Consider the following 60,948-nt stretch of genomic DNA (forward strand, 5'->3'; position numbering starts at 1 on the left):
GATGGATGTCTACGACCTGTGGAAATAAAACTAATAAAGCTAAACACAGAGGATAAGAATTTGTGGGATTTTTTTTTTGTAATTTGGGTGAACTGACCCTTTAAAATACATGTTCTAACCCAGGGGTCACCAACACGTCGCCCCCGCAGGCCTGTTCTAAAAATAGCACAACTCACCAGTGAGCTGCGTCTAAAATTTTATTTTTTTCTGTTGCTATTTTTTTTTTAATCACACTTGCATTTATATAGATTTGAAAATGACAATATCTTAAAAATAAAAGAATTAATTTAGATAGTTTTAAGTGAACTCTGACCTCTTCGAGTTCAAAGGTCAAAGTTCAAAGGTCAGTATTGTGCGCATGACCAAACTTTGGCGCTCGTGGAGAGTAAGCTAGCGGGCGCAGCGGAGATGGGGAGCTGAATGCGGTTTCTAACCCAAAAAACATGGCAGAAAAAAGAAAGAAAGCTCATGATTTTCACAGTGAGTGGGAGGAAGAGTTCTTTTTTTTTACTACTGTGAAAGAAAACTGTGTGTGTCTCATTTGCGGGGCGACGACAAAGCGGCACAATGTGGAGAGACACTTCACTACGGGTCACAAAGCTAGCATGCTAACTGCCATGCTAACTGCCATGCTAACTGCCCACCGGGAAGCTAGGGGCAGAAACAGCCCGTGAGCTGAAGGCAGCTTTGGGTGAGCAGCAGTCTGTTTTCACCAGGCCGGAGAAAAAATCCCAAAAAGCAGCCGAAGCCTCGTTTAGAGCTCCACAATTTCAAACAGATACCAGATGTTGTCAGGGGCAACATGGCGGTGTCATGGCAACGTTAAATAAAAATATTGATTTTTAATTGTGTTCAATTCAAAAGTGTGTTCATGAAATGTAAACAGATATCATTTTGTTAAAAATGCCGCAGATTTGTTCATTAGTTTAAAATGTGATAAGATTTATTTAAAAATATAAAAGTTGATTTTTCTTAAACATTACATAATTGCTAACTTTTCCAAACATGGTTCAACACAGTTGATGTGTTTAAAGGCTCTTTGTCAGTGGGCAGTGAAAATGGGACATTTGTTCTATGAAATATTGTTGAAGTGATCATCTGAAAATTTAAACAATTGCTGAGATGAATAGAAATTAAATGTGTAATATTGATTTTATCTGTTTCCCACCTTAAGTCATTGTTGGTAATTATTGTGAGAAATCACTAACGTGATCAGTGTCTTCACATAGATGAGTATCATTAATCATTAATAATAATATATAACTAAAGGCAAACTGAGCTAATTTGTTATTTCAGAGGAGTGTGACAAACTGGTAGCTCTTTGTATGACTCAGTACCATGAAGTAGCGCTCAGTTTCAAAAAAGTTGGTGACCCCTGTTCTAACCCCACACGTGGCTAAATGTCTGTGTCAGTGTTCAGAGTTGGCAGGTTTACCCCCACGTTGAGCGTGACAGTGACCAACACCCAGATGGAAGACATGATGCCATAACCCCCCCAAAACAATGACCTCCTCCCTGTGCGCTCAATCAGCAGCAGCCCCTGAGGGAGAGAGAGAGAGGAGAGAATATGATTAAGTTTCTTATTGGTTTATAAAAGGTTGGTGACAAGTTATCATGTCAAATTAGACATTTCACTGGTGACACCGACAAGGAACAAATCATCTTGACCATTTGCTCTGCTGCTCCATTCTAACAGTTTACATCAGAGCTTTTATGGGCATTTAGACCATTAAATACTTCATGACAATTCCATTAATTAGAATTGCATACCACTAAACATGATGAGATCATTTCTCGTACAGTATAACCTTTGAATGTGCCGAGCTGAATGTTCTGCTTCTGTTTTCTCCATCCGCGCTTTGCTCTTAAACCCAACAATAATGTTCAGCGCCTGCTGTACATACTCTACATCCTGTGTGTCAGCCATTGAAATGCAGCTGAGTCACCCAGCTCGAATGGGCTGGAGGATTAATGCGAATGTTGAATATGCACAGGGCTCATGTTTGGCTCCCCGTAGGGAAAACGCACCCTCAGAGCCTGCAGGTGGATGCTGCTGAATGAGCTTGTGGGCTAATGATGTAGACTTCTTACCACACCTTGTTGTGTTTCTGGTGGGAAGACTTAAAGATGACCTTAAAACCATCACTAACAGATTAATGTCTGAGCTGAACAGCCAAGATGTTACCTAGTCACTCACACAGGTGACGGAGGTGATGATTTCAGATACTCCAAGACCCAAGGTGAGATAGCGGATCTTGTCTCTCGGTATACCTGCCTTCAGGAAGATGTCAAAAGAGAAGGTACTGATCTGGGAAGGAGACAAGCATTGGCTCGATGTCATTGTTGCTGAAATCAGCATGGAATAAGGGCATTTTTCGGGCCCCAAACTTAAGTTCTGTCCTCACTGCAGACGCGCCCGACAGCTGGTTGCAGAAGTAGATGACAGACATGGTGATAAGCTGCCAGCGGTTGGTCCCGTCCCTCAGGAGCTGCAGAGGGCTTTTAGGTGGGGCCGCCTCGATGGCCGCCTGCTCGACCAGCATCTCATCCATCTCTTGTTTGTAGTCTCCCTCACCCCACAGTCTCTGGAGAGCTGAAGAGAAACACAGAGACCAAAACACATCAAAATAAATACAATGTGGTTTTTCAATGAGTGATTGTTATGCAGAGTGATAAAAATAGGATGTCTTTATGGTGTTGTAGTGTTAAGAGGGGAACAAAGGGTTAAACGGTGTCACATGGATGCCATAATAAACCCATCCCAACATTTTAAACCTATTATCAATTCTATTGCCCCTTAAATGCCTTTACTTTAAACATAACCAAAGCTTAAGTGCTTAAAGTTGTTTTTGATCAGCTCATCTTGTGGGGAAACATGCCTACCTTTTTTGCACCCCTCATCATCACCTCTCTCTATGAATAAGTATCTGGGGGACTCAGGAAGAAAAGGCAACGCTATGACCTGAATGACTGCGAAAAATGTGGGGACACAGAGGACGATGTTCCACAGCTCCTCACGACCAAGGATCTCACTGGAAAAGACCAAATAGTATATTACAGTTTAGTTCAAATGTTTTTTTTCCCATTTTATTTACACTTCCTAATATTAAGGGTTTTTTTGCTTTAAGATTCTCCTCTAACTCGCCTGCCTCCTATCAGCTAAATCCCCTTTTCTTAAAAACAAAGAGGACTAATAATAATAATAATAATAATAATAGTAATAATACAGAGGTTACTTTCTTTTCTTTTCAAAGTTTTATATATAGTTTGTATTCTACCATGTCTGAAACAGACGTTGACATGACAGTGTTTCTTCACTGATATCTTTTTTTATTCAGAGCTCTCCTGTCCTCTGAATCAATTAAACCGGCTGTTGTGTCCATACCTCAGTCCAAAAAACTGTCCAGATAGTTTGCCAAGCGACGCGAAGGTCGCTGAGGTCAGAGTCACTACGCCTCTTAACGTTCTGGGTGAAATCTCTCCGAGGTACATCACATGGATGCTGGTACCCACACCTGAGGGTCATGACAGGATGTTAGTCAGTCAGGTGTAAACATGTCTGTGCACCAGGGAGGGTATTTTGTTAAATTGTGTTGAGTCACATCATGTTTTTAATGTATCATAGTTGGCTGTGCATGATACACATCCCTCAGTGTATGATGCTCGTCACTCAGCTTACCTGCTGAGCAGCCATACAGGATCCTCGCCACTATAATCATTTCATACGATTTGGCACCTTTACTTGTCAGCATGATCCCTCCTGCAGCAATGGCAACGAGGCTGCTGCTGATCATCGCCCTTTTTCTGACGAGGGAACAAAAAAAGTCACTGCAAGTATTCTCAGGATATGACGCTTAATGTTGCATCAGGTCTCTTTTATTCACCTTCCCAGCATGCCTGAGATGAATCTGACACCGACGGCGCCAAAGAGTCCCCCGACAGCGTACATGGAGACAATAAGGGACCAGATCATGGTGATGGTCTGCGGAGGCGGAGGCTCTTCATATCTGTGGTACCAGCTGCTGTTGATGAAGCGCTGTATGTACTGCAGACGAAGTTTAAAGGAAAGTTAAAAGGCGGATCAGCGAGCAGCAGGGTGAAGAGGGGTGCTTCTCACCGGTGAGGGAGAGCTCAGTCCCGTGATGTGGTAGCCGTGCTGAAAGGTTCCGCCAATTCCCAAAACAATGATGAGGATCAGAGCGCTGCCGTGGGTCTGTGGAGCGGAGAGCAGATAAGGGACTGTGATCAGATGGAGATATTTGATGTCCAGCATCTCATCAAACAGCTGAATGTTTTTGGGGTTTTTTTGTGATTTTAAGTCATTCTCACCTCCTTGATCTTATGACTGTATTGTTTTTGTCATCGCATTTGTAGAGTTTTGGGGAAATGAGAAATTAATTTTTATTTTTGTTTCATTTTTAATTTTTGTTTTCAGTTCAGTTTAGTTTCAGTTAGTTTCCAGAGTGGGTTTGCTTGTCTACTTTAGTTTATATTGTTTAAAATGTTTAGTTTATATTGGTTTCAGTATTAATTTTAGTTTTTTTTATTATAATATTGTGAATATTATATAAATTTATTATTTATTATAAAATGGTATTTTGGCAAACACAACACTCTGAAGGCGCCTCCCCAGGCTGGATGTGTCGACAAATTTGACCAAAAAGACTAAAACTAAACATATTTCCTGTGTATTTTTATTCTCTTTCAGTTAGTTTTTGCTTTTTTCAGCTCAGGAAGATGTTTTTAATAATAATAATACATTTTATTTATAGGCGCCTTTCAAGGCACTCAAGGACACCGTACAACACACAGTTTTTAATGTTTAGTTTTAGGTCACAATACAAAAACCCCACAGATTCTCTCTAGCACACTGATAAAAGAGCTGCTTCAGGATATTAGAAGGCTAACGTCACACCTCGGTCCTGTACTTTAATGATGGGGAAGTTCATGAATGATCATGAAATTGATTAAATCAAATAAATTAAATGTTTGTACTTTCATCAGCAGATCCCCCTCTTCTGAAACCTCGTCTACAAGAGTAACGACATTTGTATATCAGATCAGAAAACTGTATCTGTTTTAACAAAACAACTGATATTTTTAAGAGACAAATATATTTATGGGATATCACACTTTCAAACAATGTTCTTATCCTGATCATTCAGGATAACTCCAAGAAATCCAATCTTAAAAGCATAGAAATGCTAATTAAATACTATATACTAAATGCCTATAACCTATAACGATGTATATTGAAGCTCAAAATGACCATCTTATTTTCATACCTTGTGAAACTACAACTCACATTTTTGGAAAATAAGCTCTTAAACTGATAAAGAATGAGCTGTAACGCTCAGTGCACTATACACAGATTCTATATGTTGCTAAAAAATCGTGCTCTTTTATACGTCTTCTCAGCCCTGAACATGTTGACTGTATTTTTGTGTTGAATGAAGAGTTTAAAAAATAACTCAGGAAAGTGAAGTGCAGTGACTCAGCTAAAACTGTGCTTCGGATGAGTCAGTGAGCTCGGACAAACTCAAAAACATCCCGCTTTCCTAAAACAACATGTCGCTGTATCCTAGTTTTCTTTCATGTTTCCCTCAAAATGGACATTTGTTGGAGTTAAAGTATGATTCAGGTTTTTTTACAGGAAAAAAAACTGCCAATTTTATAAAAGATATTGACCCAAACAGAGAAAGTGTAGACATACATTAATAAAAAGAGATATATACTTTCTTCTATTATACAAACTCAGAAGAATTCAGTAAAGCCTACCAGCTGTTGCAGTAAAGTTTCCATTCTGTCCTTACTGGCATGGACCTTACAGTGGATATGTCCAGCCTGCATGAACTCTGTCAACTGCTTCAGGCTGCTTATCATTAACTTTTTATACTTCAAGAAATAAAGCGACCAGCAGTCACCCCAGACAGCGATTTCAGTGTGAGTCACTCATCTGCCCGGTGGTTTGGACGGACGTCACTGCGCAGGACAAACGATGTGATCGTAGTTGTTTTATACGATTATACACTGCTTTAATGCAGTGTTAAAGTGTGATAGGTTGTGCAAACCATGTGAAGCGAGTTAACTCTGTTATTGATTTGCAGAAAAGAATGTAATATGTGTTTTTATAGTGTAAAAACACAATCACATGGTGTAGCTGAGGGATTTCATAGCATCGAGTTCACCTGTGGCAGGCTAGCTAACCATGTGCTCTGGTGCACGCAGGCCGCCATGTTCATGTTGTTGCCTGCTGGGTTTATTTTAATGCTTTCTTTGAATGAACACAACTCGGCACTGCAAATGATACGGCTGCTTTCATTAAAGTAATCACATCTTGGTTATGAAACAAAACTTCCTTCAACGCTGCCTTAAAAACACTTGGCAGTGCTGTGGATGGACACTATTGACCCACAATGCAGTGCACAAAGGAAAGAGAGGTGCTGCTCACATGGAGGTATACGGAGAACTGCATACAGTGTTGGAGGCAGAGCTCCGTTCATTTAAAGCTGCTCAGTGGCGCTTTAAGTCAAAAAAAGTTCCACTTCCTGGGCGTAAAAGTACCCAGTCGGGCCCAAAGAGCCAGCTAGCCCTCCGCTAATCTTAATAGTGATAAAAATCATTGAATTGTGCAGCTCTTCTGGACTTTACAAATGTTATCTGACCAAAACAAATCAAATTCTGATGGTAAAACGAGTCATTTCGCTGGGGGTTGTGACTCTCAAAAAATTCATCTGATTTACAGGCGTCTCTTTCACAATGCAAGTCTATGGAAAAAAAGTCTTTCTGGGCCCAAAGGCATCTCGTGACGGAAGCCTTTGTTGTAATTACACAGTTTGTAAAATTGACTTCAAAGCCTGGTGCACTTTCTGGGGACTTGAGGAAATGACCTCAGATATTTTTTTGTATGAATAATACAGGTAAAAAAAAAAAAAAAAAATTGTTCTCTTAGTATAAAACCTTGAGTATGTTGATTTCTGGTAGAGTAGTAGCAAAAACAGAAGATTAGCATGGCATACAGTTAACATGTGGCTTGTAACGGGGGTGTGGTTCCTCTCCGGTCCTGCAGGGGGCAGCACACGGCGCCGTGCTCAGTAGAAGGCCTGACTTCCTCCGCTCTCTCCTCCGCTCTCTGACTGTCGCTCCGCCGGAAGCAACACCGTCCAGTGTTTTCCGTAGTCATCGTTGACGAGCGAGTAGTGGGCACCGTCTGCACAAAGAAAGCCCTCAGTTTGTGTCTTTGTTTCTGTAGTTAGCTCTCAAAAATGCCGCTGGAGAATCTGGAGGAAGAGGGTCTGCCCAAGAACCCCGATCTGAGGATAGCACAGCTCAAGTTTCTGCTCACGATGGACGGTCACCGACAGGATGCTAAAGTGAAGACGGAGCTCATGGATGCTATCAAAGCTAACAGTGAGTTAGCACCGCTACCGCTGCACTAACGCCAAGTGACTCATCTATGTAGCCTGAATAGCCTGGTCCTTATATACACGGCGCTGATCTTACTCTACCCACATTCTACTATTGGGTGCATAATTGTCTTTTATAATCTGGGAAAAAGAATCAATTTAACACAACGATATTTTAGAGGGAAATTAGCACGTTAGCTTGCTAACTATATTAGCAAACGTCAGCTAGCTAACAAGCAGTCTAAGCTAAGGGCTGTTTGTTCAACTGTGTGTAACATTACCAAGTTATATCCCTTATATTTTCATTTAAACCACCTTCTACTGAAATATATATATAAATAAATATGGACGATGGGGTAGAGAGTGAGATTATGAATGACATGTAATATTCTTTTGTATTAAAATGAACCTAAAACCTTTCTTCTGTTTACACTTTTCATCATTTTCCTATAAATACTTCTACATTGTTGTTATATACACTTGTGTCTGTGCATAATAGGTCAAGGGTTGTTTACGTTTATTCAGTCTGTATCTGTGTGAGTCCATTGACAGCTGTTTAAACTCCTTGTATGTGTTCACACACACTTGGCTGACAGAGCTGAGTCAGATCCTCTGTAGCTTTTTGAGCAGGCTGCCACCATCCAGCCCTCCGGTCAAACACTCCTGGTTTCTCTCTGCTGCAGACATGGCGCCTTACTACGAAGGACTGTGCAAGGATCTGAAGTGGCAGCTGGACGGGGACCTGCTCAGCAAAATGAAGAAGGCCAACGAGGAGGAGCTGAAGCGCCTGGATGATGTGCTGGAGGACGCGGAGAAGAACCTGGGAGAGAGCGAGATACGGGACGCCATGATGGCCAAAGCGGAGTATCTGATCAGAATTGGAGACAAGGTAACTCAAAACACCTACACTACTCACAAAAAGTGAGGGATATTCGACTTTCAGGTGAAATATATGGAAAATAAAAAAAGTGAATGCTACAGTGATATTATATCATGAAAGTAGGGCATTTAAGTAGAAGCATGCAATGGTCATTTTATTCATCTTAAACTATTTATTGAAAGAAAACCTAACAACAGTGGTAGGTATACCACAACAAAAATTTTCGGTGCCTCAGTAAATTGGGACGTGGCCAAAGGACGTCCACTCCTCTCCTTTCTGTGACTCTTCCAGTCTCTGTATCACTGTTCCAACCTCCTGATGACACTCTGTGACCCTCTAAGCTCAGTGAACACCTCCGTCTGAGGACTTCCTGTTTGAAGCCTCCAGTGTTGAGGTGCTGCTGATCAACTGTTAGGTGTCGTCTTGGTCTCATGATGTCAGAATGTGAACAGCAGGATGAGGAGGACTGTTTAAATACCAATTCTAACTGAAGCAGGAAATGTATTGGTGGATTCATGGATCAAACCTGTTGTGAATGTTGCTGTTAAGCTTCTTGTTAGAGAACAGCAACTTGTGCAAAAAGTACTGAGACACTGAACAGTTGGACATGTGCATTCAAAGGTTTAGAGAAGGTCACATTAAGTTCACCTGGAAAGGTTAGAATGCATTTTAGGTTCATCCTGAGATTTCATCTGAAAGCCGAATATCCCTAACTTTTTGTGAGTAGTGTATGTGCAGAATTTCTTTGGTACAACATGCTGTACAGATAGATCGACAGTGATAGGACTGCAACTGAGGTTGTGGTTGTGGTTATCATTTTTTAAAAATAATCTATTAGACGTTTGGCTCAAAAAATAGTGAAAAATATCCAACTGTTTTGCAAAGCCCTAGGTGACGCCCTCAAGTGTCTTGTTTTATCCACAACTAAAAGATCTTATGTTTACTGTCCAAGAGGAATAAAGAAACCAGGAAATATTCACACTTGAGAAGCTTGAATCAGAGAATTTTGACTTTTTTTCTTAAGAAATGACTCAAACCGATAAATCAATAATATGAATAGTTGGGGACTGATTCAATAATTGACAACCAATCGATTTAATCTTTCGGCTCTATTCAGCTTTAAGACAAACCCGTGTTACGTGTCTCCTTAACCCTTTAACCTTCTGCTCAACCATATGGTAGAGCACATTTTGATTCACTATATCTTATTGAAAACATGTTTTACTTACGACATCTCAACCGTTTGGTAGAGGCCAATATTTCAAAAAATGTGGGGTCTGTTCATAAAAAAACATAGATTTTTGTAATTAGTGCCCCAAGGAAATAAAATATATAAAGAATAAATTTTTCCATCACTTTTTTCTTGGTGCGGACCTTAAAGGGTTAACACAGGCACATTTCTCCCCTGATCAGACGGAAGGCAGAATTCATTACATAAAAACAGTGTCACTCTCAGAAAGTTGCTCACCTCAAAATGTTAATAAATTCATTTGCTTCCCAGAGAGAGCGCGTTTGTTACGGAGAGTTTTCAGGGCGGAGATGAGAAGCTTAACACACGGATGCGGACCGAGAGTTGACATTCAATTCGGCCGAGTTTATTCTTCATCTGAGGAGCCGCGTGATTGCAGCAGAGAAATTGTCTCACAAACGCACCCAAAATGTCTTCATCATTCATGCTACAAAGATGCCTCTGTGTCATTCTCAGCCCCCTTAACTGAAGTACAGGGTTGAAACACGTCGGTATACACAACAGTATATATCTGCTTGTAGAAAGTAAGCCCCTTCCTGTGCATATGTCCACAGATTGTACACTCAAACTACTAACAGTATTAGTGCCAGTAGTATATTTTTTAAGGGAAATATCACTGGTGTCTTTCCTATTAAGTGAACGCTGCTTTGGGCTCCAAGTACCACTGAGGTCCTCTCGAACATGTTCACCTGTCATTGACTTTTATTAAAGCGAATGGCACTCTCGACTCAAAATAGTATCAGCCTCTCGGATGCCAGATAACGCATATCGGCAGGTTTGTTAATTTGCCGCACATCCCTCCCAAAGGAACCAGATGTTAGAGTGAAGTGGTTTACAGCTTCTTTCTGAAATGGTAGAGCAGCAAGTCCTTATATTAGTAACAATCTTTTTTTTTGGATCTTGTGTTTTTCTGTAGTTACACGTCGGCTCCCATTTGAATAGTAGCAGGTTGAGTGTCATTGTCTTGTGTGTCCACAGGAGGGCGCCCTAACAGCCTTCAGGAAGACCTACGACAAGACCGTGGCTCTGGGTCACAGGCTAGACATCGTCTTCTACCTGTTGAGGATCGGCCTCTTCTACATGGACAGTGACCTCATCACACGCAACTCAGAGAAAGCAAAGAGGTAAAAGCTCTAATATCTTCTCACTGACACGTTTCCACCAGCGGTTTCCGAAATCTTTGCCGTGCTCATCTACCTGCGCCTCTCCCGTCCCCGCAGCCTCATCGAGGAGGGGGGAGACTGGGACAGGAGGAACCGTCTGAAGGTGTACCAGGGCCTGTACTGTGTGGCCATCAGGGACTTCAAACAAGCTGCTGAGCTCTTCCTCGACACAGTCTCCACCTTCACCTCCTACGAGCTCATGGACTACAAGACGTTCGTCACCTACACCGTCTATGTCTGCATGATCGCACTCAAAAGGCCTGACCTCCGCGAAAAGGTAGGAGAATTTAGTGCGTGTGTGTGCGCTCATGTAGGACTATTGAGGAAGCTTGTGTGACTCCTTTTGTGAATTGAGTGTAAGCAGGGAAAAAGTTGGCGGTATGACTGTAACAAAACGTGTTCCTCTTCAGGTAATAAAGGGAGCAGAGATCTTGGAGGTGCTGCACAGTCTGCCTTCTGTTCGCCAGTATCTTTTCTCCCTCTACGAGTGCCGCTACTCTGTCTTCTTCCAGTCTCTTGGTGAGGAAGCCTTATCTTTTATTGACCTTGAAAACACAGAAATCAAACTCACAGTTCTTTCAGGTCTGGTGTTTGATATATTCCAGTATTTAATTAGTCAGAATAGGGTTTTTCTTGCTCCACGCCGCCGTACTTTCCCGATCCTTCAGTAATGACTCTGCTCTCTCTGTGCCGCAGCCATGGTGGAGCAGGAGATGAAGAAGGACTGGCTCTTTGCGCCACACTACCGCTACTATGTGAGGGAGATGAGGATCCAGGCCTACAGCCAGCTGCTAGAGTCCTACCGCTCCCTCACCCTGGGCTACATGGCGGAGGCCTTCGGTGTCAGCACAGAGTTCATCGACCAGTGAGTACCCGTGTCGGACTGGCCGTTCCTCCTGTCCCTCGTCTTTGTGCAGAGATCTTCAGCTTTTTAAGAGTAAAATTCAAGCACTGGTACTCACACCAAAACTTTCCAGATCCTGGAAGCATTTGGCATCACAAAAACTGTTACTATAAATGCAACTAGAGAAAAATATTATTCTCCATTAAATAAGTATATCTATGTTTATTCAGTCTACTTCCTCATTTATCTAATGCTCCACCATCTCACGGTGGAGACAACTAACAAATACGACAGCTGGAAGATTTCATTTCCAATATTTTTGTGTACATTAGCGATTGCGCTGATGAAAATTGGAGCATTTTTCAATGAGTATATTGGGCTTTAAGCATTTCTCTAACTTTGAAAATATGACTTAAAATTAAGTATTTTCCAAACTTCCAGGACCATGTATGATACCCGTTTATGCTGATCTAAGCTGCTGCACTTTAGCACATAGACAAAAGAGTGGTCTCGAGCTTCTTATCTAACTCTTGCTGAATAAGAACACTTCTCAAAATGATATTTACTTAAAGTGTAGGTATTTTTTTCTGGCCAACTAAACTAAACCAAACCTCCTCTCCGTCCTCAGGGAACTGTCCCGATTCATAGCCGCTGGCCGTCTCCACTGTAAAATCGATAAAGTGAATGAGATTGTGGAAACCAACAGGTAATGTTACCCTTTCTTCACACCTCAACATTTCAACAAATAAGCCGCTAATCAAAGGCAGAACTCAACATCTCCTCCTGTCCTCCTTCACAGACCTGATAGCAAAAACTGGCAGTACCAGGAAACCATCAAGAAGGGCGACTTGCTGCTCAACAGAGTCCAGAAGCTGTCGAGAGTCATCAACATGTAACCACGGAGGCCACGTTTTCTCATCACGGCAAGCGGGGGGGGCTTCCACAGTTCTTCTTGGTATACCCAAACCTGTAGTTTGTCTGACAAAGTGACTCTTATATTGTGTATATAATAAATTTGTTTAACTGCTTTTCTCTTTGCTGTTTTATTTTAGGAAAGAGGCAGAGACATCATTTCATATAAATAGCAGTATAAATTATTTTATTTACAGAAACTTGTTACAAAACAAATATACTATACAATCTTTTTTTCTTTAAATATTAATTCTAACCTATGTTTTGTTCATGAATTACATAGCAGCCAATACATAAGTCCAGCTGAAAATGATTTTGATAATGTATACAAAAAAAAAAAAAAAATCTATACACGCTTTTACATAGTATGAATGGTGGATTTATTTTTTCCTCCCAAACACGAGCTGTATTCTCTCTCACTTTCACATTCCAAGTCTATGGTGCTAATAAAATAAAAACATCCTCGCCATGTTTCCATCTGCTGGAAACGCTGCCGAGGTGTCAGTTGAGTTCGAGGGTAAACAAAACACTTGATTGAAGGTTTTTTTTTTTTTTTCTTTAAAACGTACAAATCCCAGTAAACCAGAGGGGGCTTAAGCCACACACTAAGTCTAACAGTAAATCTCGATGTCTTGTCTGGAAAACTTGGATAAACCCCTCTAACTTCCCCAAAGAAAAACACACAATACTAAAGTGTTTCATTAATGGGCAGCTCAAAAGCTCAGGTTTTACCACATTTAGGGTTCATAGGCAGATTTAAAAGCAAACTCCTAAACACTTCGAACATTCAAGTAAGGTAAAACAACCCAAAGAATACTGTCCTCAAACAGCTAGGGTGAAACAAATTCAGGCACTTTTCTTAATTTGATATTTCTTTAAAAGCTGTGATTCAAATTACTTGTTTGGCAATAATAATGCAAGCAGTTGGACTGTTTGAAGCGTTCCTCTTCCTTGCAGTGATTGCTTAAGTCCCTCCCGCCTTTTTTTATAAAAGAACATAAGTGTTTCGATCATGAAATGTGTTTAAGGTCTACAAAGTGTGTGACTGAAGAGTCCATGGAAACTGGTTTAGACAACGGGCACAGCTTCAAGCCTGCAGGACATTTCAAAATCACAGGCTAATTGGGTCATAAAGTTACTTTTTCTCCTTTGTTGTGTTGATTTCATAGGCAACATAAAATGTCTTGTAAAAGCACATGTGATTGAGACCTTGAAAAGTGAATAAAGGTATCCTCTGTCAGACAGACACATGCTACAGTGGCAACACTTCACCTTTGTTCCTTAAAAAGGTTTTCAGTACACGATTCACGAGATGCTTCAGCGTCTACATAATAGGCGTATTGCATTATATAGACTTGGCAGTGAACCACTCTGACTTTTCATATTTTTCACTAAATAAATAATGACTTTTTTTCTTTTTTTTTTTTTAAACTGTACCAAAAATTCAGCGTGTACGAAAAATGCCTGTGCAAAAATACATATTTCACTATGTACAATTTGTTAACAAAATATGTATTCTCAAATAGGGATACTTTAATACTTGTTTGATACATAGGCTACAAGAAAAAAAAAAAAAAAAAAAAAGCTAAATTAAGATTCTTAAAAAAAAAAAAAATGTCTCCTCTACTTTTTCACACTATCTGACATCAGTGGAGGTTCAATAAATCAACGGGTGTTGCCAAAAGTTTGAATATGTCCCGTGAAGCCATCTCTATGAATCTCGCACCATCAAACCCACTCAAAGTAAGCAAACATCCTAACAAGATGGGCAAGTATTGCCTGATTTAAGACTCCATTTTGACAAAAGGAATAGAGTACAATGCCTGGCTATCCCTTCTAACTGTGACAAATCTTCTCTCAACACACACCAACTTAGTGTTTCGGTGAGGCGTTGAAGCTTTAACATCCAGAGTTTGGGTAGTGGTTACACATAGGAGGGACAATCAGACCCACAGGAGACAGGTGACGTGCATAAAGTTTGCTCCAGTTAAGACGTACCATACCTGATTCCCTGTGTAGGAAAAATAAACATTACAATTCACATCTGCCCAGGACAGCCGTGGACTTCACACAGCTGTGTGGGTAAAAAGTAGGTAAGTTGTGGCAATAGCAATACGGTTTGCACAGATTTTCATGTCCACACAGGCAATGCACCATCACCGCTTCATGAGCAAGACCGCCCACCTTTTAAAAAAAAAAAAAAAAAAAACATGAGTAGTTGGCAAAGCTGATAGCAGCTTTTGGCTAGCTTTGTGGACAACTAAGCAGTGCCTGTGGAGAAAGTAGTTATTTAGTGCTGTTCACAGTCGGGGGTAGGTCTGCTGTGGCGATCGTTTTGCACAATGAAAAGACTCAGAAAATTAACAGGTGTCCTCGAGACCAAGCTACTTCTCTGACAAAAGATTCAATCGAATGGGCACATCAGGCGTCCTTTTCACATTTGAAAGCACAACTGTCTCCACCACATCTACAAAGACTCTTTGTAGTTCAGTGTAAAAAGCTCATAAGAAATCATAAAAAGGTAACACTTGCATAATTACTCTGGATAATAAAAGAATTGACCAGATCGTCCCTATCGGCTCCTCTCAGGCTGCTGCGTGTAACCCGAGGTTACTCTACATGTCACCAGAGAGTGAAACGGAAAGTGAAACACCAAGGTGATTTTGGGTTTGTTTAAGGTGTTGCAAGTAACAGTTTGCTGCTCCTCCTGCTCTCCTTCCAAGGCTTCTGAGATCAGGCGCTGGGGGTGTAATTAAGTTGGAAATTCCAGTAGTCCAGCAGAATCTGACATGAGAAAACTCTCGTACACGCACGCACATACACGCACTCAGTCTAATAAATGCAGAAGAGATCGGCTTGTCGTCTCCCCAGTTGCCGTGACGGCTCGTTGCGGCAGCCCTCGACCTGGACCCCCATGAGATCAAGACACCCGCGGCTGTCGCTGCTCTTCCTCCTGCTTCCAACCACACAGGAAGACCTCTCACAATACTGGGAGAACACTTGCGTTGGGGGGGAGGGGGGGGGGGTCCTTGGCTTGCTCATTAGACCCCTGGCGCTCCACATTATCGCCATACAGTGCCGACACCAAACCCCCCCCCCCCGTCCCCTCCCTCTCCCTCACAGTCACACAGTCACACACACACATGGCTTTGGGAGAAATAGTAAGGACCACATTGACTTCACTGGGCAGTCCAGATCATCTCCACCCTGAGGATTGTGGGAAGCTGAGAATAATGTGGGTTTGATTTTAGAAGGCCTCGTGCAGTCCAGAGCACTATGCGGACTGCTCCGGACTATTCCCCGTCCGCCCGCCGGTTCCATACACAGAAGCCGGACACCGCTGTCAGGGACGAGCCTTTGGCTGCAGAAGAGGGAGAAAAGGTGTATTAATTAATCTGTCTGTGCGTCAGTGCTGAAATATCAGTCAGCTAAAGTAACATCTGGACATAAGAGGGTTTCATTTTCTACTTCACTGTGTCAAATGATGTTTGTTACCAGGATACAAGTGTAAAAACTTTGGGAGCTTTGTGTTCTGTTTGCTAGCAGTCAAGGGTAAACATAAAGCTCTTCCAGTGTAAACTCCTGGTTCATCAGCTCCTTGAATTAATTCACGTAAAAGCTGTAACAATTTTAACTCTTAGTGAAACTGCTTGCTCATGTGGGGATTCTTGAATCCTTAATTTTGAATTCCTGAATCGTCGGGTCTCTCTCTTAATCTAAGAGTTTGGTCTGGACCTGCTCTTTATGGAAAGCATCTTGAGAGAACACTGCTGTGAATTGGTGCTGTATAAATAAAGATTGATTGTTTCAGACGTAAGAAAACCTCCTTCAAAATCTAACTGACATGGCTAATAATCGATTAAAATGCAGCTTTGGAACACAGCCTCTCTCGTCAGCATGTTGTTGTTGTTGATGTTTAGGTAATTTTGTTTTTAAGCTTTTAACAAAAACTATTTCCCCGAAACCCTTGAGATTTACAGGCTAAAACGCCACGGCCCAACAAGAAGAGGCAAGTCAGTGGGTGAGTCAGGGAGTGGTGACTAGTTCGGACATGTTGGTTACATCGGCAGGACTGAGAGGACGCTGTAGATGTTTTTAGAGAGCAGAGATCACAGCAAGAAAGCTGGAAAAGTAACTTTAGCAGAGAGTTCTCATGAATTTTATGGAAATTTTAGGGATGTCTATCATCCATACCATACCATCGTTAGTGTTACAGTATTAATGACACCTGAGCTTTTCCTACTATGGCAAGTCAAAATGTCTGCTATGAAAAAGGTCTATTCATTTTCATACATTTAGCCATCATCATTGGTCAATGAGATGCCAAAAAACAGTGAAAAAGGCATCAAATGCGTCAAATTTCAATTCTATAAACAGAAAAACTATTATTTTGAGAAACTAGGACACATGAAAGTTTTTTTGATTCATAAATGTATACACTGAATCACTTTTAGCAAATATTACACATTTATCTAAACTTTCTTTTAGCTCAACCTTGTTCATTCAGGAACACAATCACTGTCATAGAGCCTTGAGCAGTTTAAATAAGTGAGCTGTGGTTTATTTTAATAGACATCTATCTCCACTCTTTTTAAATGCATCCTGAAACCCACCTGATGTAAATGGGAGTTGTTGGGTAGCCCTGGCGTCCCTGGAATGCTCCTCCCATGCTTCCCATGGATGTTGTTAATGGCAGGTGACTTGGCCACTTTGGCTCTACCTGGTCCAGGTCCCCCTCCTCCCCCGAGCCCTCCTCCTCCTCCACCTCCACTATTAATGCCGCTAGAGGCAGGAGAGCTTTTGCGCTTCTTGCCCTCCAGGCGCCCGTCTGAGGAGTGGTGGCTGAAGCTGGTGTGGTGGTCGGATGAGGACTGGTGGTGGACAAAGGGCCCCAAGGAAAGGGTCGAGTCACTGCTGTTCATCACCACACTCATGCGCTTTATGGACTCTGCAGGGCTGCCCGAGGGAGGACCTCGCGCTGGCGGCCCCGAGGAGCCGCCTGCCGAGCCCCCGGAAGGCTCGGCCTTGAGGCTAAGTGAGTTGGTCCGCACAGTGGGGCCACAGTTAAGCCCCACGCTGTGGACTCCGCTGTGGGAGGAGGATAATGACGATGAGGATGCAGAACCTAATGAGCTGTGGTGGTAGGTGCTCCCTGAGCTGCCGACATTTGCACAGTTCTTCTTGAAAGAGGAGGAGGAGGAAGAGTAGTTGGCATTAGAAGAGGAGGATTCAGAGGGGCCATGGGATGAAGAGAGAAGGGAGCTGTTCTTCCTCTTCTTCCCCGAGCTGAAGCTAGTGCTGCTACTGTTGGCTCCACTGTTGTTGGAGTTGGGGATGACAGTTGTGGAGGAGCCAGAGGAGATCTCCTTGGGCCTGAAGGACGATGACGACTTGGTAGTGCTGCTGCTGGAGGAACGGGACTTGAGCGCCCGGCCTGAGGCTAGGGAAGGAGTTGAAGACGAAGAGGATGAGGACGAGTGGGCTGAAGGCATCTGCGGCGACGAAGACACTTGTCGGGCCTGCGTAATGCCGTAGGCCGGGTGCTCAGCCCCGCCCTGTGGGGAGCTGCGGGCATTTAAGGTGGTCCCATAGGAGAGCACGGACTTGCCCTCGTAGGATTGGCTATAAGGAGTCTGGGGCAAAGTGGCAGGGGGGCCCAGGAAGCCTGAAGAGGGAGTGCTACCGTGGGAATTTGTGCTTGTCCTATGGGTAGGTGCAACGGAGGAGGAGTTCTCCAAGGCCAAGGGGATTTTCCTGCAATGAGGAAGAATATCATTCCTTAGCTTTAACTGTTTATAAATAGTAATAAGTCATGAATGCTGACCATAAAAGACAAGAAGGCTACTTATCACATCTGGACAGACTTACTTCCACATCTGAGAGTTGACATGCTTGTCCATCATTGTGGTCAGGGCACATCGCACTCTATCCCATCGCCGGTCAAAGGAGTAACAGCCTCTTCCAAACAGTCGACTTCCAAAGGTACAGTACTGAGAACAGAAGCCGGGTACCAATTAAGTGTTTTTGATGAAACAACTCTAAAGTACACTGTAAATTAATCATAAAAAGCAAATAGTATTTTTGGCAGAGTGAAGTCCCAAACAAAGTATGACGGAGTGTAGATTTTCATAAGATAATTCATTATTTAACTACGGTAACAACAAGCTAATCATAGACCGTGATGGTGGTGAGCACTTACAGCTGCCGGTCGAGGGTGATAACCTGAATAGTGACAGTCCAGTTTGTCAGCGTTGTCCTCCCGCTCCTCATTCTCTCCCTCGTCACTGGAGGGTCGGGAAAACCCATCGGGCGTAGTTTGGGGATGGTGTGGTGACTCATGGACTACTGCAGGGTCTCCGGGGGTACCACCTCCGTGACTGCTGTTTAGTCTAATAATGGATTGATAAAGTGGCCGATAATTTTCACCATAAAAAGTCTTTTACACACATAAAAAAGCAGCGTAAAGATGTGGTGCAGGACGTACCGTGGAAGACCAGGGCTGTGAAATTTGGGCTTGCCAAGTGGCAAAGGCTTAGTGGCGTCTGGGGCAGGGCCGTTGCCATGAGCGACCTGGTGGGCGTCATGGGCAGCGGCGAGGTGGGAGGAGGGGTGTGGGTCCCTGAGAGAGGGGTTTTGCTGGGAATGGGGTTGGTGGAGTTCTCTCTCCCTCTCCCGCTCCCTCGTTCGGTTCTTGTGCTCCGCCAGCAGTGTGTCAAAGCGCTTCCTCCGTCCTGGCACCGCCCTCCGCTGGCTTAAGGAATGTGTCTGGTGGGTTGTACATGACAGATACATCCTTTAAACATGTGTGACTTGGTTAAAAATCATCATTAAACAGTAAGTCTGGTAAAATTCTACTTTTACCAGACTACTATTCATACTATTCTGTATGAATCCAAAGCTTCAAACAGCGAAAACACATTAATGTGTCACATTGTTGCACTGGGTGACATGTTCCTTTCTTACAGTACTTTGAACACAGACACTGTAGTTTATTTTTGTCTCAATATGTCTTGCTGCCAGAAACTAGTGCACCAAGTCTGTGGCTGAAAATAGTTCCCAAAAATACTGTTTATTCTCGTTTGAGTGACTTTTTTTTTTTTTTTAAACCTACTCTGCCCTGCTGTTTCAGGAAATGATTCTGCCTTAGTGCATATTTGCGTACTGACTTTAAAAGTAAATAAAATTCTACGATACAATTCTTAACCATTGCAATCAGAAGGCTAAAATCACAAATGTGAAACTGTGATGCCACAACTGAATCAGTGAAAGAGCTAGCCAGATCCACATAATAAATAATAATATCCACTTAATAAAATTAAGACTGAGAAAGAGCCTGTGGCTGTGTAGGACTTCTAAAAACCTAAAATGACCAAAAAGTCAAATCTGGTGGAAATCATTACTGTGTTATCATTAGCAAGCTAAGCTAGTGTTCCTCTGGTAAACCCAGCTTGCTCGCCTCCTTGTTCTGAGACGGAAATTTAGCAGCATAAGTCCTCACATATGATGAATGTCATAAAGGGACAGATAGATTAAACTGCTCAACTGCTAACACAATCAATGCTGTGTAGGCTAATTGAGATTGACCGCACATATTCTAGAGACGCTGCCTGTCAGTCGGCGATTGCATCAGAATCACCCATCCTGAGGTGTCTAAGCTGCTTCCACCAGTATATCCAAAACCTCATATACAATTTATCCTCTTTTGAAAAAAACAAAACAATAAAACAATAGCTCCAGTATAGATATAGTTTATAGTTACTAGCACAACTAGTGAGGAGAAGTGAAAACAAATTTTTGGGGGGATTTTCTCCTTTAATGGACTTTATTGACAATAAGAGAACTGTAGAACATTGCCAGCCTTGTCTTTTTAAGCACAGCACAGAGCAGAGACACTGCTTACCTTGCATGTTAGGGATCTTGTGCATGGTTTCCGAGCTGTCATATCCACAACGCCACAGTGGATATCTGGATTGAACTCGCGCTCTGCAGGCACAGGGGAGTAAGGGGGGGGGGGGATATAAAACCATTACACACATTATGACAATTAACCTACTCCGATAACTTGCTTGACTGTAAACTGTGTTATGCAAAATGTTAGGCTTAAGGGAGTTACAGCCTTTTAAGCTGATATGTGTGACGCCGTGAAGACGAGCAGCTGTTAACTTCCTGAGTTGGTGTTTACTAGCGGTAATACCTGTAGTGTAAATACTGATCATAGACTGTAGAAAAGAAGTGGATGTAGCTAAAAAGTGAAGCCAATGCCTTAAAACTGCATTATTTCTAAAAGTTAACAAGGGGGCAACTCCACAAAAAAATAAGTTAGACTGTATAGAAGTCTATGAGTAAATTACCCCTACTTATCACTTGATTTATTACCTCAGTGAAGCTTTCCTATTAAGTTTATGGTCGAAGTCTTCTTCAATACAGCATGATGTTCATTTTGTAAATAATGGTCCCATTTAATGTAAGATAGGCAATAAAGCCAGGCATGTTTTCAGGCAGGACTACTTTGTGACTAACCAATCAGAGGAAGGTCATGCCTAAGCCTAGCCAATCGCAGGCAGGGAAAAAAAAAAAATAATAATAATGCGTCACTTCTGGCTACACGATGGTAACCGAGATGTTGATTTTGACAAAAAAACGGCAGGACACAAACCAGCGGGCAACATCACAGTAGCTACACACACTTCTTCAGTACAGTCTATGATACTGATGTGTAACCAATGAGCAAACAAGATTAGAAGACCAAAGCAGAAATCTGTTGTATGAGACACGATCAAAATATTGGATGCAATAATCGAATATGAATCATGAATCAGACTTGGTGATATCAAATATTGATGGTACAAAACTCTAACAGTAGTTTGACTCCAACTGACCTGTCACTTTCTTGTTAAGGTGGCGTCTGCTACTGGCACTGCTGCTGCTGCTGCTGTCCTGCTTCTTGTCTGAGAGGACTGAGAGGTGGCCCTTGCCATTGGGAATCTGACCCGGGGCCAGTATTGGAGGCTTTGGTATGGAGGGAGAGTTAAGGCCTGGTTTAAGGGCTGATGAGGAGGAGGAAGAGGAAGAGGAGGAGGTGGTGGTAGTGATGGTGGTAGTGTTGGAGCTCACAGTGGTGCTAGAGGAGGATGTAGAGGAGGATGAGGTGGTGGCGGGGGCAGATGGGGCCTGCACCAGCTTGGCTGACGAGTCCACCCTCAGAAGCATCTTCTCCACCTTGACAGCCGGGGTGAGGCTGGAAGAGAAGGTTACAGAGATGAAGAGGGCAGCAAGGAGGAAGCTGAGAGTTAGAAACACGGAGCCAGTGAGAAACGCATGGTAAGAGACAGATGTGCACGCATGGATGGAGCTGGGAGGACAAAACATAAACCTAATATGATCCATCATTTATCAAAGACAACAAAACACAAAAACAGATGCCAAAATATATCACTTGTCTCTGCCAGATCCTGACTAAAGAGAGATTGATATTAAACACCATACTGCACTTACAACTCTTCTTCAGTTATACTGCAGCCTGTTAAATGAGCAGGACAATTTAAAACACAAGCTGACTCAGTCAGAGTTGAGGAAAAGCGAGTATTAAAAAGAAAATCCAGATGAGATTTAAGAGGTGGGAGAGTTCAGAACTAAATGTGGCCACGCATTTGTATATACATGTTTAAATGATACTCGTAGTGTATATCAGAAGTATCGTGCTATATTCACTACACCATTGATTAATGATTACTCAGTGCCATATAACACATCTGGGTACAGATCAGGGAGGCTCATCATACTTCAAATTACACACAGGGATGAAGAAAATGGATTTAATCTTCCATCACAGAGAATATTGTGCTTGATTAGGTTATCAACATATATTGTGATATGGTGCATTTTTGGGGGGAATTCAATTGAGAAAGTAAAAGATACAATAACTAGTAAGTGTTTTTGCTTCACTACTGAATTAAATATATTTAAAAAAAAATCAAGATGCTTTATTACACTGATTGAAAGTCAGTGAACAGCCCTGCTTAGTGATTTGCAACATTCCCCACAATGGCCTAATACAACCAGAGCTATGAAAGACCACCTTAGCAAACATAGCCACCTTAGTAGACACACTCCTATCCTCTTCATTACGTTCAAATGTGATTTTTCTAATGAATATTGTGTTTTAAACTGTGACTATTTCCCCACAGATTAGACTACAGACCTGCTCATATCCAGGATGATCAAAAACTTAAGCCTGTTAACTGTTGTATGTAGAACAAAAAATGACAAATTTAGCTAACATTTTTAAGATGCAACATTAGTGGTATACTTGATGTCATTCAATAATATTTATATATAATCATGACATTTAAAAGCAGTGTTACGTTCACTGTAACAATGGCAAACTGCTGGGATGTCACGTGTGACAACATCTGGGTAAGAGACTGATGACGCCTGATGGTACTATTGATAGCTCTGAAGTGTAGCTGCTTGGTCTAATGATAAAGCAACGAGCATAAAACAATAATAGAATGAACGTAAGAGAAGTTCAACAAAGGGGTTTAGTCAACTTTGTTTATACTTGAAAGCACCGCTGAGCTACCTACTGAAATGTGAGTCAGTCATCCAGAGCTGGAGATGTTTGGAGCCAGTCCCAAGAATGGGCATCGAATCTGATCATATTTTAAATGGGTCGTATCAGCTGTCTTTTCTGTTCTCTACTGAGTTCTGTTCACCTCACCCTGCTACTGACGCACTGCTGCTGTCCTCAGTCTACAGGACGAGCATATTTGAAATAAAATAAGAGTGTGGTAATGTGAAAAACCATTTGGGCACAGACTTGCGTGTGACCGTGACTTCTAACATCCAGGTAGGCAAAATCTACAGGCTGGCTTAACTCTGTAGTTCCCACATCTTCGACAGAGTCATAACTCTTATGATACCTAATATTAAAAGGTCTCGGATCTGGGTCAGGAGCGACAAAATGTGGTACATACCCACTTAGATCATTTATGTACAAAAGACTTGCTATTCAGTTTGACATTTTATAAACAGCAAAAGGATGCAACCCACTCGTTTTTTCTTTCAAATTCCAAAAATGATTTCCCCTTCCACAAAAATACCTTTAGCTGATTGTAAATGTACACACACCAGAGACCAGATTAACAAGGCAACAGCCAAATTAATGTTAATTAACTAAAGCTGAGTAAATTTAGCGGCAACAGTTGTCAATACAGCTGGTGAAATCAACAGTCTGCAGCTGGAACTTTCTCTTTCTCTGTTATATTTCATTCTCTAAATCTCTAGTTTCATATGAAAAAAACGATTCATTATTTGGCCCTAGTCTTGGTATTTATTGGTATATTGCACAACCCTAGCAACACACAACACTGCAAATGTTACACAGTGACACTTACATCTTGTCCGGCTGGAGCATCCTGAAGGGTGCAAAGGGGAGTCTTCGCTGAATGCCTGGCGGTTTCTCTTTGGCTGGTTTGAGGAGTTTGGGATTGGAGGATGAGGACGCTGAAGAGGAGGAAAAGCTGGATACAGGCCCAAGTCCGCCGCCGCTGCTCCTGTTCCTGCCCGGCACGGGGAAGGGCGAGGTGGTGCCTGGCTTGCTGGCCGAACTGTGTCTTCTCTCTGGAGCGACAGATAAACCAGGCTGGCATTAAAACACAGTTAACTCAATTAGATGATTAGAACTAAGCATAAAAAAAGCTTTGATCAAACTATTATAGACTAGCCTATATGGATAAATGTGGCTATACACTTGGGACTATAGAAATTTTCCTCTGAAAGCAGTGAGCAGGTTACGGCAGCAATAAATAAGCAGCATTTGTGATTCATGCCAACTCAGCCTAAAATAGAACCAGCCAACAGGTCAAGAGCTTCATTTCCTGCCTGAGCTTCTCAGAACAGTTACTGCGCAAACTGATAAAAGGCAGAATGACAGCAGAAAAGGTGAGACAAAAATAGAGGAAAGAAAAATACTCATCACTAAGTGCTTGCATCCAAAACCAAATATCTTTTCCTTTGGAAATAAAAAGTACACTATGGTTTCCAAACGTCATCAAACATTGGTCCCTTGCAAGTGCACCCACTATAATCACAGAGGAGTTTGAGTTTTCAAACGAAGCTCTCATCAGCCTGTATTTTTAGTAACGGCATGTAACAATGAAATAGCACAATAAAAACAATTTATTGACGTTTCCATTACTGTTCCATAACAGAGACTAATTTCACAGAATTTAGAGCCACAGACAACCCACGTAAAAAGCATGACTAAAACCCCTTGAGGGCATTTTTGAAATTCAGAGTTTAAGGAAAATACCACCAAAGTCTTGAATCTTGGCTAGGCAGTGTTGACCTCACACATAAACACGGCATCCGGGGTCGCACAGACTGTGACCATAAGTGGACAGAGAGCGGGCGACACACAGACCCACGGAGAGAGAGAGAGAACGAGAGAGAGAGCGAGAGAGAGAGAGAGATGTCTGCCGATTAACCGCAGAGAAATAGGTGGCTTATGGTTAACTTGACCCTTCTGTTGTTGTCAAAACTGCAACGAACACGGAGGAGAAAACTCCCAGCAAACACTAAGCGAATGTGAGAGGGTACAGTTTCAGGAGCGATGACGGGTTTTGATAGAAAGAGTCTGTGTTGGCAGCGAGCTACCGTGATGAGGTGTGGGCCTGGTTAGCTTTACTGGGCTAACGTCACGGTGTAGCTGGGAACTGGGCTGTGGGCCAAAGCTCAGTCTCAGCAGGTGATCTGCAAACAAGCTTGTTGCTGCAGAAACAATGGAGGAGAGACTGATACACATGCACGCACAGAGCTGCCACTCCCGATCACCCTCAGCTCCCCAACACACACACAAAAAAGCATATATTCAAACTGTGCAGCCTCCTTCCAATTTCCCTTTGAGGGAGGGAAAAAAAAAAACGCTTTTAAGAGAGCCCTCTTCTCACCTAAGGGCCACTCTCTACACACCCATTCACAACACACTCCAGATATCTTTCCTCTTTCTTCTAAGCAGCCTTCCTTTAGCTCCCTCCTCCCCCTGCTGTCTCGTCCTGTTCCAGTCACAGTGAACAGCACACCCTGCACACACACTCACACCAGGAAACCCCAGCGTGACACTAACAGCACTAACACTGAGGAAAGTGAGCCAACACCAGCGGCAGTGGAAAGGGAATAAAAGAGAAGTAAGAAAAAAACGTAGGGGGAGAAAACAACAGACACAAGGAATAGGAGGAGCCTTAATATCCTATTTCACACTGTCAAGCAGTTGGCTCAGTGTTAAGGGGAATCCCTGGCTGTGGGATTGAGAGAAAAACACCAACCAACAAGGGTGACGGCCTTACTACCAACTCCACAAGCACCATGTTCACGCCACAGCATGGCCTAGCCTCTGTGCTCTACCTGAATAATGCTAATTATCTTCTTCTTCTAGTGACAATGATACATACATTATAGTCAGCTTGCTATCTAAGCTCAAGGTGCATCATCCAAAAATGTCCGTTTGCTCTGCCAAAGCAGGAAGTCTTTGTTCGACAAGTTCATAAATGAATGCATAAAACAGCAGCCGAGCAAGCAGTTTCAAATTCTGCGGTGAGAGCCGCCCCTGCTGGGATCAGCCTCAGCCGTGAAGCACAAGCACCAAACAGGAGACAGATGGGCTCAAAGAAGCACACTAAAATCATATCGAGACCATCTCAGTGGTGCTGAGATCAGTGCCTCTGCCCCGTGTTAGCGCCACATGGGGTCTTCCTGTGATGACATCAGAGGGAGGAAGACGGGAGGAAAATCACAGCAAGAGCACCGCTCCTCTGTATGGCCAAGCACGGTAGCATAGACGGAGACTTTCACCTGGATTTAGACTGTTTCAGTGTGGAGTCGAAGTGATTAGTCAATCACCACAAAATGAAGCAGAAACTATTCTTATAGTCTATTAATTGTCATTTACCAAACAAATAATGACAAACGCTCTCTTGTTCCAGCTTCTGAAATGTGATGATTTGCTACGTTTCTTGCTCTTATATCACTTTAGAAGAAAAAGCTTTGGACTCTTGGTCAGACAAAATGAAAGACATTTGAAACGGTCCAGCATTTCCACTTTATAGACGTAAGGACTAACTGGTTCACTGATAAAATATTCACAGGTGAATTGATAATGAAAATAATCATTAGTTGCAGCCCCATTCCAGGTCAAGGGAGGCACCGTTAGCTCCTCCTTCAGCCACGTGTATAATTTACTCTTTACAAAAACTCTTTACAACATACAGGTGATGGTGAACAGTTATAGTTATCAGAAATGCATCATTGTGATTCAGTGAATTAGAATCAGCGGTGCTGTTGGCTAATCAAGATGTGGTCAGACGTGAGCAATACACAACACAACTTTATCAAACGTGTCAATAGATGTTTTAGTGTTTCCACTGTCATTTACAATTTATTTCCAATTGTAAGTGCCACATCAGTCTTAGTTTTTATTATTTGCAAGGTATCGGACTGATACTCTGTATTGGTAAACGCGCCAAGCTTAGGAATAGAAATCGCTATTGGGAGAGAGACCAAGAGAGTCAGATTGGTGCATCCTTAACAATTATTCAGTGTTAACATATTACAGGCGCAGAGCTCATATAACATAATGCATCACGAATGAACAGTTGAGGAAACACATGGCTATAAACAGCTTGAAACCACCGTTCATTCTGGATGATTATACTCCATATATCTGAATGTGTGCAGTCCGCATTCACACTGCCATCCTGGTAAAGGGATCTCTGCTGGTGTGTCGTGAGTACTGGTTTACATCATAGGCATTTTAATGCCCTACAGTGTTTGTCTACTTCTCATTCAAAATCCCCAGGCAGGTGTGAAAACTCAGCTGGATGCTGTAGTTCACAAGTAACAGTCTGGCCTAGAGGGCTGGTATCAGTCTACACTATTTTAACAGTGAGGGAGGAGTCCTTTCTTTCGAGTGTTGTTGACACAGTAGCAAGGACAGTTCCTCTAGGAGCCATGTGCCGTTATACCTCCCTCTTGTGGCTGACCTTGACAACTGTTATTTCTGTCACACTTCATGGGGGAAAGCACACCACTGAAGAGAGCTCAGTGACTAAAACTTAGCATGTATGTAGGGCAAAAAAGACCCAGGTTGTAAGAGGAGAATCTATCAGAGATTTGAGGCCGGGACAATGGGAGAGACACGGATGCTACTAAGTGTTGCAGCCATCAGGTTTCTGTCACAACGAGGCCACGTGAACAGACCTCTTAGTTAAAACAAACAGCCTTCCGTGACACGACATGGTAGGTGTCCCTCTAACGTGGAGCCTCCTTTACCATTTCAAACAAATGAGTTTGAGAGTGAACAGACAGCTCAGACGTCTCTTTCAGCAACTGTGGGCATTTGTGCACTTGCTGCGAACATTTTAACGAGTTTAACGAGATGAGCACTGGCGCAATCGCTATATTCACAGATCTATAATAGACCGATTTACTTTAGTGCTCAAGATCCAGCTTAACTAGTGAGCAGTGGAAACCCATGCACTGACAAGTATACATAAACAAGTATTAACAGAGAGTCTGATCTGAGCTGTGCAAAAAATGCATTACCGCATCAAATATTAAGATGGGAATTGTAAACATACACAAGTGAGACATCAAGTTAGATCAACAAACAAACTAATAAATAAATAAATACATCTCTACTGCCCACGTTCACTCCCACCTCTTGTATGGGGTTGTCTGTAAAATTGACAAACTCTTAAAGGTAACGCGGTGACACTTACCGTAGTGTGCTTGGAAGGCTTGGGGCTTGACTACCTGACCGCAGTGGCTGCACATCACCAGGTAGAAGTCGTCCTGTGCGGGACACTGGCCGAATATGGGCATGTCTGCACACAGGGGACAGAGGGCACGGGTCAAGGAGAGGCAAATAAAAACAGACCTGTGTTCATCCGGTGCCCCAGTTGGCAGCCTACTCTGAACCTACATTGAAGCATCCATCATTTGTTATTGTAACACTGTAATAGCTCAAGAAAAAAATGGTCACGTCCTGGATAAAATTCAGACATCATTGCACTGCACAACACATACATGAAAATAAGTATCAATTAATCGTATTAAAAAAAAAAAACTCATTCACTCAAGATACCCTGACGAGCAAAGTCTATTGCAAGTCTATGCAAATACAGATCACTCCTTTGCACTAGTCCCCATTCATCACAGACAACATGTCCTAGTGATAAGAGGGAGGAAAAGGGCCGAGCCAGCAATCCAAAGGTTACTTGCTGTCAAAGAGCGTCTCTCCCAGATAGAAACAAACACAGCACACCCGAGGTACATCAAGCACAGAGTGTGGATCATTTGTGACTTCAAATTAAATAGGTGTGATCACAAAGACATAAAGTACAATAAGTTTACACCCTAATGGTTCCTGTGTTATTATATGTGGTCCTCCTCCACACAGCCAATATCAACTTTCTTAATTCACCTCCAATTATCTTGTCATCACATCTCTATGAAGAGCCAAAACTCCTTCTTATATCTGAATTAATATCTTTATTCATTCTAAACCAGTCTTCCCTTATTTAAAATGCCAATTTGTCAGCAATTTCTACAGTAATGTGTGTATTCACTGATACAAAGGATTTAAAAAAAAATAAAAACAATCAAATAAGAGCTGAAACACTTTGGCCGAAAAACAATCTAGAATTTATGACAATCTTTAAGGCAACAATGCACAATATTCTCTATTCCACTTTCTCAATTATGAAGATTTGTGGCCTTTTTCGGTTGGTAGTAAAATGAATAGACTAGGTGTTTAGACTATTGGTGACACAAAACAAGCAGTTTGTCATCACCTTGGGCTTCAGGAAATTGCAACTGTCATTTTCCATTTTTTTTTTTTTCAGTTTTTCTGACATTTTATAGACCAAGGATTTACTTAGACTCTCAGTCAGGACTAATCTGAAGCCAGCTCATGCTTAACACAACAAGACATTATGGAGAAACAATTAAAATGTGGACAGATACAAACTAACCTGAACCCTAACATTTCACAACTCATAGTAGTGTGGTGTCTGTCCAGGATTCAGTGAAACTGGAAAGAAACTGGGAGAAATTTCAGTGGTTCTTTTTTTTTTATTATTATTATTAAAGATGGGAACTTTCTTGCAGTGCAACTTTCTTGCAGTGCAACTTTCTTCAGCGCAACTTTCAGGTGCGCGATCATAAAAAGCACAAGGAGCGTGAATGCAAAGGTGCACGAAAGCCATGTCTGCAGCTCAGGGAACCTCAGGGCCAATACTATGAACCGAGCCTCACGCTTCACAAGCCACTTAAAAGGCAAATCAGAGGGAGGCGCCTCTCCTCACCAGTATGTGATCAAAATTTACCCTGGCGCAGAAAACCAGAAACCACCTAATTAAGGATGCTAATTAAGAGGTTGCCTGGGGTGTTATCATGAGATGAGCAGCAGACGGGATACAAGAGGATACGAGAGGAGAGAAGTGGAGTCCCTCTCCAATATGTACACCACCTGGGCCGTCAAGGGTTCTCCAAACATGGCTGGCCGAGTCTGGAAGGGATGAGGGCCATTAAGCTAAGACCATGTAAAAGGGCCTACCTGGCGGGTTCCCTCTCAGGGACGTCAGAGGCAGTCTTGTGTGGATGAATTGACAAGCCTGATGCTACTTAATGCGTGTCAATTGTCTAAAGCCAATCTGCTAAGTGTCTCCTTCAGCAGCACTGGAGCGAAAAGACTTATTATCACCGCGGCCTGGGTCTACCACAGAGAAAAGGAAAATGTCCTCACTTAACAGACAAAGGCATGTAAATTATATAGAACCTGAGAAGGGTAGCACACTGATGATGTGCAGAAGCAAAGGTCTGACTACTCTGCAAAAAGAGCATGTGCAGAAATGTGACGAGGAGTGTTAGTACTCACCGGTTGCCACTTCCAAGCGTAAGCCATTAAAGCATTGGTTGGAAGCCGGTCTGGAAGTTCTGGGTAACTGTTTGGTTCTACGTGTCTGTTTTTATCCCATTTTCTCTAAGAGCAATTCTCCCGTACCACTAGCAAACTGAAGCTACGACGAGAGAACACACAAAGTTGCTCAATCGATAACTTTGCACAAATTTCTCATAAAACTCTACGTTCTCTGAGATGCTTTATGGCCAAGAGCTGCGGAGTCCAACAGGGCAACCACATTTCCTTGCTGGATCAATAGCAAGGTCAAACCAGACTCATTCCCAAACTGCTGCTGTTGTTCACTTGGAGCGTTCTCCAAGCGGGTTGCTCAACTACAAAAGCAGCCTGGCTAGATCGGCTTGCCACTCTGCATTCAACGCGCTGGCACCGGCTGAACTGTACCGCTGAAATGGCCCGACTTGAAAAGTGGTCAAACGCCACAGTGTCTGCCCCGTTCTCAATCTCCATTTTCTTCTTGTGCAAAGAGGAGATGAAAAGGATAGAGAGAGAAAGGAAGTCACCGTGGAGGAGAAAGAACGGACAGAACAACCGAGCAAAGCCAAGACAGGAGCGGTGACGAAAAAAAAGAGAGAGAGAGAGAGAAGCAGGCCGAGGCCACAGCAAGACAAAGAGTGAGCAAGCAGAGGACCTGCGCTGGAGGAGGAGGAGGAGGAGGAGGAGGAGGAGGAAGAGAGCTGGTGAGCACGAGACAGAGGAAGAGAATGAGAGTCCAGTTAATTTCAGCATCCTCATCCATGGCAGTGACGAATGATCTGGGTGGAATAGTAGCAGCTCTGGCTGCCTCTGAGCAGCACGCACGCTGGCTGAATCTGACCTGTGGCTGACACTCGCACTACATTTCCCAGCTTCCCTGACAGTGCCGCTGTAAAATTTATTAAAAAAAGAGAGACGGATGATGAGTGAATTCAGTCATTAATTGCCATACATCTTTACAATGTGTTAATCATCAGTGTGTGGTAGAGTGGCAGTTACACCACAGGAGGAATCTGGTGGTGAGTCATGGCGGAGAGGTGTAGTCATCCACTTGTAATACCCCTGCTCGACACACAGACAGAACAACATTCTATGAACACACACTTCTGCCACGAGCAGCATGTGGTGATCGGCCCCATGACACAAACAACAGTCACTGACAGATGCCGCTACATGATGGAGACACGTTTCGAGCCGGTGACCTCACAGCCTCGAATTTCAAATGACCATTCGGGTTTAGCTGCCTTCCTCCGAGAACGCTTCTCCTCACACGGAGATCCAACAATGTCGTCCACGCATTTCAGCACAAAGCAGACGACATCTCTTCAAAAAAGGTATCCGCCACAGCAGTGTACCCAGTGTAGCGTTTAGCGTGTTATTTTAAATATTTGGTATGAGAAATTAATCGTTTGTGTCATTAGGAGCTTCTGGGACGTTTGCTGCCGACATTGTGCAATGGTCTTGGGGTATGCACACAGGCCACATTGTTGACCGATGCAAATGCAACATTAGATAAGTGCCCTGTCAAGTAGCTTGCAATTAACCCTTTCCTTTACAGCAACACGTGCAGAGGGACAAAAAAGAAACTAAAGCTGGATACACGCGGACGACATAGCGACTGTGGGCCAAAATCATGTGACCAAAGTGAAATGTGCCACCGTTCCTGCCAGTTGTTCCTCACCGAGATATGACTTCAGACAGATTTACCTGTTCTGTAAATTCATTATCAGACTGCATGAATGAGAACCAGGCGCAGTCCAAAACCATCAAGTTCTGCGACAAATATTCACAACACAGCGATCGCCTTGTTGTTGGCTGTGGAGCTAATGATGTCGTTGAGCGTCTCAAGATGATCCTCGTGGTTTTAGCTTAATTAGTGTGGTTTTTCTCTGCCAAAACGCACCCGCAAATAGAATTTCAAAAAAAAAAAAAAAAAGGAAAATTCATTTTCGCTCCACACTTTGTTCTGAAATAGAGCTCACTCAAAGAAAAGGACTAATCTCAATGTTGGTGTCCTGGTAGCTGCGATGACCGTCCCACAACAGCAAGGTCACATTTGAGAGGCCCCGCTCGTGTGTCCTTGAGCAGGAGATAAGAATCCTTTCTGCAAAGTGACTAAAAGTAGCTGTGGATGTGTTGCTGAATTGCATAAAATGCTAAATAGCCATCATCTTTGCAAGTGTTCACTTTTAAGGGGGTTTTCCACAAAGCACGTAACCTTTAATTCAACAAGCAAGGCCTCAAACTGCAACCACTGTATCACTGTAGTAACAAAGTTGATTAATCATTCATTCAATTCTGACTTGCACGAACAGGTTAGCCTTCAACTTTCTCATTCTGATGTCTTACAGCTTGGGAAGCCTTGAAAAATAGTGAATGGCTGTTGATCCGTAATCAAAAGGTGCCATTTTCTTATTATAACAATTTACCTTTGTGGCGAGGCTCGTTCTAAATCCAGGCCCGCCAGCAGGACAAATCAGCTAACGCTAATCGAGGTGTTTCCAAAAATAAAATTGAAGCCCAAACTGCTGTGAAGCGTCGCTCTGCGGCTCAGAAGCCAGACGATGTGCGCTTCTGACATTGGGGGTTTATCACTTAGGTCTTTTTTTTTCTGTCATGACTCAACCATTCCCCTTTACAGACCGAATACTCGACAACACTTAGCAAAGCATACAATATGTTCAGCTGTAGGGAGAAATCCTGGCATGATCCGAGACCATAGTTACAAGCAGGAACTTTATCGCCTCATCACTTTCATCCACGGTGATGACAGACTTTCAGAGTTTACATTTGTCAGGCCTGAATTATTCAGAAACATATCTACTTGGAGGACCGGTGCTCCGAAAGACATTAAAAAGTTACCTTTAATTTAGCATTTTCTTGAATTAGCTGACAATATTTAACTAAATATGCTGCAATAAAACAATACTGCTGGTCATATTTTGTGCTGCGGGAGTGTGATAAACAGGAGCATACCCTATGATAACTTTAAATGATTTTAATAGAACTGTGACTAATAAGGGTCTTTTGCAAAAAGTCCCGACAGCTGTTTTAACGCTGACATTTGCATTTGGGGTTTTTCATTTTGACAAATCAAACAGGTCTCTACTGATTAACTTTCACACTCTACACTACTATCTTAAAATTGTTCTGCCCGGCAGACCTTGCTGTTGTCTCAGACTGAGGGAAAACATGAAATATGGTGGAGGGTTTCATGCGTAAAATGGCAGAAATGTGGATGGTAACCAGTAAAGTCCTTTAGATGCATTCTCCAAGCAGAACATGACATTGTTATTATTATTATGTATGAGCCTGTACCCAACTACAGCGAGTCTACTTAGTTATCTTAGTTATTTTAGGGGCAGATGTAAATGTCTGTCAACTAGCACACGAATATGAGGCACATGTTTCACTTATTATATCCGGTAGTCCGGTCAATTCATGATGCACATGATTTACAGTAGGTGTACATTTTGGCCCGAACGACGAGTGTAAAATGTTTGAATCCATGTGTGTGTATGTGTGTGTGTGCAAACCTCCAGAACCAAAATACACCTTTGGCCCTAGAGGAAAAAAAACACACTCACCTTCTCTGCACAAACGCATGGCTTCTCGATTTTTCCCGAAGTCTTTGAAACTTTCCTCCGATTCAGCACCTGAAAATGAGGCGATCCGACACACAGACAAATAAATAGTTGCACTTGCTTGCCTGCCCGTGCTGTTGCTACCAGTAGCGTTTCTTCATATTCCACCAAAAACTGCATGCAATCGGCCAAAAAACAGGACAGGACTGGCAACTGTCGCGCTCCACCTCGCTTCCTCGCCCACAATCGGGACGCTGGGGAACTCACCGTCGTTGCCGTGGAGTTTGGCGGCGTCGACCCAGTTGCTCCAAGGCTGTCCCGGCATTGTTTCAGGACTAGGCAATGATCTCCGCTCCGCAACAGTCGCCATTGCTGTGGAGCCTTCTCCCCGCTGGATCTGCTGCTGCTGCTTCAGCTGCTGCCTGGCCGCTCGGCGCTGCTCCCCCCTGACGTCATCCTCGGCCCTTTCCGACATTCTTTCCGCTACAATGTAACAACACAAGAGTCAGCGGTGGTCGCGCTCGGGATAGGAGGACTTTTTCACTGATTGACACGGGCAAGCGCGTGTTGTTTCACCGCACCGCCCCTTAAAAAAAAAAAAAAAAAAAAAAGAAAGAAGAGAAAGAAAGAAAAAGAAAAAGAAGAAAAAAAAAAAAAAAGCCTGTGTGTGTGGCCACTTGAAAAGCAACAAGTTCAAAGCTGGAACTCTTTTATGGAGAATTATAGAATTTACATTAAACTATAATATACATGAATAACTATGGTACATTATTACATTGTATTGTATAGTAAGGCGGCATCATTCAGCCTTGTGGTACATTATGTACAATTATAAAGCTGGCTGAGCAGTGTGACAGTGTTCCTTGCAAAGTGCATCATGGCTGCTTTTATTCTAGACTATAGTGTAGTATAGAGTTGTAAACATTTACTGTCTCCATTTCAGCATCCTATCAAATACTTCCCTTTGAGGCAAATTTGAGATATTGGGCTGTTGCAACAAATCAAAAATAGCTGCCTTGACTGCCTGATTTGTAAATTTTTTTTGGCGGGGGGGGGGTTTGTGTGTCACCAGTGGACGGCTGCACAGAGTTCGTGCTACTTCTGAGTATCACAGATCTTGCAGTGACACTTTTCATGGGGCAAAATGTTCAATTGGTCGCTTATTTTCCATGCTAAGAAAAAGCAGGCATTTAAAATCGGAAACATCAGCCAAGGGAATGCACATTAAGCACACCAATACGTAAACGTTTTCTTTTCTTTTCTTTTTTTTTACGATTTCAACAGCCAAAGCAATCGTGTCTGCAGACCTAAGAGAAGTTCATTTTGCGGGCATTAACCAACTTACCATTGGGCCAATGTGCACAACCACATTTTTAAGATGAACTGATCAGTATGTAGACTTACGAGTGGATTCAGTATAATACTATCACATGCATTATGCTTTCCCTGAACCTGTAGACACTAACTTTGACGCGAGTCTTCACGCACATGAATACAAGAGAAACGTGTTTACAGATCAGTTGATTTGATCAAACTTTCCAGATGAGTTAACCAGAGGCAAGGTGCCTTCACTTTCACTTTCAAAATGAAATATTTCTGATCTACCCCAGAGACTCACGCATTTAAGTGGCAAAAGCTGGAGAGCAAGAAAACAAGAAATGGAAGCTCTTGATAATGTCTAGTACAGAGACGGCGGATTCTCCCAAAGAGACAAAGTAGCACACTGATGGACTTGACTGACTTACAAATGGCATAAACATTTCTGTCTTCATCTGTTGCTGTCCTTCCTATTTTATATGAGGTGACGATGTAGTGGGGGGAGTCTAACTAACCACCTTTCTTTTCAGTCTTAAATCCACAAAAATTCTTACGACACGACCATCTGTCAGTTTGACAGAAAAACACGAACAGTTTAAGCAGCCTTCTGCTCTGCTTTCTGAAATTTAATGGCGGATATCTGAGAAGAATCATCCAAATAAATGGCAGAAAAAGTTAAATGTGGTCCCGTTTGGCATGTATCCTGAAGAGCCTTGAGCAAAAATGACCTTGGCTGTCTGCTGCTAGCTTCCAACGTACAGTTCAGAAACTTGGCTTTGTTTTAAGACCAAGACTAAAATTAGAAATACAAATTAGAAGGTTTGTCCTAAAGATGCTGCCAGTGTCTCACATAAACAAGTGGCTGTATGTCCCATTTCTTTTACTCTTTATTTACTGTATTTGCATGCACCTCAGTCACAAATTGATCTGTTGTGTCAAAGTGTTCCAAAAGATATGACCACTGCAGACTACACTACTGAGTTAGAAAGCATAGCTGCATGGGTTCATACAATGAGGACAGTGAGTTTCAAAAGGCAGCCTTTGTTATGAAATGCTACTATTAGAACTGTTAAAATAGTCAAACTAAAAACATAATCAACATCTTTGATCACAAATCTAAAACTGGCAGTGGGACAGAATATATTACGCTCAGGTTACCTGGTTGGTCAACGACATTTCACTTTACTACTTTAATATTCATTTGACATATTCACTCAACAGCTGGATGAGCAGACATAATTATGACACTGGATGATGCTGCTGCTGCGGTTTGAGGGAGACCACGCATGAGAAGTCATGTATGTTTAAACTTTTAGTCGCTTGTTTGCTTTATGTTCAGCAAACCGTGGGTAAAAACATAATAGTCTCTGGCTCTTCTATGATAAGTCACAAGTGTTTGACAGACAGGATCAACACAAGCAGATTCCCCTCAATGACACACAATCATTAACGGTATTCTTCAAGAGACATCCGTAGCAAATCTGGTTACTCTGTAATGTGTGACTTACCCATTTAGCCACTGCCTCAGAGTATAAAGGCCAGGAGGATGACATTTTTTGGTATGCGTTTTTTTGAAGGTTAGCCGTGCTGTTTTTCCTAACCAGTCCATAATGAGTTTGACATACTGATGCCTTAATACTGGTCCATCTCGGTGAGTAGCAGCGACTTTTGGTCTCGGCTGGGACCAGAAGTGCAGCCGCTTTTTAAAAAGCATCCAAAATTCTTAATCTTTAACGGACAGAAATCACAGGCTTTCCTCAATATCCCCTTTTAGACATGAACTGTAATCCCTCTCTCTATTTTACAAGCTGGCATCTTGTTTGGAAGGGATTTTGTTATTTTTCTGTAAAAGTTGCTTTTTTTTTCTTTTTTTTTTGCATTGCTCAAGTGTGATTAAAAGCAGGAACATTGCCAAAATCAAACACACACATTTCACCCCTGGTATTTTTGTGTCCAGTGGATGCACAAATCACCAGACTGAACATCAAAGCCTGATCATACACATTTAATGACCAGAAAAATAAAGACTCCTGCACAATATTCGGCAGTCCAATACAACAGTCTTGTAATTACATACTGACTTTGACAAAAATGTAATGGTAGATGTTTGCTGAGGTGTTGGTGTTGTGTTACATTTCACTGAATGGTACTTGCAATGTTCAAGTCATACGAGCACAAACAATAAAACAAATACCTCACCTTCAATATATGCAACTCACCCAAGGACCAGTACAAACTATATCCTAAATAGGAGACACGCTGTTGTTGAAGCCTCAATAAGTAACACCTCCCTGACAGAGTGCAGCAGAAACTGAATATTAAAGAATATTTCTATTAACGACTATTCGTATTTGCAATACTGTTGTATTGGATTGCACTGCTTTTCATTTTCAAGTAAGTGAATGTATATTAATGTCAGAATACAAGAGAGTTTTTTTTTTAGTTTGGCTAGATACTATTTACCTTTCATCTAGCACACTGATTTAATCATGGCTACATTAATAGATAACTTAACTGGCAATTTTAAAACTTGGCCCTATTGTTTACATATTTGGGGTTTAAAATGACTGGTAGTTACAAAAAGTTTTCGAATAAGTCCAACAGATCGCCTCAGCCTGCAGTCACGAACGGCCGATAATGGCTGCAATGTAATCCCTTGGGACAACTTTGCCTGTCAAGGTACATCCACTGAGAGTACTTCTTTTTGTAATAGTAATGTTACCTCGCAGAACACTGCACTTTCTACTCTAGTTGCTGCGACTTTGGTGCTTTAACACGCGAGTTCGGACTAACTAGCGTGTTAAAACACCAATGTTGCACAACAACACCAACTAACTAACTGATAGAGGAAGCCAAAGACTGGCAACACCCATGTTCTGTGAGGTAAAATTACTGATTCGGTCAATGGAGTCTGGTGGCTTTGAACCAAACGATTTAATGACTGTTCCTAGTTAAAAAGATCTTCCTGATCTATCTCTGGAGGGGTTCTGTTTGTAGTGTTGCCAGACACTTCAAATAACAAACTAACCCTGTCAGAGTAAAAAAAAACAAGCAATTTTAATAGACATAGTTTGACTAGTGCAGTTGCCCCAAGGGATACACTACAATTATTACATTATAGCCCATTTACAGCCTATGTTGCAGCTACCACTTAAAATGGTAAAAAAAAAAAAGAAGTGACCAAAAAAACTACAGGGTTGTGTGTTTGCTGAAAAGCAGTTACTATAAAATTTCTAAACTGAACTCCTATGTGTCTCTAAGTACGACTTGTCAGTGCTATCCATCTACTTATGATTATTGTACATCTATAGAAACACACTGTTGTCACTGGAGTGTAAAGTGATGAGTGGCTGTGAGATCTTACCTTCGCAAAATAAGAAAAAAGGAACTTATTTTTAACTCAATCAGCCGATCCTCATCAGTTTGGGTGATTGCTGGCTGCCACACACACTGGAGAGGAAGTCTGGAGACACACACAAGCCCACGCACACATAGACAAGCATTGAGAGGAGGCACGTCAGTATCAGGTTCTTTGTTTTGCTGGTTCTTGATAGAGATAACCAGTGAATATGAAGTTCATATGTCACTGTCCTCCCTGGGCCTTGTCATGGAGTTTCACCATTGTGCATTAATCCAATCCATTAAGCACCATCCCTAACCACCTTCTCCTGCCCTACAGTAATCCCTTTAAAAGACTGGGATCGTACCATTTTTATCATTTTTTTAATTGTCCGATTAGCTAATGCAAGGCATACTGTAATATATTCATAGAGGAAGCCACAAAGCACAAGCATACAATGATAACTATTGTGTATGAATTACAACAACATATTTTAGGTTTGTTTGAATTTGCACAATACTTCAAAAGGTATTAGTCAAAACCTTTTGCTGAGGCCTATAAAATCCCAGGATTTAATAGTTTCAGATCGGACGGGTGAAAATGTATGCACATTTAAGATTATAAAAGTGAAGAATATGAAATATGACATGTGAACACTAATTTTTCGCAGACATTGTGATGTGTCATACTGTTGCAGGTAAAGCTCAGGTGTAACTACTTAATGGTGGCTCTGATATGTAGGTGTACCAGTAAGTTCCACACTTCTGAGTGAGGTATCCTGCAGATAATGACAAATTATGGCATACAAAAACTGCAACTGTATCCGACTGGACCTATATTTTGCTTCGGCCAGAGGACCAATGCTCTCCGAGAAGCACAGGTATTGTAGATAAAAATTTGTGATTATAAGTAACCTGGAAATCTCAGCTTTTAGTCTGATTTTTCGTGTACTTCCAATAAAGAGTAATACTGCTCAATTAACCACTTCCACAAATGTATCCTATTCTAACTCTCTCACTATCTAGCTGCTGCTCAGTCATCTGACTACCCTGATGTTACATTGTGTACCCAAAGGGTAACCAACAGACCTACGTCGCGGCAGATATTCTTGATGTAACTATTAACATTGATAATGCTAAATTTTGCTACCAACGGTACAGTGCAGCCAATACTGTCTTCAAATTGTGGTGTTGTACATATAAATGGCTACAAATCCCCAACCTTTGACACGATACTGATGCTAATACCATCGAACCCCCGTAGAGCCAAAACGCTGCACTTAAATTACACTTTAATAACACTATTTTTCACTATTTTTATGCTACGTTGCTTGTTGTTAACAGAAACGTGTCACCATCCAAATACTTAGAAACTGCATTGCATATATAAGATTAAGTCATGAACATAAAGATTTGACAAACTTACAACCGGAAACCTTTATTACAAATCTAACCTACAGTAGGCTTTTAAGAATGTGGTTGAAAGGAGTCTGTTCTGTGATCTTAAAGTATGAAGACAATGGCTTGCATATACTTTGCTTCAATTATAACGGATGGTTGACGAGATTCAAATCTGTGTCACAATATGGATATAAACTGATGGATTTTTCCAATAGGAAACTATTTACACTAAATCACAGAAAATACTCATCTTGCCTTCAATGCAATGAACTATGGTCTGCTGTTCACAGCTCATAGACAAAAGTTGGGTGCACCCATAACATGGTATGATCATTTTGATACAATGCGACGCCACTGAAAGTCAACATAAGAAAGAGACATAAATGTCTTTAGACATTTCTACAAACACTCAGTATGGCAGCAGGGTAAGTGTAGGCATGCTGTGCACTGTAATTTTGTTCCTCCAAACACTTAAAACAGGCAGTATAATCAAACCTGACAGTACTCGTGTGGGGTCAATGAAGAGACTGTGTCAAAGGCCATGACTGGCAAGAGATAATATAATGTAACCTTTTTGAAAACGAAGTACTTGTCATTGAGAAGTAGGTGCACAACTTGAGAGGACAACTCAGTTAGCAAGCTAGCATTAGCTAACAAGAGCCAGCAGTTTTGTTGGCTAGCGTTGTTCCCACCTCTATCACACACCACCGTACACTAACATTTCCCCCCCCCAAAAAATTAGACGAGACAAAGTCAACATTAATCGTAAATACGTGAAAAAAGACCTAATGTCAACCAGGTGTTGTGTCATGACAACAGGCTCCATCCAGTGTGGGTCTGTGACTGGTACAATGTTACAGTGGAGGCTACATTAGCCTGCTAGCTGAAGCCTGTAGCCAGCCATGACTAGCGTTAGCGAGGAAGCTGGCAGGAGCCTGACAGCACAGCACAAGTCATTAGCAGCCGTCACGGATCGACAACAACGTCGCTCTTACCGAGGCTCTGGGTGCTGTAGACGTAAACGGGACACCAGGCGGGTGTAAATCAACTGGATGCACAGGGCGAAGGAGACAGAAGACGGTGGGAAAGAGCGAGTGCAGTGCTCAGCCTCTGTGGAGGTCTTCACCTGGTGCTTCCATGTCTGTTTACCAGACTGCATTCTGGGACGGAGACGTCACTGCGTCAGGACGCACGTACGCGCTTACGCACGCACGATTTAAAGCAGCTCCTCCACCATCACAGTATTTTTTTTAATCCTCCATGAAATACATAAAATTTATGACGAGCACTGAACTACAAACAAGCTAAAGGATGTGTAATATAAGTTGAACTTTAAATATTATATTTAAATAGCTGTAGGTTTCAGGAGTGATGTACAAATGTTTTTCTGTGACTTTTTGACACCAATTTGGGATTGTAATCCTACTGAACCTTCTCCATGTTTTGTTACACTGTGATGGATAACATAATATCATTTGTAATTTTAGCTGTTTAGTAAAAATACAACCATCACTATAACATTTCAGTTGACTGCATGATTGTAATGTAAATCCCCATGCAATGTAAATAATGGTAGTGTAATGTACTTATTTATGCTTTCACGGCTTCACATTTTACTCTCTCTGTTCTTTCAACTTGGTGAAGACGTTCCTTATTGTTTATTTATCATGTAGGCTAATGTGCATTTATTCTGTAAATCAAAGGAAATGCGGGAGCTGCTCACAACTGAAAAAAATAAAATAAAACTAGCACAATGTGATCGTGTTAAAACACCCCAAAACAAATCAAGCAATTAACTAATAATAGTTTTCTCAAAATTTCTAGACAGAAGTGAAGCTGTCACTTTTTACATACCTTGTCCTGTTTGTCCTAAATAGATAGAAACTCAATTTAATATTCTTAACAAAAGGTTTCACTTTGATCCCCAACAGTGTATGTTTTGTGTCAGTACAGATCTTATACCCCTGTTTTTGAATGGAAGGATAAATTACAGATAAGAGACATACATTATCTATAGGACTAAGTAATTATTTCACAATAATAACACTGAGTAAATGTCACATTAATGTTTTCTTGAGTAAAATCTTTGAAAAAAACTGGCTTGCAGCCTCGGCAGCCAATCACCGTCGTCCTTTCCGGGAGGCGGGGCCATCTGCTTTGTTCACTTCCTGTTGTTCAATAAAGTTTACCCAGCTTAGTTCAGAGATGGGAGCTGTTACAGATGGTAAGTAGCATTTTAATCCATTCATTTCGGCTCTCTGGTGAAAACCACGCGTGGAAATGTGTGCCGAAGCTCTTAAAGTATCCTCACATTGCCAGCCACGTGGTTAAAACGAGCCAATTTGACACGTATAGGCAGTTTGATCTCAAAACAGCTAATATACAGCAGCCATGCTAGCTAGCGAACAGCTAGCTCGGCCGCTCCTCGGATGTACCTGCTGTATCCGAGACGCTGAATGATTCTTGCTCTTTCCTCCAAATCTAGATGAAGTTATTCGGAAACGCCTTCTTATCGACGGGGACGGAGCTGGTGATGACCGCCGCATCAACGTGCTGCTGAAGAGTTTCACCAAGTGGTGCAACTCGCCCGCGACCCCGGAGGAAGGGTGAGGGAGCTCTTCGTTGCAGATCCCCCACAGAGCCCTGGACTTTGTCACCGAGCATTTCTATGAAAGTGTTATGGAGAACTTGCTTTGGGTCGTAAATCGTCTTGTAATGCTTCTCAGGTTCACTCAGTATCAGAGGATGCTGAGCACGCTGGCCCAGTGTGAATTCTCCATGGGGAAGACGTTGATGGTTTATGACATGAATCTTCGGGAAATGGAGAATTATGAGAAAATCTACTCAAACATAGGTAGGAGATGTGGACTTTCTGACACTGGCCGTGCATGTTCATAATCAAGTATGCACACTAGTTGTTTTTGTGTTCTTTTATTTGCCAGTAATACTCCTCGTTCTTGCAGTTCATGCTGTCATACTAGAACAGGGCCACAAAGTATGTTGTTGTGCTACAAAGAATCACCACTATTGTTCACATTGCAGAGCAAAACATCACCTCTGCGCATGAGAAGATAACAGAGTGCAAAAAAGAAATTCAGAGAGCGAAGAGGATACGGAAAAATCGCCAGGGTAAGAATATTTCCTCCAGATTGGTGAGATGTATTACTTTTTATGCTGTTTTTATAGACTGAGGAAGACTAAAGTTGTTCTAGGTGTAGTACCAATATTTTTATTTGTAAAACCAACAGATTAAACAGTTTAAATGGTGCTGTCAATATGCAGATATTTAATTTGTACCCTTTTTTATTCTTCTGACTTCTCCAATGTGATTATTTGCGCTTTCTTTTTCCTTTTCATTATAAGTTTCAATTGATTAACTTTGGATTTTGAACTGTTATTTAGGACCCAAACCTGGGATTTGAGGACTTGCGAATGGCATTTTTCACTACTGTCTAATGTTTTATTAACTACACATTTAATTTAATCAAAGAACCTTTCATCAGAAGAATCAGTACTGAAAATAATCTTGAATCTAAACATTTCGGTTCGAATGACTGCTTGTCTCACACGTTCACATTTTGTCTTTCCCTCCAGAGTACGATGCTTTAGCTAAGGTTATCCAGCAACACCCAGACCGACATGAAACACTAAAGTAAGTCGGTCTCTCATTCGTTTCTTCCCAATATGAAGTTTTGTGGTTTATGTGCTTCATTGCGGTTTAATCACTTACAGGCAGTTGGAGGGGCTTGACAAAGAACTCCAGCAACTGTCTCACATCAAGGAGAATGTAGATGCAAAGGTAAAGCTAATTACATCAGTTATCTCTTCTAACCTAACCTGTAATGTCCTCAGTCACTGGTAATATCTTATTTGTTAAATCTGTCCCTCGCAGTTGGAGTTAAGGAAGAAGCAGTTCCACGTGCTCCTCAGTACCATACAGGAACTACAGCAGACACTGGAGAGTGAGTAACGAAGGACATTTTTGAGCGCTTTTGTTTGCACTCTTTGATGACCCTCCGTCATGGTCTTTATTCCGTTACATACGTAAACATAAGAAAAAGCAGAGGTACCTACGCAGTGCTAATTCCTTTCATCCCCCCTAGATGACGAGAAATCAGACAATGACGACAACAGTCAGGAGAGCCCGGTGGAGAATGGCGAATGATCCCAACTGACTTAAATGAAGTGAACGGCTTTTAGATGATTTTGTTTTTGTGTGAGAATTCTTTTTATATGTAATTTTGAATAAAATCGACTTGTCCACATATGAGTTGTCCAATTTCTGTTCAGAAATGGAGGATTTTTAGATTTCTCTCTGTCCATATAACTCATAAATTCTGTTCCAAGGTTTCCAGACTGACGAGGATTTAATGATGGGCGCACAACATTATATATCCATCATTGATGTGATTACTGGGTTGGAAGTCAGGACTAAATCAACTTTGTCTTTACTTCACTGAGATGCTGCCTCTTCATCGGTGGAGGCAGCCATATTGTTAATGGCACGATAGAATATCTTGCGTAGTTTTTTAAAATTATTAAAGCTTATGTGTGTTTTGCTTTCAAGCAAGTACTTTTTAAAAAAAAAAAAAATTCTTCTGTGAAACCACAGGGGGGCGCTACAGTACTTTTTATATACATAGTTGATGTACTAATGAGTTGGATAATTTTCTTAAAGTCACTGATTATTAATGTTCACATCCATAATCTTTTTTAGGGGCAAAATGACAACATTTAGTTTCAGAAGAAGAGATCCACTATCCTCACCTGCAAAAGCAAGTTGGAAAAGCCAAATGAGACAATTCAAACCAGACATTGTCTTTATTGCCGCACATATATATGTAAACATGAATTGGAGTCATTTGAATTCGGTATTTATATATTAAGGAACAATTTCCTTTTTGTCTAAAGTGGTCGAAAGTATTGTTACAGCATTCATAGTCTTTTGAGGGAATGATGTCTTAAACTATGATGAATTTTACTGTGTAACATTTTGCAGTAAGTAACTTTTTAACTTTAACTTGCTGCTGCATCTTAAGCGAATGTGTCACTTCTACACAGAAAGCAGTAAGAAAAATAAAAAAAGGTATAACAATCCTACAACTACTCTTATTATGCATTTGACGAATGGATGGTACAGTAGATTCGTGCTGCGAGGCCTTCGTCTCCTCTAAAACTCCACCAGGTATGTGCGGGCCTTCATGAGGCGTTTGAGGCGACTCTGCAAAGCAGCCCTCTTGCTGCCAATGTCAAGATCCTCCCTCAGCAAGAACTCTGAATTCTCTTTGTCCTGCATCACCTGCAGCATCTCCCTCTGCAGTTGGGCGGCAAACTCCTGCAACATCTGGTAGCGGATCACCAGCGGGATCTGGTCAGTCAGACGCTGGCTGGCAATCTGAAGGAGGAAAGAAAACGTCAAGTTTGAGAGACGAGAGTCGCTGTTCATTGCCTCTGTTCACAAATCATCCGTTTAAATTAAAACTTACTTTGTAATATGATTTAAGGTGGAGCGTCAGCTCCTGAAGTGTTGCATGATTATCCATTCTGTACACAAAACCAAGTATTTGGGGATGTTGTATACGCCTGTCTTCCTCCTCCTCCTCCCTCTTTCTCTCACTCAAACTGTTGCTGTAGGTCCTGTCCTGAGCGTAAACAAGCAGCTCCATCTTGAACTGAGTTCTCAGCGTGGATTCAGCAGTGATCTCTTTTTGTTGCTTAATGGATTCGATCTTTCCCTGGAAAATAAGATTCTGGTCAGTGTGGACACTGCAGAAAAATTATACATATTAAATGTTAAGAGCCAAAAAATACTGATAACGATTATCAAATCATCAGTATGTCACTATCAAACTCTTAGAAGATGGCTACCTTGGCAGTTTTCATGAGGTTCGGAAATCCAATGAAGCTACACTGAGCCAACTGGATGAACACCTTCCTAACAGCATCTGGAGGAAACGGAAATACAACAAGATACAGAGGCTTTGTTTCCACTTCACTGGTGTTTGTATGATAATACAGGAAAGTGTGATCAGTACAGACACCTTAAACCTGCCATATATCCAATCATATACCTCCTATGTCCTTGAGTCTCTTCACAGCTGGTTCTTCCAGCAGTTTGATCTGCTCCTTGACCATCACCTCAAAGGTCTTGTAGTTGATGAAGCCAGGCAGTTCCCTCCCACGGTACATCTCTTCATACTTCTCCACCTCTCTCTCAATCCTCTCGTTAACTGCAACACACAAATATATTTCAGAGTCCTGCTGTTTGACAGCTGTAGACCAGATCCAAATGATCCACTCACAGTTTTGTCCTGAGTGGTCCAGGTGGGCATTCCACTTCCCAAACTCTTTTCTGAGGGTAGAAAAGATGTTGAGCTTCTCTCCACACTTGAGTTCCTCTCCTGTAGTCAGACTGATGGCATCCTGAATGAATGCTGTCACTTTCTGCAGCACACACATCACAGCACAAACAAATATTTAAGATTCATACACGTCTTTATAGGCGGGTAAATATTGTGTCCTGTGGGGGAGCTCACGTCAATGAGGAATAGGAGTCTCTCAGCTGCCTCAGATGGGGGTCCATCGCCATATCTGTCCAGCTCCGCATGAGTCTGTGCTAGTTTCTCCTCTATCTGTTCTTCCAGTCGAGGCAGAGACCTCTGCAGATCACACAAGAGTCAAAACTTTAACATCAGAGGCAAATATTCATATTTTATACAGTAAATCATTGAGATGAATTAATAAAAAACATTTACCTCGATGTGATGCACCAGCTCAAGTGTGAGTTTCTCAGCCAGTTTAGGAACAGTAGCGAGGCCTTCATCATAGAGAGAGCTACAGCAAGAATAAAAAGCTAGTGAGCCCATGCTGCACAACCTCTCACACACTTTCACACTCACAGTTTGTATAATTGCCAAAAAGGAATTCACTTACTGGAAATTGACATGGTCACTGAAGAAGGCTTTCTCTCTTTCTGTTGCTTCAGTGAGCGTCACCTTCTCTGTGATCTCCTTCTGACCCCGACACTTGACGATCATGTAGCCCTTCTTCAGGTGGATGACCTCATTATGGACAATGTCCACCACCGTCTCTTCTGTGCCTTTGTCCACCAGATCAGGCTTGGTCAAGATACCTGAGAGAGAAAGACAGACAGTGAGCTATCTGAAGGTCGATACCTGAGCCGATTGGTCCTTTTCTGAAATCAGCTGTTTACCCAGAGTCCTCTCTCCTTCAGGATCCACCTCCTGGGCCATCTTCAAAGCCTCGGTGGTTGCTATGTCCACGTTGCATGGAACAACCACCAAGCTGATGGTTTCTTGTTTTTTGATGAACTTCTGGATCAGTCTCTTTATCTGAAAATAGGAATTTATATTGGACATGAAGTTTTAAGTTGTTCAACTATCGGCAGAGCTTAAGTGTCTTTCTGTTCTCATAAGATGTGAACTAAAAGTCTATAGCTTTGCTCGGTGAGATTGGAGAGGCCAATGTGGGAGGCCATTCAAGAGATGTTGTGGTGGTGGGAAACACAGAGGAATAACTTTGACCTCAGCATTGATGCTTTTCCTTGGAATAACTTTCTACCAGAGAAACTGTCCCTGTGTAGTGTAGAATAAACACACCTGGTCTCCAATGTTCTCTGGTTGTCCCTTTACAGCCACCCTGGCGATGCCGGGCAGGTCAATGAGCGTCAGATCTGGAACATCAGGAGAGGCGATCTCCAGACTGATGAGGTCATCACTGATCCCCACCCCGACCCCGGCCATTTCGTCCTGAGCTGGAGAGACAGAGGACGTAATGTAAAATGATTACAAAGAAACAAAAGTCTGTTGCTCCTTCATTACTTGGCTTTTGACAATGATATTTAAGAAGACTCTGTACTAGACCTTCTCTTATCTTTTTCTCCACATCTGCAGGATCATCTATGTCTTCCTCACAGGACTGGTAGCTTATCTTTCCGTACCACTCCTCTCCTTCTTTCTTTCTCTTCATCTTCAGTTCGAGAGGGCATCTTGTCACAATGCCTGAAATGAATGTACAGTAAATAACAAGAGAGAGGGACAATTCAAAGTGAATTCCAGTGTGCTTGGTGAAACAATGAAAAGCAGTAGGCTACCCCAAGTAACTGAGATATTATCTTCATAAATATGGGATCAATATTACATCTTCAAAATACGTTTCACGCATAATGACAAATCCATGACCCAAATGTATCGGGGACATTTTCTGTAGTGCAGCTATATATGTATAGCTGGTAAACACTATGCTAAACAGTAGCATTTTAACATTATGAGTATGCTAGTATGACTGCAGACACATCGTTTGTTGTTGTAAAAGAAAATAAAGTCCAAAGTCTAAGAATGTGGCTATACTGAATGGGTGTAATCACTTTTAGGTATGGTTTGGTGACATTTTGTTCAACTTGGTGCTTTTCAAGCATACAAAGCCCTTAACTGAACAATCCCTCTTTCTTTTATCAGTAATTTTTTTGGCCATTAGCACCAGCAGAGAGATGACAACAAACAAGGGAGAGAGAGAGAGATGCAACCAGCATCCTCAGCTCAACTCCAACCAGGGATGTTGTGAATTTGTGGTCATAATGCCTAAGCCATGGGGGCCTACAGGTTGGCACAGTGTTCTCAATTACAGTAGAGCATGTGCTGTTAAAACCAGAAGTACAGGTTTTGAGAGTTTCATCCCCCGGGGTGATTATGAAGTTGTGCTCACAGTAATCAAAAATTACACAGGCAGATGGATTAAGTAAAGCTTGCAACACTGTGGAGCACTCATGAGATTTATCTATTTATTTATTTGTTTTAATACCTGTATTGGCCAACAGTCAAACACTGACACCACATGAACAAACAAAAGCAGGGATCGCAACAGCAAAAGAAATTACATCTCAGCTCACCAATCACGTACAGAAAACCCAGCTTATGAAGATGTCACTCAACAGTTTGACAGCTTTTCTGTTTTTAATATATTGGATTGATGAGATGTAGCCTATTGTTTGACTTCATATTAAAAAAAAATAAGGTTAGTGATTGGATATCCTAATTATTCTCTTATTATGACTATGATTATGACCCACCGCTTCCTCTGGGCAGAGCCACCCCTGACAGCGCCTCCAGCACGGAGCTCTTCCCCGAGCTTTGGTCTCCAATCACGGCGATAGCAGGCAGCGCCAAGTCCTTCTCCACACCCAGAGAGCGAAGAGAGTCGATGAGGTCGATGCAGGGACGCACCTTCTCCTCATACTGCTGGTTCAGACTGTTCATGGTGGCGGCTTCTGTCTCCTGTGATGAAGAAAAAAGAATAAACCCGCAGAGAAAAGTTCTGCTCACTGACTTTAGTGCGTGTTGAGTCCACAGCAGCAGCAGCAGCAGCAGCTCCTCTCAGCCTGGTGGTGACAGAAACAATGAAAGTTTAGTTTCATTTAAGTTTCATTTCTTTCACTGTTGATGAGAAAAACATGCGGATGTAAGGTCGTTAAGTCTACCAGGAAGAAAACAACAACATATACCTGCCAATACCTCCGATAGTCTCCCTATTGCTAATCTTTGTAGATCATTGTAGACCCAAACGTAATTATAACTCCTTTGAAAGTCTTACTCTTAGTTTTTCACACCCAACCTGGAAAACACTAAAACCAGTGTTGGTTGTCACAGTATACCGCCCTCCTGGCCCGTACTCTGAATTCTTAACTAAGTTTTCAGAGTTTTTATCAGATTTAGTCCTTAGTGTGGACAAAGTGATTATAATAGGTGATTGTAATATTCATGTGGACAATGATAATGATGGTCTCAGCACTGCTTTTGTCTCACTATTGGACTCAATTGGCTTCTCCCAGAGTGTAAACTAACCAACTCACTGTTTTAACCACACTCGTGACCTTGTTTTGGCTTATGGTGTTGAAATTGAACAGTTAACAGTCTTTCCACACAACTCTATTCTATCGGACCATTACCTGATAGCATTTGATTTCTTGTTACTAGACTATGCACTATATGACAGAAAGGTCCTCACTAGATGCTTATCTGATAGTGGTGTTGCCAAATTTAAGGAAGTGATTCCTTTAGCATTTCAGCCTGTGTGTCCCTGTGCTGTGGATGACCCCCATGTTAATCTTAGCCCCTCCCAAATTGATTACCTGGTCGATAGTGCTGCAGGTTCACTGCGAATGACACTAGACTCTATCGCCCCTCTAAAAAAGAAGATAATTAAACAAAAGAGACAAGCTCCCTGGTATAACTCCCAGACACGCTAGCTTAAGCAATATTCACGCAAACTTGAAAGGATATGGCGTGCCACCAAATTGGAAAACTCCCGTTTAATCTGGCAAGATAGTCTGAAAACCTATCGAAAGGCCCTCTGTAATGCCAGAGCCACCTACTACTCCTCATTAATAGAAGAAAATAAAAGCAACCCTAGATTTCTGTTCAGCACAATAGCCAGGCTGGCAAAAAGCCAGAACTCTATTGATCCTTGTGTTCCTTTAGAGCTCAGTAGCAACAACTTCATGAGCTGATTTAATGATAAAATTCTGACTATTAGAGACAAAATTCCTCACCTCCTGCCCTCAACAGGGTCTGATCCAACTTTAAACCTAAGAACCATATGAACAGCTGTTAGACTGGATGTGTATATGGACTGTTTTTCTCCAATTGATTTTTCTGAATTGGCTTCAATATTCTCCTCATCCATGTCTGCTAGACCCCATTCCTACTGGGCTACTTAAGGAGGTCCTGCCCCTAATTAACACGTCCTTACTAGATATGATCAATCAGTCTCTACTAACAGGCTATGTACCACAGTCCTTTACAATAGCAGTCATTAAACCTCTCCTGAAAAAGCCTACTCTTGATTCAGGTGTGTTAGCTAACTATAGACCTATATCCAACCTTCCCTTTTTCTCCAGGATCCTGGAGAAAGTCGTAGCTAATCAGCTGTGTAATTTTCTAAATTCTAATAGTCTATTTGAAGATTTTCAGTCAGGTTTTAGAGCGAACCACAGCACAGAGACAGCACTGGTGAAGGTTACAAACGACCTCCTTATGGCATCAGACAGAGGACTTCTCTCTGTCCTGGTCTTGTTAGACCTGAGTGCTGCTTTCGACACCATCGACCATCACATCCTGTTACAGAGACTGGAACAGTTCATTGGTATAAAAGGAACTGCATTAAGCTGGTTTAAGTCCTATTTATTAGATCGATTTCAGTTTGTACATATTAATAACGAATCCTCTGTCCACACTAAAGTTAGACATGGAGTTCCACAAGGCTCAGTGCTTGGACCAATACTTTTTATCTTATATATGCTTCCTCTTGGTAATATTATCAGGAAGCACTCCATTAATTTCCACTGTTATGCAGATGATACACAATTATATTTATCAATAAAGCCAGATGAACCCAATCAGTTGGTTAAACTTCAAATCTGCCTTAAGGACATAAAGTCCTGGATGAGCAGCAACTTTCTGCTTCTAAATTCAGATAAAACTTAAGTTATTTTGCTTGGCCCCAGACACCTCAGAGACACCCTTTCTACCAACATAACTGCTCTGGATGGCATTGCTCTGGCCTCCAGCTCCACTGTGAGGAATCTGGGAGTCTTATTTGATCAAGATTTGTCCTTTAACTCCCACATTAAACAGCTTTCTAGAACTGCCTTTTTCCATCTACGTAATATTGCCAAAATCAGGCCCATCATATCCACTGATGATGCAGAAAAATTAGTGCATGCATTTGTCACTTCTAGGTTGGACTATTGTAACTCATTATCATCAGGCTGCCCCAATAAGTCGTTAAAGACTCTCCAGCTGGTCCAGAACGCTGCTGCTCGTGTTCTGACAAGAACTAAAAGAAGAGACCACATTTCTCCTGTACTGGCTTCTCTTCATTGGCTCTTCAAAATCCTTCTCCTCACCTACAAGGTTCTTAAGGGTCAGTCTCCATCATATCTTAAAGAACTCATAGTACCGTAATACCCCACTAGAGCACTGTGCTCCCAGACTGCAGGCCTACTGGTGGTTCCAGGCTCCTCTCCTGTGGAATCTCCTTCCAGTCTGGGTTCGGGGGGCAGACACCCTCTCTACAAGAGTAGACTAAAAACCTTCCTTTTTGATAAGGCATATAGTTAAGGGCTGGATCAGGCCTTGGACCAGCCCCTAGTTATGCTGCTATAGGCTCAGACTGCCGGGGGACTCCTATGATGCACTGGGCTCCTCTATTCTCTATCCTCCTCTTCCTCTCCATCTTCATGCCTCATGTCCCTTTAATGTCTGTTACTAACTTGGTATCTTCCCTGGAGCCTTTCTGTGCTTTTCTCATCTCTCAGCTTCCTGTGGATCCTGGTCCTGGTCCTGCTGATGTGGTTCTCCGCTTCATGAATCACTGCTGCGGATCGTCGGCCACTCGTCACATTTTTCAATAATACTATACTGCTAATCTTTTAGTCACACTCCTATTGTTAGTGCTATAGTCACTGTTAGTATGTTGGTTGCTGTTTGTGTTGTCTCTCTCCCTGTCTGTCTCTCTCTCTCTCTGTCCAACCTCCACCCAACACGGACCCCTACAGAAGCCGCCCACATTGAGCCTGGGTCTGTTCGAGGTTTCTTCCCGTTAAAGGGGAGTTCTTCCTCCACTGTTGCTCAATATAACATCTGATGCTGCTCATGTGGGAATTCTTGAATCCTTAATTTTGAATTCCTGAATCGTTGGGTCTCTCTCTCTCTCAATTAAAAGAGTTTGGTCTAGACCTGCTCTTTATGTAAAGCGTCTTGAGATAACGCTGTTGTGTATTGGCGCTATATAAATAAAGATTGATTGATTGATTGATTGCTGCTGCGGTTCTCTGGCTTCATGAATCACTAATATGATGATAAAATGATATAACTCATAAATTCTGTTCCAAGGTTTCCAGGCTGACAAGGATTTCATGATGGGCGCACAACATTATATATCCATCACTGATGTGATTACTGGGCTGGAAGTCAGGACTAAATCAACTTTGTCTTTACGTCACTGAGATGCTGCCTCTGCATCTGTGGAGGCAGCCATATTGTTAATGGCACGATAGAATATCTTGCGTAGTTTTTTAAGCAAGTACTTTTTAAAAAACTATTTCTTCTGTGAAACCACAGGGGGGAGCTACAGTACTTTTTATATATACATAGTTGATGTACTAATGATGAGTTGTATAATTTTCTTAAAGTCACTGGTTATTAATGTTCACATCCATAATTTTTTTTAGGGGCAAAATTACAACATTTAGTTTAAGAAGAAGAGATCCACTATCCTCACCTGCAAAAGCAAGTTGGAAAAGCCAAATGAGACAATTCAAACCAGACATTGTCTTTATTGCCGCACATATATATGTAAACATGAATTGGAGTCATTTGAATTCAGTATTTATATATTAAGGAACAATTTCCTTTTTGTCTAAAGTGGTGCAGTCAAAGTATTCATTTATAGTCATTTATAGTCTTTTGTGGGAATGATGTCTTAAACTATGATGAATTCTGCTGTGTAACATTTGGCAATAAGTTACTTTTTTAACAGGAGTGCGTGTCACAGTACATTTGAAATAAGTCGCCATGCACTGACATTGGTCTGTTGTTGCTGCTGCATCTTAAGCAAATATGTCACTTCTACACAGAAAGTAGTAAGAAAAATAAAAAAACTACTACTAACTAATAAAAACTACTCTTATTATGCTTTTGACGAATGGATGGTACAGTAGATTCGTGCTGCGAGGCCTTCGTCTCCTCTAAAACTCCACCAGGTATGCGCGGGCCTTCATGAGGCGTTTGAGGCGACTCTGCAAAGCAGCCCTCTTGCTGCCAATGTCAAGATCCTCCCTCAGCAAGAACTCTGAATTCTCTTTGTCCTGCATCACCTGCAGCATCTCCCTCTGCAGCTGGGTGGCAAACTCCTGCAACATCTGGTAGCGGATCACCAGCGGGATCTGGTCAGCCAGACGCTGGCTGGCAATCTGAAGGAGGAAAGAGAACGTCAAGTTTGAGAGACGAGAGTCGCTGTTCATTGCCTCTGATCACAAATCATCCGTTTAAATTGAAACTTACTTTGTAATATGATTTAAGGTGGAGCATCAGCTCCTGAAGTGTTGCATGATTATCCACTCTGTACACAATACTAAGTATTTGGGGATGTTGTATACGTTTCGGCTTGTCTTCCTCCTCCTCCTCCTCCCTCTTTCTCTCACTCAAACTGTTGCTGTAGGTCCTGTCCTGAGAGTAAACAAGCAGCTCCATCTTGAACTGAGTTCTCAGCGTGGATTCAGCAGTGATCTCTTTTTGTTGCTTAATGGATTCAATCTTTGCCTGGAAAATAAGATTATGGTCAGTGTGGACACTGCAGAAAAATTATACATATTAAATGTTGAGAGCCAAAAAATACTGATAACGATTATCAAATCATCTGCATGTCACTATCAAACTCTTAGAAGATGGCTACCTTGGCGGTTTTCATGAGGTTTGGAAATCCAATGAAGCTACACTGAGCCAACTGGATGAACACCCTCCTAACAGCATCTGGAGGAAACAGAAATACAACAAGATACAGAGGCTTTGTTTCCACTTCACTGGTGTTTGTATGATAATACAGGAAAGTGTGATCAGTACAGACACCTTAAACCTGCCATATATCCAATCATATACCTCCTATGTCCTTGAGTCTCTTCACAGCTGGTTCTTCCAGCTGTTTGATCTGCTCCTTGACCATCACCTCAAAGGTCTTGTAGTTGATGAAGCCAGGCAGTTCCCTCCCACGGTACATCTCTTCATACTTCTCCACCTCTCTCTCAATCTTCTTGTTAACTGCAACACACAAATATATTTCAGGGTCCTGCTGTTGGACAGCTGTAGACCAGATCCAAATGATCCACTCACAGTTTTGTCCTGAGTGGTCCAGGTGGGCATTCCACTTCCCAAACTCTTTTCTGAGGGTAGAAAAGATGTTGAGCTTCTCTCCACACTTGAGCTCCTCTCCTGTAGTCAGACTGATGGCATCCTGAGTGAATGCTGTCACTTTCTGCAGCACACACATCACAGCACAAACAAATATTTAAGATTCATACACGTCTTTATAGGCGGGTAAATATTGTGTCCTGTGGGGGAGCTCACGTCAATGAGGAATAGGAGTCTCTCAGCTGCCTCAGATGGGGGTCCATTGCCATATCTGTCCAGCTCCGCATGAGTCTGTGCTAGTTTCTCCTCTATCTGTTCTTCCAGTCGAGGCAGAGACCTCTGCAGATCACACAAGAGTCAAAACTTTAACAAAAGTTAAATATATATATACACTACTCACAAAAAGTTAGGGATATTCGGCTTTCGGGAGAAATTTCAGGATGAACCTAAAATGCATTCTAACCTTTCCAGGTGAACTTAATGTGACCTTCTCTAAACCTTTGAATGCACATGTCCAACTGTTCAGTGTTTCAGTACTTTTTGCACAAGTTGCTGTTCTCTAACAAGAAGCTTAACAGCAACATTCACAACAGGTTTGATCCATGAATCCACCAATACATTTCCTGCTTCAGTTAGAATTGGTATTTAAACAGTCCTCCTCATCCTGCTGTTCACATTCTGACATCATGAGACCAAGACGACACCTAACAGTTGATCAGCAGCACCTCAACACTGGAGGCTTCAAACAGGAAGTCCTCAGACGGAGGTGTTCACTGAGCTTAGAGGGTCACAGAGTGTCATCAGGAGGTTGGAACAGTGATACAGAGACTGGAAGAGTCACAGAAAGGAGAGGAGTGGACGTCCTTTGGCCACATCCCAATTTATTGAGGCACCGAAATTTTTTTGTTGTGGTATACCTACCACTGTTGTTAGATTTTCTTTCAATAAATTGTTTAAAATGAATAAAATTACCATTGCATGCTTCTACTTAAATGCCCTACTTTCATGATATAATATCACTGTAGCATTCACTTTTTACATTTTCCATGAATTTCACCTGAAAGTCGAATATCCCTAACTTTTTGTGAGTAGTGTATATATATATATATATATATATATATATATATATATATATATATATATATATAGGCAAATATTCATATCATATTTTATACAGTAAATCATTGAGATGAATTAATAAAAACCATTTACCTCGATGTGATGCACCAGCTCAAGTGTGAGTTTCTCAGCCAGTTTAGGAACAGTAGCGAGGCCTTCATCATAGAGAGAGCTACAGCAAGAATAAAAAGCTAGTGAGCCCATGCTGCACAACCTCTCACACACTTTGACACTCACAGTTTGTATAATTGCCAAAAAGGAATTCACTTACTGGAAATTGACATGGTCACTGAAGAAGGCTTTCTCTCTTTCTGTTGCTTCAGTGAGCGTCACCTTCTCTGTGATCTCCTTCTGACCCCGACACTTGACGATCATGTAGCCCTTCTTCAGGTGGATGACCTCATTATGGACAATGTCCACCACCGTCTCTTCTGTGCCTTTGTCCACCAGATCAGGCTTGGTCAAGATACCTGAGAGAGAGAAAGACAGACAGTGAGCTATCTGAAGGTCGATACCTGAGCCGATTGGTCCTTTTCTGAAATCAGCTGTTTACCCAGAGTCCTCTCTCCTTCAGGATCCACCTCCTGGGCCATCTTCAAAGCCTCTGTGGTTGCTATGTCCACGTTGCATGGAACAACCACCAAGCTGATGGTTTCTTGTTTATTGATGAACTTCTGGATCAGCCTCTTTATCTGAAAATAGGAATTTATATTGGACATGAAGTTTTAAGTTGTTCAACTATCGGCAGAGCTTAAGTGTCTTTCTGTTCTCATAAGATGTGAACTAAAAGTCTATAGCTTTGCTCTGTGAGATTCAGCATTGATGCTTTTCCTTGGAATAACTTTCTACCAGAGAAACTGTCCCTGTGTAGTGTAGAATAAACACACCTGGTCTCCAATGTTCTCTGGTTGTCCCTTTACAGCCACCCTGGCGATGCCGGGCAGGTCAATGAGCGTCAGATCTGGAACATCAGGAGAGGCGATCTCCAGACTGATGAGGTCATCACAGATCCCCACCCCGACCCCGGCCATTTCGTCCTGAGCTGGAGAGACAGAGGACGTAATGTAAAATGATTACAAAGAAACAAAAGTCTGTTGCTCCTTCATTACTTGGCTTTTGACAATGATATTTAAGAAGACTCTGTACTAGACCTTCTCTTATCTTTTTCTCCACATCTGCAGGATCATCTATGTCTTCCTCACAGGACTGGTAGCTTATCTTTCCGTACCACTCCTCTCCTTCTTTCTTTCTCTTCATCTTCAGTTCGAGAGGGCATCTTGTCACAATGCCTGAAATGAATGTACAGTAAATAACAAGAGAGAGGGACAATTCAAAGTGAATTCCAGTGTGCTTGGTGAAAAGTGGTGAAAGTTTTGTTACTTTCACCACTACTTTGTCATCAGTTATTGTGCAGATCAACTGATCACTTTCATACATTTCATATTCACTGAATGAGCGGTGGTGTAACCCGGGGCACGTCAGCGTCAAAGAACAGCGCTGCACCAAGGATGTTGAACTGCTGGCAGTCGGCCTGCGGCCATACTGCCTGCCGAGGGAGTTTTCACATGTCATTGCGTTGACTGTGTTCATCCCCCCCTCGGCCAACGCGGCTGCCGCCTACGAGATCATCCACAGTGTTGTGTCCCAGCTGCAGACATCCCACCCCCAGTCCCTCATCCTCATATCAGGAGACTTTAATCATGCATCGCTGTCTACCACTCTCCCCAAATTCCGCCAGTATGTGGACTGCTTCACAAGAGACAATAAAACCCTGGACTTACTGTATGCAAACACCAAGGAGGCATACAGTTCATCACCCCTCCCCCCGCTGGGCCGCTCAGATCACAACCTGGTGAGACTGCAGCCCATTTACATACCTTTGGTGAAGAAACAACCCCCCACCAAAAGGTATGTGAAGAAGTGGTCTAAGGAGGCCACTGAGGCGCTGCAGGACTGTTTTCACACCACTGACTGGGATGTGCTGTGCAGCCCCCACGGAGAGGACATCGACACTCTGACACACTGCATCACAGACTATATCAATTTCTGTGTGGAGAACACCGTACCCACCAGGAAAGTACGGTGCTTCTCCAATAACAAACCCTGGGTGACCTCAGAACTGAAGGCCCTGCTGAAGGAGAAGAAGAGGGTCTTCAGATCTGGGGACAAGGAGGAGCTGAGGAGGGTGCAGAAGGAGCTGAAGAAGAAGATCTGGGAGTGCAAGGCCAGCTACAGGACCAAGATGGAGAGCCACTTGCAGACTAACAATGTAAGGGCAGTCTGGAGAGGACTGAAGACCACCAACCGTTTCCGGTTCCAAAGACAACGCACCCCAGGGAGCCCCACCACTTCAGACCTGTGGCCCTCACTTCTCACCTGATGAAGACCATGGAGAGGATCATCCTCAAAAACCTCCGCTCCCTGGTGAGCCCACATCTGGATCCACTGCAGTTTGCCTACCAACCGAGCACTGGAGAGGATGATGCAGTCATCTACCTGCTTCACAGATCCCTGACTCACCTGGAGAACACCGGCAGCACTGTGAGGGTCATGTTCTTTGACTTCTCCAGTGCATTCAACACCATCCAGCCGTCACTACTCAGGGTGAAGCTGGAAAGAGCGGGAGTGGACTGTCACCTGGCTGCATGGACAACAGACTACCTCACCAACAGACCGCAGTACGTGAGGCTCCAGGACTGTGTGTCTGACATGGTGGTCTGCAGCACAGGGACCCCACAGGGGACAGTACTCTCCCCCTTCCTCTTCACCCTGTACACCTCGGACTTCAGTTACAACTCTGGGAACTGTCACCTCCAGAAATTCTCCGACGACACAGCCATTGTAGGGTCTGTGTCGTCGGAGAGGGGACGAACAGGAGTACCGGGAAGTCGTCACCAACTTCGTTGACTGGTGTGAGCTAAACCATCTTCAGCTCAACACCAGCAAGACAAAGGAGATGGTGATTGACTTCCGCAGGAAGACATCCCAGACTGCACCGGTGAACATCCAGGGACTGGACATTGAGAGGGTGGAGACCCTCAAATACCTGGGTGTTCACCTCAACAACAAACTGGACTGGTCTCACAACACAGACGTCCTGTACAAGAAGGGCCAAAGTCGTCTCCACTTGCTGAGGAGACTGAGGTCCTTTGGAGTGTGCAGGACTCTGCTCAGGACTTTTTATGACTCTGTGGTGGCGTCTGCAGTCCTCTATGCAGTGGTCTGCTGGGGAGGAGGGAGCACGGAGAGGGACAGAAAGAGACTGAACAGGCTGGTCAGGAGGGCCGCTTCTGTCCTGGACTGCTCCCTGGACTCCATAGAGGAGGTGAGTGAGAGGAGGACACTAACAAAACTCAAGTCCATCATGGACAACCCCTCTCACCCCCTGCATGGGACTGTGGGGGCCCTCAGCAGCTCTTTCAGCAGCAGGCTGAGGCACCCACCCTGCAAGAAGGAACGCTACCGCAGGTCATTTCTCCCATCAGCCATCAGACTCTATAACACCAGCATCACTGGCTGATGTTAATATACTGCCTACCATCCATGTCATTCCATTCCTGTCTAAAGTGTAAATATCCTATGGTGTAAATATTTATTTCATTTCATCACAACCATATATTTATATCTATATTTATATTTATTTTTGCTATTTTTGTCTTTTCTATTGCTTTGTTTTTTTCACTCTCCCTGTTTATATTGTTGCTGCTGTAACAAGAAAATTTCCCCCTATGGGGGATCAAATAAAGAAAGTCTAAAGTCTAAGTCTAAAGTCTAAAGTCTAAAGTCTAATGTTGATCCATGTCTGCTGTAGGTATCAGATGACACAAAGCGCCTTTATAAAGCAATAGTGCGTCTTCCTCCCCTTGACCAAAATCAATTAAAGCAGCTTCAAATATTGTGTGATAAAGATGGTCTTGACCTACGGCACTCGTGAGATTTATCTATTTATTTATTTGTTTTAACACCTTTATTGGCCAACAGTCAAACGTCGACACCACACCCCATGAACATGCAAAAGCAGGGATCGCAACAGCAAAATAAGTTACATCTCAGCTCACCAATCAGGTACAGAAAAACCAGCTTATGAAGATGAAGTCACACTGGGTACATATGGTCAGCTTTTCTGTTTTTTATATATTGGATTGATGAGATGTAGCCTATTGTTTGACTTCATATTTAAAAAGAACAAGGTTAGTGATTGGATATCCTAATTATTCTCTTATTATGACTATGATTATGACCCACCGCTTCCTCTGGGCAGAGCCACCCCTGACAGCGCCTCCAGCACGGAGCTCTTCCCCGAGCTTTGGTCTCCAATCACGGCGATAGCAGGCAGCGCCAAGTCCTTCTCCACACCCAGAGAGCGAAGAGAGTCGATGAGGTCGATGCAGGGACGCACCTTCTCCTCATACTGCTGGTTCAGACTGTTCATGGTGGCGGCTTCTGTCTCCTGTGAAGAAATGGGCTTTAAAAAAAGAATAAACCCGCAGAGAAACGTCCTGCTCACTGACTTTAGTGAGTGTTGATCAGACTGCAGGCTGCAGGGACGGAGCTTGTAGCCGGTCACAGAAAACTATAAGCGAAGTTTAGTTTCGTTTCCTTGAGTTTCGTTTCTTTTGTTGCATGAGGTGCCAAACACAAAGGAAAGGAAAGTCATGTACAGGAAACACAGAGATAGAGTTACTAGTGATGGGCAAAAAAAAAAACATTCTGAAATATATGATTTACATTTGATAAAGACTAAATTCACCAGCACCAGCCCTCTAGGATACTGGTTTAAAAATGTTAATGGTAGCCATATTAACTAGGCTTTAATAATTGTAAATTTCCCCATCATCTTATCTCATCTTAATGTTA

At 42.4% G+C, this 60,948-nt stretch overlaps 6 protein-coding genes across 6 annotated transcripts in view; 2 read left to right on the forward strand and 4 right to left on the reverse strand.

Moving 5' to 3' along the window:
• The window catches only part of slc2a9l1 (solute carrier family 2 member 9, like 1), a 7,451-nt gene extending 1,606 nt beyond the window's left edge, over positions 1-5,845 (reverse strand). The window contains exons 1-9 of the mRNA XM_070849533.1: positions 5,779-5,845; positions 4,118-4,213; positions 3,885-4,045; positions 3,680-3,804; positions 3,386-3,515; positions 2,884-3,032; positions 2,406-2,593; positions 2,198-2,308; positions 1,436-1,540 (exon numbers count right to left, since the gene is read on the reverse strand). Of these exons, the coding sequence (XP_070705634.1) occupies positions 1,436-1,540; positions 2,198-2,308; positions 2,406-2,593; positions 2,884-3,032; positions 3,386-3,515; positions 3,680-3,804; positions 3,885-4,045; positions 4,118-4,213; positions 5,779-5,802 (1,089 nt within the window). The 5' untranslated portion in view covers positions 5,803-5,845. The remainder of the gene's footprint in view (positions 1-1,435; positions 1,541-2,197; positions 2,309-2,405; positions 2,594-2,883; positions 3,033-3,385; positions 3,516-3,679; positions 3,805-3,884; positions 4,046-4,117; positions 4,214-5,778) is intronic.
• A 1,312-nt stretch (positions 5,846-7,157) lies between these two features.
• On the forward strand, positions 7,158-12,571 carry psmd6 (proteasome 26S subunit, non-ATPase 6). The gene is made up of 8 exons (XM_070845871.1): positions 7,158-7,410; positions 8,090-8,295; positions 10,514-10,659; positions 10,756-10,975; positions 11,109-11,217; positions 11,395-11,563; positions 12,171-12,248; positions 12,342-12,571. Exons 1-8 carry the CDS (start codon positions 7,266-7,268, stop codon positions 12,436-12,438), a joined length of 1,170 nt encoding a protein of 389 aa, XP_070701972.1. The 5' UTR covers positions 7,158-7,265; the 3' UTR covers positions 12,439-12,571.
• A 3,013-nt stretch (positions 12,572-15,584) lies between these two features.
• On the reverse strand, positions 15,585-41,179 carry LOC139214910 (ataxin-7). Its single transcript, XM_070845844.1, has 13 exons — positions 41,044-41,179; positions 38,673-38,771; positions 34,259-34,474; positions 33,995-34,063; positions 28,231-28,335; positions 23,851-24,076; positions 21,334-21,692; positions 20,355-20,437; positions 18,939-19,219; positions 18,654-18,843; positions 18,323-18,444; positions 17,068-18,208; positions 15,585-15,815 (listed from the first exon to the last, which is right to left on the reverse strand). The coding sequence occupies exons 3-13, from the start codon at positions 34,464-34,466 to the stop codon at positions 15,798-15,800; spliced, it is 2,802 nt and encodes a 933-aa protein (XP_070701945.1). The 5' UTR covers positions 34,467-34,474; positions 38,673-38,771; positions 41,044-41,179; the 3' UTR covers positions 15,585-15,797.
• Positions 41,180-42,227: 1,048 nt separating this feature from the next.
• On the forward strand, positions 42,228-44,313 carry thoc7 (THO complex 7). The gene is made up of 8 exons (XM_070847560.1): positions 42,228-42,272; positions 42,534-42,654; positions 42,775-42,902; positions 43,091-43,177; positions 43,643-43,700; positions 43,781-43,847; positions 43,941-44,010; positions 44,152-44,313. The coding sequence occupies exons 1-8, from the start codon at positions 42,254-42,256 to the stop codon at positions 44,211-44,213; spliced, it is 612 nt and encodes a 203-aa protein (XP_070703661.1). The 5' UTR covers positions 42,228-42,253; the 3' UTR covers positions 44,214-44,313.
• A 560-nt stretch (positions 44,314-44,873) lies between these two features.
• Positions 44,874-49,423, reverse strand: LOC139208009 (interferon-induced GTP-binding protein Mx-like). The gene is made up of 12 exons (XM_070837547.1): positions 49,137-49,423; positions 47,932-48,069; positions 47,668-47,822; positions 47,262-47,400; positions 46,982-47,180; positions 46,804-46,882; positions 46,585-46,707; positions 46,351-46,492; positions 46,120-46,278; positions 45,917-45,993; positions 45,535-45,783; positions 44,874-45,443 (listed from the first exon to the last, which is right to left on the reverse strand). Exons 1-12 carry the CDS (start codon positions 49,321-49,323, stop codon positions 45,219-45,221), a joined length of 1,872 nt encoding a protein of 623 aa, XP_070693648.1. The 5' UTR covers positions 49,324-49,423; the 3' UTR covers positions 44,874-45,218.
• Positions 49,424-53,411: 3,988 nt separating this feature from the next.
• LOC139208055 (interferon-induced GTP-binding protein Mx) lies at positions 53,412-60,630 on the reverse strand. The gene is made up of 12 exons (XM_070837605.1): positions 60,337-60,630; positions 57,243-57,380; positions 56,979-57,133; positions 56,645-56,783; positions 56,363-56,561; positions 56,185-56,263; positions 55,189-55,311; positions 54,955-55,096; positions 54,724-54,882; positions 54,521-54,597; positions 54,130-54,387; positions 53,412-54,038 (listed from the first exon to the last, which is right to left on the reverse strand). The coding sequence occupies exons 1-12, from the start codon at positions 60,521-60,523 to the stop codon at positions 53,814-53,816; spliced, it is 1,881 nt and encodes a 626-aa protein (XP_070693706.1). The 5' UTR covers positions 60,524-60,630; the 3' UTR covers positions 53,412-53,813.
• Positions 60,631-60,948: the final 318 nt, after the last annotated feature.

This window comes from Pempheris klunzingeri, chromosome 2 (genome assembly GCF_042242105.1).
Source record: "Pempheris klunzingeri isolate RE-2024b chromosome 2, fPemKlu1.hap1, whole genome shotgun sequence".
Lineage (NCBI taxonomy): Eukaryota > Metazoa > Chordata > Actinopteri > Acropomatiformes > Pempheridae > Pempheris > Pempheris klunzingeri.

What these genes read in the sequence shown, in the direction of transcription:
- LOC139208009 (XM_070837547.1), bottom strand. Translation starts at nt 49,323, where the DNA reads ATGAACAGTCTGAACCAGCAGTATGAGGAGAAGGTGCGTCCCTGCATC. An exon ending in TGAAGGAGAGAGGACTCTGG is followed by an intron (nt 47,181 to 47,261) that starts GTAAACAGCTGA and finishes TTTCTCTCTCAG; the next exon opens with GTATCTTGACCAAGCCTGAT. An exon ending in ACCTTAAATCATATTACAAA is followed by an intron (nt 45,444 to 45,534) that starts GTAAGTTTTAAT and finishes TTCCTCCTTCAG; the next exon opens with ATTGCCAGCCAGCGTCTGAC.
- psmd6 (XM_070845871.1), top strand. Translation starts at nt 7,266, where the DNA reads ATGCCGCTGGAGAATCTGGAGGAAGAGGGTCTGCCCAAGAACCCCGAT. An exon ending in AACTCAGAGAAAGCAAAGAG is followed by an intron (nt 10,660 to 10,755) that starts GTAAAAGCTCTA and finishes CCGTCCCCGCAG; the next exon opens with CCTCATCGAGGAGGGGGGAG. An exon ending in TGTCTTCTTCCAGTCTCTTG is followed by an intron (nt 11,218 to 11,394) that starts GTGAGGAAGCCT and finishes TCTGTGCCGCAG; the next exon opens with CCATGGTGGAGCAGGAGATG.
- LOC139208055 (XM_070837605.1), bottom strand. Translation starts at nt 60,523, where the DNA reads ATGAACAGTCTGAACCAGCAGTATGAGGAGAAGGTGCGTCCCTGCATC. An exon ending in AGTGACCATGTCAATTTCCA is followed by an intron (nt 56,264 to 56,362) that starts GTAAGTGAATTC and finishes TTCTTGCTGTAG; the next exon opens with CTCTCTCTATGATGAAGGCC. An exon ending in AGCTGGTGCATCACATCGAG is followed by an intron (nt 55,312 to 56,184) that starts GTAAATGGTTTT and finishes TGTGATCTGCAG; the next exon opens with AGGTCTCTGCCTCGACTGGA.
- thoc7 (XM_070847560.1), top strand. An exon ending in GATACGGAAAAATCGCCAGG is followed by an intron (nt 43,178 to 43,642) that starts GTAAGAATATTT and finishes CTTTCCCTCCAG; the next exon opens with AGTACGATGCTTTAGCTAAG. An exon ending in ACTACAGCAGACACTGGAGA is followed by an intron (nt 44,011 to 44,151) that starts GTGAGTAACGAA and finishes CATCCCCCCTAG; the next exon opens with ATGACGAGAAATCAGACAAT.
- LOC139214910 (XM_070845844.1), bottom strand. Translation starts at nt 34,466, where the DNA reads ATGTCGGAAAGGGCCGAGGATGACGTCAGGGGGGAGCAGCGCCGAGCG. An exon ending in CCTTAACAAGAAAGTGACAG is followed by an intron (nt 20,438 to 21,333) that starts GTCAGTTGGAGT and finishes CTGTGCCTGCAG; the next exon opens with AGCGCGAGTTCAATCCAGAT. An exon ending in CAAGATCCCTAACATGCAAG is followed by an intron (nt 19,220 to 20,354) that starts GTAAGCAGTGTC and finishes ACAACCCACCAG; the next exon opens with ACACATTCCTTAAGCCAGCG.